The sequence below is a fragment of the Sapajus apella genome, unplaced genomic scaffold (genome assembly GCF_009761245.1).
Source record: "Sapajus apella isolate SASKATOON/1434 unplaced genomic scaffold, GSC_monkey_1.0 scaffold4, whole genome shotgun sequence".
NCBI lineage: Eukaryota > Metazoa > Chordata > Mammalia > Primates > Cebidae > Sapajus > Sapajus apella.
Genome location: NW_022436944.1, coordinates 25874946 through 25946791, shown reverse-complemented (window position 1 = coordinate 25946791; position 71846 = coordinate 25874946). Strand labels below are relative to the sequence as shown.

At 37.8% G+C, this 71846-nt stretch overlaps 1 protein-coding gene across 1 annotated transcript; it reads left to right on the top strand.

Annotated features, from left to right (window-relative positions):
• Positions 1-11098: 11098 nt before the first annotated feature.
• Positions 11099-43289, top strand: SLC25A36 (solute carrier family 25 member 36). The gene is made up of 7 exons (XM_032264841.1): positions 11099-11361; positions 22996-23160; positions 26033-26110; positions 29610-29710; positions 37442-37508; positions 40331-40620; positions 42911-43289. Exons 1-7 carry the CDS (start codon positions 11321-11323, stop codon positions 43102-43104), a joined length of 936 nt encoding a protein of 311 aa, XP_032120732.1. The 5' UTR covers positions 11099-11320; the 3' UTR covers positions 43105-43289.
• The last annotated feature ends 28557 nt before the right edge of the window (positions 43290-71846 follow it).

Below are 71846 nucleotides of genomic sequence, written 5' to 3'. Positions count from 1 at the left end.
AGCTGTGGCCAAGAAATTGAGTAGTAATGGTTTCACCGACATCTTAGAAGACACAAAAGAATTAACTGAAGAGCATAGATAAATATTAGTACACATAACAGTATTTCCTACTTCTGAGATGTAAAGGCTTTTCAGAGATAATTCTGACCATAAGTTCCATCACTTATCTTTGACCCTAACCCAAGCACAATGAAATTCTCCCTTACTGTTCTCCATTTCCCACCTGTTCACCCAACTATTAAGCACAATAAGAGGGGACAGCTTGTAAAAGCAGAGGCTGGATAAGTCCAAAAGTAGCTGAACTGGTTCTCTTAACCCCAGGCTATAAAATGAAGCTGTTATCACCTGCTTCCTTACCAAATTTTTGTCAGATGCTGCTTCTAACAGCAGTGCTGCCAAACTACAAGTCTATCCTTTCAACCAATGGCTGTTCGCCCTGGATGCTGACCCAGTGCTAACATTGTGCCAGTTACTGTAGGGGAGAAAAAATATCAAGCACACTTTGTGGGGAGGGCTCAGAGACCCAAGGTAGCACCCATGAAACCATTAAAGACAGTCCAAGCGCAAATTCCATATTTTCCTTTTCAGACTACAAAGGCCCACTGGGTATCCAACACTGTAAATGTAGAGACCCCACCAACACTATGATATTTTGTGTCAAAAAATATTTCCTAAAGCCAGAGATAAAGAAAATATCCTAAAGGTTTTGGGGAAGATGAATAGGAAAAATGGGGAATAAGAAAATGGAGTAAGAAAGCTAAATCTGCATTTATTATAACCAGAAGTATAATAATGTCTGAATTTAAAAATCAAGAAACACATCATACGCTACTATTATTGAGAATTATAGAACTAAAGACAAAGGAAAAAGTTGAATGCAGTTACTTCTAGGTACAAAAATGTGGAGACAGAAAAAAATGGGCTATGGGGTCTGATGTCTTCCTTATAACTTCTCTAGTACTACACATTTACTTTTTTACAACCATGTGCATCACCTGTAATGTTTTTATTGGGATAAAATATATATATATGACATAAACTTTATGCTTTTCATCATTTTTGAGTATATAATTCAGTGGCATTAAGTACATTCACATTGTTGTGCAGCCATTATCACCAACCATTTCTGGAACTTTTTCATCATTCCAAATGGAAACTCTATACCCATTAAACAATAGCTCTCCACTTTCTCCTCCTTCTAACCCCTAGAAGCCATTATTTCTTTCTCTATGAATTTCGCTATTGTAGGTACCTCATATAAGTGGAATCATTACAATATTTGTCCTTTTGTGTCTGACTTATTTCACTTGGCATGATGTTTTAGTTTCATCCATTGTAGCCTGTGTCAGAATTTCCTTTTTTTTTTTAAAGTTGAATAACATTCCACTGTAGGTATGTACAACATATTGTTTATCCATTTACCTGCTGATGGACATGTTGTCAAGCTGTTTCCCTCTTTGGGCTATTGTGAATAACGTTGCTATGAACATTGATGTGTAACTATCTGTTGGAGTCTCTGCTTTCAATTCTTTTGGGTATAGACAAAGAAGTGGAATTGCTGGGTCATACAGTAATTCTGTGTTTAACTTTTTGAGGAACTGACATACAGTTTTTCACAACAGCTGCACCGTTTTACATTCCCACCAGCAATGTACACAAGTTTCCAATTTCTCCACATCCTGGCCAATACACCTGTATATTCTGGGTTTTTTAAAATACGTACATTTGCTTATAGTCATCCTAATGGGTGTGAAGTAGCATCTCACTGTGGTTTTGATATATGTTTCCCTAATGATTAATAATGTTAAGCATCTTTTTATGGGCTTATTGCCATTTGTATCTCTTCTTTGGATAAATGCAAATTCAAGTCCTTTGCCATTTTTGGACTGGTTGTTTGTTTGTATTATTTTTTCAATAAAAACAAAGAGTTAATGCTAAAAGCAAGATCTAAATGCCAACAGGGAAGCTGAGTTTTAAAGCAACGGTCCTTGATGAGGCCCTTAGATGGGTTCCTAAATGGGAAGCAGGGTGCTACTCTGTATTATCACAGTGTTGAAGACCTAGGCACGTCCACGCAAAATAAAAGTGTGTTACACCCTCTTCTCAATGAAATCTATTCATTTCTTTGCAAGGCATTCCCTCTCTTCTAATACCTTTCTCCTGGAAGACAAGAAAAATCATTTTTGTGTATTTGTTTGTTTTCATGGCTCCTGGGACACTGTCTTGAATTGGGCCCTGAGATGGTGTAGGAGAGAAGGTAAGAGTGCAGACCCTGGAGCCAAACTGACCATCTTTCCATCCCAGCTCAGCGACTTTATAGCTAAGTCACCTTATCAAATCCCCTGACCTCTCAGTTTCCTCATCTGTAAAATGGTACCTCATTAGATTGTAGAGAAGATTAATTTAAATACTGGCAAAGGGCTATCAATTTAAATACTGGCCAAGGGCTATTAATTTAAATACTGGCAAAGGGCTTGCAACAATGCTTCTAAATGCCATATAAATCTGAAGCTCTTTGAGATAATCACCAGCTTGGCACACAGAATACCCAGAAAAGCATTCACCCAACTGTTGGGATTCCCCTGAGGAGTGGGATTTAAAAAGAGAGGTTGATGGAAGGATATTAATTTCTATCTCATGCACCTTTGTACTGTCTGAATTTGTTAGTTTTTACTAAAGGTAAAATGAAGAAAAAAATTAAATAAGATAGCATATGGCTAAGAGAATATAAACAAATCTCTTCCAATCATCCACTAAAATAGCTAAGAAAACATAGAAATTAAAAAATAATAAGAAATTTTTTTGACCCTGGATGCTGCCCAGTGCTAACATTGTGCCAGGTACTGCAGGAAATGTGTGTATATATATATATATGGCACACTTTTTGGCTTTTCTGAAAAGCCATGGGAATTTTCTGAACCCAGAAGACCAATAGGAGCCAAGGGGCAGGGGTTGGGGTGGATGACATCAATTGTCCATCTAAGCTCTAATCTGGAAATCTGGTCCCCTTTACTTCAACGAGTTTGCTTGTTTGTTTTGAGGACGGCAAGGGGTTGAGAACGCCCTGATGGTGAAGATCCGTTTCTCTTTCTTTATTCAGTAAGGAACTACAACTCCCAGAAGAACCCTGGGCAGAAATGATGGGCGGGAGGAGGAGAAGATGCTTCTAATACCAAAGTGTGGTCTTAGTCCCACCCACCCTCCCTACGGACTTTGTCCTGGAAGCTTGTTTGTAGAACCAGCAAGGGCTCCAGAAACCTCTTGTTTGCACTGATCTTGAAGGAATCACTTGAAGAGGCACTCTAAGCAACAGCAATGAGGAAGGAAGGTTATAAAAGAGTGGGCAGATAACACTTGCACCTCAGCAAGTGTGACAGCCAACTCAACCCTGGAATCCCAGCAAGAATGAGGACTAGGGCAAACACACCCGAGTGGGCAGTCCCCAGGGATACCAGCCAGAATGTACAGAGGGCAGAGTCGACTTCCACGGTGGCATCTGAATGAGGTTCAAAAGGAACCTGTCACATTAGGAATTGTATTGCCCATGGGAATAACTGTTACTGCACATAAGAACTCTGGCTCCTTTTTTACCAGTTTCAGAAACTTCATTAAGTATAATTACCATGACATTCACTATGTCAAAAATATGAATGACAGCTATTGTCTTAAATGAAATACACCTAAAATAGTACAGCGACTTTGGAAAAGATTGGCAGCACCTCAAAAGGTTAAACATAGGGTTATGTGACCCAGCAATTCTATCCCTAGGTATATGCCCATGAGAATTGAAAACATATGCCCATGATAAAGCTTGTACAAGAATGTTCACAGCAGCATTATTCATATAAGCAGATAACAAATAAGCAGAAACAACCTAAATGGCTATCAACTGAGAATGGATAAACAAAATGTGATATATACACATAATGGAATGTCATTCAGTCATAAAAGGGACTGAAGTACTGAAAAACACTACAACATGAATGAACCTTGAAAACACTATGTTTAGTGAAAGAAACTGGACACAAAAATGCCTCATTCTGTATGATTCATTTGCATGAAATGTCCAGAATAGGCAAAACCAGAGAGTTAGAAAGTAGATGAGTGGTTGCCAGGAAATAAAAGAGGGAAATGAAGTGACTGCTTCAAGGTACAGGGTTGGTGTTTGGGTGAGAAAAATATTCTGGAATTAGATGGTGGTGATGGTTGCATGACCTTGAAATATATAAAACCCACTACATCATACACTTTAAATTAGTGAATTTTATGGTATGTGAATTGTATCTCAATAAAGCTGGTATAAGAGAGAAATATCCCTCAAATGTTAATGCAATATTTTTTGGAAAGCATGGCCAGGAATGCCCCAATTTTTATTTCTACTTTTCTGTTTTTGACAAATTTTGTCAAGTTTTTCCCTTCTAATGGCAGCTAGTTTACCAGCTAAAGCTAGGGAGTCAAACAGACTGGTGGATTCAAATCCAAGCTCTTCATGAATGAACTGAGTAATCATGAGCAAGTCACTTACTTATTCTAAACTCAGTTTACTCCTGTGAAATTAAGGGGATTCTATTGCTTATCTCATAGGGTAGTTGTGAGAGTTTAATGAGAAAATCTTATAGCTTTGCATGGGGTTGTGTGCCTGTTGGGACAGTACTACTAGTACTGGAAGTTCTAGACAGAGCCATCAGACAAAAGAAAGAAATAAAGGGCATATAAACTGGTAGAGAGAAAGTCAAATTGTCACTGTTTGCTGATTATATAAATGTAAACCTAGAAAACCCTAAAATCTTCTCCATAAAGCTCCTATAAATAAATGAATTCAGCAAAGATTCAGAATACAAAATTAATGTACACAAATCAGTAGCTCTGCGATACACCAACAAGGACCAAGCTGAGAATCAATTCAAGAACATCTGTAAAAAATAAAATAAAGGGCCGGGCGCGGTGGCTCACGCCTGTAATCCCAGCACTTTGGGAGGCCGAGGCGGGTGGCTCACGAGGTCAAGAGATCAAGACCATCCTGGTCAACATGGTGAAACCCTGTCTCTACTAAAAATACAAAAAATTAGCTGGGCATGGTGGCGCGTGCCTGTAATCCGAGCTACTCAGGAGGCTGAGGCAGGAGAATTGCCTGAACCCAGGAGGCAGAGATTGTGGTGAGCCAAGATCGCTCCGTTGCACTCCAGCCTGGGTAACAAGAGCAAAACTCTGTCTCAAAAAATAATAATAATAAATAAAATAAAATACTTATGATCCAAAGTAGGGTGGGGGTTGCCTCACCCAGGAAGTGCAAGGGGTCAGGGAAATCCCTTCCCTAGCCAAGGAAAGCCATGAGGGACTACGCTGTGAGGAATGGTGCATTCTTGCCCAGATACTATGCTTTTTCCCACAGTCTTTGCAACCTGCAGACCAGAAGATTGGTGGCTACACCACAAGGGCCCTGGGTTTCAAGCACAAAACTGGGCAGCCATTTGGGCAGACACCAAGACAGCTGCAGGAGTTTTTTTTTCATATCCCAGTGGTGCCTGGAACACCAGTGAGACAGAACCATTCACTTGCCTAGAAAAACGCTGAAGCCAGGGAGCCAAGTGGTCTAGCTCAGTGGATCCCACGCCCATGGAGACCAGCATGCTAAGATCAACTGGCTTGAAATTCTCGCTGCCAGCACAGCAGTCTGAAATGGACTTGGGATGCTCGAGGTTGGTGGGGGGAGGGGCATCTGCTATTACTGAGGCTTGTCTAGGCAGTCTTCCCCTCACAGTGAAAACAAAGCCGCCAGGAAGTTCAAACTGGACAGAGCCCACTGCAGCTCAGCAAAGCTGCTGTAGCCAGATTGCCTCTCTAGAGTCCTCCTCTCTGGGCAGAGCATCTCCAAAGAAAGGCAGCAGCCCCAGTCAGGGGCTTATGGATAAAACTCCCATCTTCCTAGGACAGAGCACCTAGCGGAACAGGTGACTGTGGGCACAGCTTCAGCAGACGTAAATGTTACTGCCTGCCAGCTCTGAAGAGAGCAGCAGATCTCCCAGTAGAGTGTTCAAGCTCTGCTAACGGACAGACTGCCTCCTCAAGTGGGTCCCTGATCCCGGTGCCTCCTGACTGGGAGACACCTCCCGGCAGGGGTAGACAGATACCTCATACAGGAAAGCTCCAGCTGGCATCTGGTTGGTACCCCTCTGGGATGAAGCTTCCAGAGGAAGGAACAGGCAGCAATCTTTGCTGTTCTGTAGGCTCCACTGGTGATACCCAGGCAAACAAGGTCTGAAGTGGACCTACAGCAAACTCCAGCAGACCTGCAGCAGAAGGGCCTGTTAGAAGGAAAACTAACAAACAGAAAGGAATAGCATCAACATCAACAAAAAGGATATCCACACAAAAACTCAATTCTAAGGTCAGCAACATCAAAGACCAAAGATAGGTAAATGCATGAAGATAAGGAAAAACCAGTGCAAAAAGGCTAAAAATTCCAAAAATCAGAATTGGGAGTAATACACTCCTCAGCAAATGAAAAAGAAGGGAAATCATAACAACCAGTCTCTCAGACCACAGTGCAATCAAATTAAAACTCAGGATTAAGAAGCTCACTCAAAAATCACACAACAACATAGAACCTGAAAAACCTGCTTCTGAATGACTACTGAGTAAATAAGAAAATTAACCAGAAATAAAGAAGTTCCTTGAAACCAATGAGAACAACAACACAACATACCAGAATCTCTGGGACATAATAAAGCAGTGTTTAGAGGGAAATTTATAGCACTAAATGCCCACAGGAGAAAGTAGAAAAGATTTAAAATTGAGCCTAACATCACAATTAAAAGAACTAGAGAAGCAAGGGCAAACAAATTCAAAAGCTAGCAGAAAACAAGAAATAACTAAGAGCAGAGCAGAAGTGAAGGAGATAGAGATATGAAAAACAATTCAAAAAATCAATGAATCTAAGAGCTGGTTTTTTTGAAAAGATTAACAAAATAGCTAGACTGCTAGCCAGACTAATAACAAAGAAAAGAGAAAAGAATCAAATAGACACAATAAAACATGATAAAGGGGATATTACCACTGATCCCACAGAAATACAAACTACCATCAGAGAATACTATAAATATTTTTATGCAAATAAACTAGAAAATCTAGAAGAAATAAATAAATTCCTGGGCACATACAGCCTCCCAAGACTCAACCAGGAAGAAGTCAAATTTCTGCATAGATCAATAACAAAGCCTGATACTGAGGCAGTAATTAACACTCTGCCAACACAAAAAGCCCTGAACTAGATGGATTCACAGCCATATTCTATCAGAGGTACAAAGAGGAGCTGGTACCATTGCTTCTGAAACTATTCCAAACAACAGAAAAAGAGGGACTCCCCCTAACTCATTTTATGAGGCCAGGATCATCCTGATACAAAAACCTGGCAGAGACACAACAAAGAAAGAAAATTTTAGGCCAATATTCCTGATGAACATCGATGCAAATATTCTCCATTAAATACTGGCAAACTGAATCCAGCAGCACAGCAAAAAGCTTATCCACCATGATCAAGTCGGCTTCATCCCTGAAATGCAAGGCTGGTTCAACATATGCACATCAATAAACATAATCCATCATATAAACAGAGCCAATAACAAAAACCACATGATTATCTCAATAGGTGCAGAAAAGGCCTTTGATAAAATTCAATATCCCTTCATGCTAAAAACTCTCAAGAAACTAGGTAACGATTGAATGTATCTCAAAATAATAAGAGCTATTTAGGACAAACTCAAGCCAATATCATACCGAATGGGCAAAAGCTGGAAGCATTCCCTTTGAAAACTGGCACAAGGATGCCCTCTCACCACTCCTATTCAACATAGTATTGGAAGTTCTGGCCAGGGCAATCAGGGAATAAAAAGAAATAAAAGGTATTCAAATAAGAAGTCAAATTGTCTCTGTTTGCAGATGACATGATTGTATAGTTAGAAAACCCCATCATCTCAGTCTAAAAATCTCTTTAAGCTGATAAGCAACTTCAACAAAGTCTCAGGATACAAAATCAATGTGCAAAAATCACAAGCATTCCTATACATCAATCATAGACAAACAGAGAGCCACATCATGAGTGAACTCCTATTCAAAATTAATACAAAGAGAATAAAATACCTAGGAATACAACTCACAAGGGATGTGAAGGACCTCTTCAAAGAGAACTACAAACCACTGCTCAAGTAAATAAGAGAGGACACAAACAAATGGAAAAACATTCCATGCTCATGGATAGGAATAATCAATATCATGAAAATGGCCATCTGCCCAAAGTAATTTATAGATTCAGTGCTACCCCCATCAAGTTACCATTGACTTTCTTCAAATAATTAGAAATAACTACTTTAAATTTCACATGGAACCAAAAAAAAGAGCTTGTATAGCCAAGACAATCCCAAGCAAGAAGAATAAAGCTGGAGGCATCACGCTACCTGACTTCAAACTATAGTACAAGGCTACAATAACCAAAATAGCATGGTACTGGTACCAAAACAGAAATATAGACCAATGGAACAGAACAGAGGCCTCAGAAATAACACTACACATCTACAACCATCTAATCTTAGAGAAACCTGACAAAAACAAGAAATAGGGAAAGAATTTCTTATTTAATAAATGGTGTTGTGGAAACTGGGCTAGCCACATGCAGAAAACTGAAACTGGAAGCCTTCCTTACACCTTATACAAAAATTAACTCAAGATGGGGTAAAGATTTAAATATAAGACCTAAAATGATAAAAACCCTAGAAGAAAAGCTAGGCAATACCATTCAGGACAAAGGAAGGGACATGGATGAAGCTCAGCAAACTAACACAAGAACAGGAGACTAAACACTGCATGTTCTCACTCATAAGTGGGAGTTGAACAATAAGAACACATGGACACAGGCAGGGGAACATCACACACACAGGAGCTGTCAGGGGGTGGGGGGCAAGGGAAGGGACAGCAATAGGAGAAATACCTAATGTAGATGACAGGTTGATTGATTCAGCAAACCACCATGGCACATGCACACCTATGTAAGAAACCTGCACGTTCTGCACATGTATCCCAGAACTCGAAGTATAATAATAATAATGAAAGGAACTGGTAAGTAACAAAGAAAATGTCAGAACATTTTTTACTCTTTTCAGTCAACAAGAGAAGACATGGAACATATGTAAATTTAAATTTATATAAACATTTTCCCCTAACTAAAAAAAAAAAAAAAAAAAAAACTATTCATGAATTTCAAACTTTTTTGCACCAAAAATTCATGTTCATTTTTTGTAACATATCTGAACAAGATCTAGTCTGAGGCACAAAAAAGGATAAGACATCAGCTTGAAAATAGCCCCTATCAGAGCAGCATGAATTGAAGCAAGAACAAACATCAAATTTATGGCCAAGGTTGGGTGGAAGAACGGTGAAATCGAGGATGCTTTACAATTTTGATGGGGAAAATTCCCCCAAAGAAATCTGAAGTTTACAAATGAATAACTTGTTTGCAGAAGGAATGAGATAATGTTGAAGAAGCCTGCAGTGGTAGACCATCCACATCGATTTTTGAGGAAAAGATTAATCTTGTGTGTGCCTTAATTGAGGAGGACTCACAGTTGACAGCACAAACAACCAGGCAATACCATAGACATCTCAACTGGTTCTGCTTATACAATTCTCACTGAAAAACTGAAGTTAAGCAAACTTTCCATGTGATGGGTGCAAAATTGTTGCACCTAGCTCAGCTGAAGATAAGAGCAGAGCTTTCAATGGAAATTGTAAACAAGCAGATGAAGATGTTGAAGCATTTCTTTGAAGAATTTTAACAGGAGATCAAGTATAGCTTTCTCAGTATGATCCTGAAGACAAAGCACAATCAAAGTAGTAGCTACGAAGAGATGCAAGTGGTCCAGTCAAATCAAAAGTGGACTGGTCAAGAGCCGAAGTCATAGCGGCAGCTTTTTGGAATGCTCAAGGTATTTTGTCTGTTGACTTTCTGGAGGGCAGAACAATAGCATCTATTTACTACAGTAGAAAGTTAACCAAAGCTTTAGCAGAAAACACCCAGGAAATCTTCACTGAAGAGTCCTTCTCCACCAGGACAATGTTCCTGCTCATTCCTCTCTGTAAATAAGGGCAATTTTCCAGAAGTTTCTATGGGAAATTATTAGGTATCCATCTTACATTCCTGACCTGGCTCCTTCTGACATATTTTTCTTCCCTAAAGTTGAAAAATCTGTAAATGGCACCCACTTTTCTTCAGTTAATAATGTTAAAAAGCCTGCATTTTTATGGTTAAAGTCCCAGAACCCTCAATTCTTTACAGATGGACTAAATAGCTGTTATCATCACTTAAAGTGTCTTTAACTTGATGGAGCTTATGTTGCACAACAAAGTTTACATATTTAAATTTTATCTTTTAATTCCATTTTCCATGAACTTTTACTTTATTCTTTAAAAAATAAATCGAAGTGTTTTAATTCTACTTGCCTTTTTTACTTATTACACCTCAGGAGATTTTTTGCCATATGGATTCACCTCATCCTTTGTCATGATTGCGTAATCTTCCGTAGATGGAATGTTCCATGTTTTATTTCTTCATTCCCCCACTGTTCAATTTTCTTCAACTACAAGCATTGTTCATAATTCTGTACTGTTTGTGAGCCTGTACAGGAGTATCCGAGGACAAGCCTTTTTATGCATTTTGAGAGTGTTACTCTGAGATAGACACCAGGGGAATTGCTGGGTCACAAATCCAATTTTTTCGAAGTAAATCCGCTTGTGAACCCGGAACCAAGGCGGTTTTTCCCCGTCTCCTGTTCAGGAGCGCGCAGTCGTGACTGGCTAGTTACCTCGGGCCAGCGGGTCGCCCTGGTCTCAGGTGCCAGGGCGGGGTGACCTACCACTCTCCAGGCACGCGCTCTGGCCACGCCTCGCGGCCCCTTTCATTGAAAAACCCCAAAGGGATCACGTGAAAGAGCCCCGCGGAGTGCGTGACGTCACGACGCTCAGACCAATGGTAACCTCTGTTTATGTCGGGAGCCATCAAATAGTCATTCCAGCCCCCCCCCCAACCCCGCCCACCCTACGCCGCGTTGCGTCGCGCAGCTCCAAGGCACCGAGCCGAGGCAGGCGGCGGCGTGGCTGGAGCGCCGCGGGGAGAGCTGCGCCGGTTGCTCTCGGCAGCCGCGTCTCGGCCAGCTCTCCTCGCAGTCCCCGGGGCGCTGTGCATCTCCAGTCCAGGACCGAAGCCGCCGGCGGTAGCGGGCGGCCAGATCCGCGTCCCGCCTCAGCGCCCGGAGGACATGCGGGAGAGAGAATGAGCCAGAGGGACACGCTGGTGCATCTGTTTGCCGGGGGGTACGGTCCAGGCGGGGCGTGCGCACTAGGGCTGAAGGTGCTGGGACCCGAGACGCGGGCGAGAGGGAGGAGGGGACTCCATGCTGGGGATGGGGGACAGGCGGGGTGCGGCCTGGGCGAGGAGCAGCCCAGCCCGTGGGTAGCGAGGGGCCCTCCGATTCTGGGAAGCGAGTGGGTGAGGCCCGGGCTCGAGGGCGAGAGAGTGAGGCCTGGGCGAGGAGGGTTGAGGCATGAAATCCCGGCCAGGAGTGAGGCTTTGGGCCCGCGGGGCGGGGTGTGGCGGGGGCGGAATCCATGCGGCTGAGTAGACGGGGGCAGGGCTGGGGTCGATGCATTATCCCCGGGCCGCCGCTGGACCCAGCCGCATGCTGCAGTCTAGCGGATGTCGGGGATGCAGGATCGCTTTGAGGAGCCTGGCTCTGAGTTCGTGTAGGTTGCACTGCCCAAAGGGAACGGGGCGGAAAGTGCGGAGGCCGAGGACAAAATGGGCGCCGGGGCCTCTTCAGCCTTAGCTCGGTGCCGCGCGCACAGGGGCCTCCGCACGTCACTCACGCCCCACCTCGGACCGCGGGCGGCTCATTTCCGGGCTCGGCTCTGCAGTGTGGGTGGTAACGGGGCTACGGGCTCTAGCGGGGAAGACTTTGGTATTCCCTGGTGATTGCTGTAGGGTGTTTCTAGCCTTTGAAAAATTTCTTGCCGGAGCTTTTCCAGGTGGTGAATGGGGTGCAAAGCTTTGCAGTGACTTTGGGGTCAGATTCCTTTCTAGAAAACCACTCCTCTTGTATACCCTTGCTTTTCTGCTGCTTAGGAGAGAGTAGGAGTGGAGAGGTCAAATTTTTTGACGATAGTGTTAATAGTTACTATGTGTGTGCAAGATTAGGACTAAGCCTAAAGTCTTAGTTCCCTGATTGCCAGCATGAGTACTAGAGCTGCCAGTTTAGCCTCGTGTTTAGATTTGTTCCTTCTAAATTATTTGGAGAATCATAGCAATTTTAAGAATCAGTTATTTGGAAGATTATAAAGAGTTTTCTTATCAAAAATGGCTTCGGTGAATTATACTGAGACTCTTCCCAGCATCTTCTTAAATCCTACAGTTTTTAGATTGATCATCTTTAAGAATATGAAATGCATATGCAGTTCTATTCACGACGTCTTGCTTTGAGTTGCACATATGAACTCTATTGAGCCAATGATGGCAATACTTTTTTTAGGTTGGCACACTGTCATTCACCAAACATCATTGCACACCAGTTATGGGCCAGCCACTGTTCTGTCATAAAAGCAATATCTTTCTGTTAATCTGTGAGACCCAGTTTAGGCAGTTTGCTTTCCATATTTCTGCTGTGTTTACTGCCAATAATCAGGCAAGTTAAATCTTTTTTTAAAAAAGTTCGTAGTTGTGTAGATGCTCTTGAAAAGTAAAGATGCCATGCAAATAATTGTAATTAGATCTGTATCACCTGAAGCGAGGAGACCGCAGATGTTGTCTACCACTATTGTAATTTGGATGAGAAATGGACACTTTTGATTGCTTCATCTATAAAATTAGGAGGTTGTATTATAGGATCTCTAAAGCTCCTAACATTTCTATTACTCTGCGTTCAGGATTCATGTATCAAGTTTTGTTAAAAATGGGGCACACTTATTGATTACACCAATTTCCCACTTTGGATTAGAATCATCATTTTGTTATAAAAAACATGTAAATATAGGTTTTCTGGTTAGCTTTTTCTTTAAGAATAGGAATGGGAGGTTTTTGTAGCATCTAAACACACAGATTAGGTGCTCCATCCCCCTCCCCCTCCCCAGTCTAGCATATGTAGTTTATTTAGGGAATTAAATGAGATTGGTATGTAGGATCTGATACAAGAGAGGTTGCTCAGCCGTGTAATTTCTCTTGCTTTGCATCTCGATTTTATTTTTATATGTGGTTACATAAGTGAGTTCGGTAAACACACCTTTATAAAGAAAGTCCATTATATTTTAAAAGAACCAAGAGTAACATTTCACAATGGTATTTAATGTTAGGCAAGGGTTTTCAGAATATGGACCCTTTGAGTTGTTTTTCTGATAAGTAAAATTGTAATATTCAAATACGTTTATCAGAATCCCAGATTTCTAATAGCCGAGCAGCTGTATTGTTAAAGCCGCAACATTTGAAACACCAGCACTGGACCTTGGTTCTGGGTTAAATACTCACATGCATATCTCGTGCTTTGTTTAAGACACCCTTTGATCCCATTATGCTTTTGCCAGAGTTAATATTCAGAGTTTGTAAGGTCAGGGGTTAGGTTAATTGAGTTACGGAAGCATATCACGGCAGCCTGTTAAAAAAAAAAAAAAAAAAGATGTAAATATGATTTAATTTTAGCTGTACCTCTAATACTGTATGTCTGTATATAGAGATGAAAGCAATATGAAATGTATTTTAAATAAATACTTCGATAGAATTATACATTGTCTAGTTGTATCAGCTGCATATATCTACAGAGGCAGCTCATTTTTTTCTATTTGAGGGAGAGATTGTCTCAAATAGCTATATGCCTTCAGACTTTAAGTGGATGAAGTTTTTTTTTTTTTTCTGTAGCTTCTATTACAGTGAGATAATGTGTGTACTAAGTAAAATCAAAGATTATCTAAGAACTGTATTTTTATATCCTAGAGCTCATTAATTTGCTTGCTCATTTATTATTTATTCAGTAAGAAACGCCCATTTTGGTATAGTGAATGGTATTTGTTGTTAAATTATTTCACCTGTTTTATTGAAGATCAGGACAGAAGTAGAATACTTAAAAGTATAATTCATGTGGTTTATTTCCATTTCACTCTGTCCATATTTTTATTAGTCCCATTTCCTTAATTTTTACTACCTCTCTTTTTCCTCTGTCTTGCTCTGTTTAAGCTGCTATTACAAAATACCAAAAACTGGTGGCTTATAATAGCAGACATTTCTAACAGTCCTGAAGGCTGCAAAGTTCAAAATTAAGGTACCAACAGGTTCTTTGTCTGCTGATGGTCTACTTCCTCATAGAAGACACTCTCTTGCTGTGTCCTCATGTAATAGGAGAGACTAGCCAAGATCTCTGGTATCTTACAAGGGTACTAATCCCAAATGTCAGGGCTATAGTCTCATGACCCAATCACCTCCAAAGTGTCTACTCACCTTGGGATGTGTGTAGGATTTCATCTTACGAATTTTGGAGGAGACAAACATTCAGATATCATCCTCCCCTTGTTTTCCTTCTAAAAATACATTCTGTCATTCTTACTAATGGATTGCAAAACTAAGGGAAGTTTCTTATCCTGTTGGAGAATATTCTTAAAGAAACCTTTTTTCTGTAAATAGGTAAGTGTAGCACAGCAGCTACCATTTTTCCGTAAATGAATTAGTGTAGCACAGCATTTGGGGTCAGGGACTCTTGGGAGTTCTTGAGACCCTTCTTGTGGTCTGAGAGTTTAAAACTATTTTCATAAAAATACTAAGACAATATTTGCACAAATATGTTGACATTTGTCCTGATGGTACAAAAGCAATGATGGGTAAAACTGCTGATGCCTTAGCATGCATCAAGGCAGTGGCACCAGACTGTAGTCATTTCACCTTCAGGTACTTGCAATTAAAAAAACAAGAAAGGCCAGTTTAACTTAAAGAATGCTCTTGGAGGAGTAAAAAAATTACTAATTTAATTAAATTACAACCTTTGAATATTCTGTGTGACAAAATGGGAAATAGGCATAAAGTAATTCTGCATGCTGAAGTGTGGTTCTGCATTGTTTCAATTGCAGGCTGCACTAGCTTCTCTTTTTCATGGAGACCCATTCTTACTTAAAAAAAACAATTAATAGACTGACTACTCGGACTTCTATATTTAGCAGACATTTTCTCAAAAACTGAAGGAAGTAAGCCTTTTTAAGGAAAACCACTGATAGCATTTGTTACCAATGATAAAATTCGAGTTTTCAAACCGAAATTATAATTTTTGAATTGACCCCTCTCCCCCGCAATGACAGCCTTCCAATAACTAAGGATGTTTCTAATGAGATGGTGATAGTAAGTAAATTTAAGTTTTTTAATACTGTGTAATAAAATGTATTGGAAGACCTGCAAACCCAGTGAACCAGTATTTTTCAAATGATATATATATATATGATGTCATAGAGTCAAGCATGGGTAAAAGAGTCATTCAGATTTTAAAATAGACCAGTGGATTTTAATATAACAGTACAAAAAGTTTACTGGTATAGTTCAGATTCTACATTGCAACTAACCTTTAAGAACCTACCACTTGTCCAGTTTTAATATAGTATTGAAGAATATCGACAAGTATCTAAAAAGGGACTGACTTGTCTAGTAAGTGTTATGATTACTTTTCACTTTCTAGTGAAGTACCCTTTACTAGTACATTCACTAGTAAATGTTAAGTGCTATGGGGGGAAAAAAGTGGTGCACCTTAAAGGGCTATGGTGAGAGGGCACTCTAGTGCTAAATAGAATGATGATGAATCTTACTGGGAAGATGACATTTGAGCAAAGACTTGGAAGGGAGGGAATTGGTTATACAGAAGGAACTAGCCCCAGTAAGAGTGAGATAATGAGGCAGATATGACCAGAATGATGGAGCCTTTTTAGGCCTTTAATGGACTTTGACCTTTTCTGTTGAAATGGGAGGAGTCATCATAGAATTTTTAAAGGCTAATTGGTCTCTGTTAGACTATGCATGGGGTAGGGGCAGAAGTGGGGAGTTGATTTGGCTGTTTCAATAATCCACTTGATTGATAAAGGTGATTCAGACTAGGTTGGAAGCAATAGACATTGTGAGAAGTGGTTGAATCCTGGTTAGACTTTGAATGTGAAGATAATAAGATTTTGACATACTGATTACAGAGTGTGAGAAAAAGAAGAGTCAAGAAAAACTCCAGGGTTTTTAGTTTGGTCACCTAGAAGAGTGAAATTGCTGTCAGCTGAGGTAGGCAAGGTTGCAGATGGAACAGAGTTGGTGCAAGAGGAGATCAGAAGTTCCCTTTTAGACATGGTAAGTTTGAGAAGTAGAAAGGTCAAGAAGCTGATTGTTTAAGTGATTGGATATACTAGTCTGGAGTCCAGGAAAGAGGATTAGACTAGAAATATACATTTAGTAGTCATTGGAACATATGTGGTGCCATGAGCCTAGTTGAGATCACTAAGGGAATGAATATAGAGAAGAAAGGACCACGAACTACCACCTGGGGACTTCGATAAAAGAGATCAGGAGAAGAGGAGGAAGGAGAAGAAGAGGAACCAGCCAGGTAGACTTCATAGTGACCAAGAAAATACATGGTATCCTGAAATCCGAATGAAGCAAATATACAATATCTAGAAGGGAGTAAGGGATCAACTGTCAAATATTACTGTCATTTAAGATGGCTGAAAGCTGTTAACCACTGAATTTAATTGAGGACCTTTGGTGACTTTGATTAGTAATTTCCAGAGTCGGGGAGTAAAAGTCTGATTGGAGTAGGAGAGAAATTAAAGACAACAAATAGACAGTTTTAAGGTTTGCTGTAAAGGGTAGCAAAGAAAGGGGGAAATTTGATAGGGGAAATTTGTAGTAAATCTACCACATTCCCTGAGCCTATTTTCTTCCTATAGTGGTTTTTTGTTTGTTTGTTTGTTTTTTAATTCTTCAGTCTGCTATCTTACTATTTTTCCTTAAAACAGTAAGCACTTTGGGGCCCCCAACAAAGGCCTTGGTCTTTCTTTCAACACCTGTTTGTACAGAGAGTTTTGTTTCTATTTTTTTTTTTTTCTTTTTTTTTTTAAACCAGCCTTGGTTACACTGTACATAGCTTTACAAAAACCAAAAAAGACTCTAATAGCAAAGCATATACAACTGCGTCTTGGGCAGCTTGTTTCCATGCTTCTATGTTTATGTAAGTTGCTAAAATTTTCAGAATTACTAGTCTTGATTTTGCCTTATCATTCAAAATAAGAATAACCTGTTAATTTTTTCCTGCATCAGAAACACTTCCTGTACTTAGAAAAAGCTGTAAGTTAGTCTTTCAGGTATATAGATGTCCATCATCATTTCAAAAACTTGTATTGTTTCTTATATTGTTTCTTGTCTAAACACTGAAGCTTCAGAGAAAATACTTACACAAATGTACTATCAGATAAACAGTTTTTGGTAAGACTTCCTTAATGATTTGCGTAGAATTTCAGGGACAGTCTACATGGTATTTTTTGTTTTGTTTTGAGACGGAGTTTTGCTCTTGTTGCCCAGGCTGGAGTGCAGTGGTATGATCTTGGCTCACTGCAACCTCTACCTCCCAGGTTCAAGCAGTTCTCCTGCCTCACCTTCCTGAGTAGCTGGGATTACAGGCAGCCACCACTATGCCCACCTAATTTTTTGTATTTTTAGTAGAGATGGAGTTTCACCATGTTGGCCAGACCTTCTGACCACAGGTGATCCACCCACCTCGGCCTCCCAAAGTGCTGGGATTACAAGTGTAAGCCACCGCGCCTGGCCCAACCTACAAGTTTTAAGATTGAAAAACTCCTTATGTTTGGCTGACATTTTAAAGAAACCTCATCTTTAGTGATTGATATTTCTTAATTTGACTAATGCCCTAAGTGGATCACGGCAGGCAGAAAAATAAAATATTTTAACCTAGTCATCTTGCTTTATAAAACACTCCTTAAAGTTAACAAAATGAATTCTAAAGTACCTTTTTAAATAGTATGCACATCCAAGCATTGTGGACCTTATCTGAAAATATTTTGTCTGTCTGTCTATGATCCATGCATACTCAAGCAGTTAATATTGAGGACATATATCTGAAAGTCACATCTTGGTATCCTAGTTCTTTTCCATGACATGCCCTTTCCTGAGCAGTATCCAGAAGTGCCTTGGATTTCTTCCAACTATGGCTAGTAAAAGTCCTTTTAAAGCCAGGGGAGCAAGATCCAGTGGCTCAGCAGCTTAGGACTATCCAGTTGATGGAGTTTTATGTCTGTGTACATGTACCTGTCCTAGGGATTGATGACTGGATATGAAGGCTGAAATTCATATGCTTGCTATTCATATTCACTTAGTGAAAATTCTTTAGTGATAACCATATTAAACAATTTTAGGTATTTTATAAAATCAATACATAGCTATATGATTATTTAACTCACCGAGCCATCTTGGCCTTCTCCTATCTTTAAGATATAAGACGTTTACCTATAAAATGTTAAATGAGCATTAATCCAGGTAGTTTCACTACGAACATAAAGAACATGAAGTTATTTCTAATCTGGATATACCAGGAGTATAGTGACATTTAACAGTGCTGGATTTTTGGTGTTACAGAGTAATGAACTTATGCCCTTCTGCTACAGTGACTATTCTCTCTTTGGAATTATTTGCTAATCAAGAAAGCATATAGAACAAATGAGTGACCGTTTTATAGAAATAATTTTGATTTGTAACTTTTTAAACCTAGTAAAGCAGCCATCCTTGAACTGTGTTATTAATAGCAAGTTACATTGGCCACACCTTGCAACTGATGTCATCCATATCACTGATCAGAGGGAAGTAAGACCAGTATGAGTGCCTGCTTCCACTCCACCATTTTTTCCTCTATTGCTTTTTCTTGGTTTTCAAATGAATATATTGCACATCATCTTTCCATTCTGGTAGATGAGGATTTAGTTATATTGTACCACTCTCTGTTTCCCCTTTCTTTACATCCTGTCAGTATATAATTTGATGCAGTTTTTGTTAAATCAGTAGTTAGTGCTTACCTTATTGTGACAATACAAATATTGTTCACTGCAGAGCTAAATTGTCTATTATGTTGACCTTTTCTTTCTTGAATAACTTCATTCCTCCCCACCCCATGCTGCCCCTGAAGTTAGTAATTGCCCCCATTTAAAAACTTTTGCTTAGTTATGTGAGTACTCGAACATTTGTTTTCATTTTTCCCGGAGATTTTTGTCCCACTGAATTCTGTCATCTTAATCCTATCTTGGTTGTTTTGTTTTGTTTTTTTCCAGGTCTGACATTTGGCTATCATCTTAGGGCTTCTTTCTCTTTCTTGGGTTAGTCTGTTCCTACATTTGATTTCCTCCCCCACTTTCCCACCATCTTCTTTTAGTTTACTCTCTTAATTAATTCATGGAATACGTCTTTTAGTTAGCTGTGTAAGAAAAGGGTATGCAGTAGGCAATTTCTTGAATGCTTCTTTTTCCCAGATGTATAGTTTGGCTTGGTGTAGAATTTTAGGGTAAGTAATCTGTAGTTGTCAAGAAGTGTGATGCTAATCTGGTCACTTTTCCTCTGTTATGTGACCTTTTTTCGTTCTGGAAGTTGCTGAAGTCCTTGAAAGATTGCAGTAGTGCATCTTGGTGTGGGTTGTTTTTGCATCCTTTGTTCCTGCTAAACCTGAGCTCAGAAAATATTGAGTTTGTGTACTTCAGAGAATTAGCTTTCTGCCCAGGAATATAGTTTTATCCAGCATGTATCTGTGTGTGTGTGTGTGTGTGTGTGTGTGTGTGTGTGTGTGTGTCCTACTGTTCTTTGCCCTTAATTATTAGGCCTCAAAGCGATTCTGCAGGGCAAAACTCTGCTGCTTTTTGGTATTTCCCTCTGCATGCCTTTCTTTCTTTATTAAGTTGTCTTTCCTGTTGTCCTTATTGGTTGAAAACTTGCAGCTGCCGATTTCTCTGAGGCTCTCTGTTCTGGCATATTCCTTTAGACAGTGAGGTTTTTGACATGGAGAGAAGATAAATCTAATGTAGTTCATCCAATCTTTATTGAAGCAATAGTTTTGTTTTCTACATCAATTCTGGTTTCCAGTGTATATAGTAATTATTTTTAAATTGCAGCAAGAGAAATGCCAGAGTGTCACCCCTATACTATACATCTGTTGCATTCTATAATGTAAAACTACTTCAGGACAATCTAAGTGCTTGTGCATATACCCACTTATGCCACCCCCACCTCTGTATTATCTGTCTGTTCATTTATTGAGTCAGAGTCTCACTCTGTTGCCCAGGCTGGAGTGTGCAGTGCTACAATCTTGACTCCCCCCACCTCACCCTCCCAGATAGCTACGATTACAGGCATTCACCACCGTGCGTGGCTAATTTTTTTGTGTATTTTTTTTTCAATATATATTTTTACAGTAGAGACGGGGTTTTACCATGTTGGCCAGGCTGTTCTCTAACTCCTAACCTCAAGTGATCCACCTTCCTTGGCCTCCCAAAGTGCTAGGATTACAGGTGTGAGCCACTGTGCCTGGACTTTTCTTTTTGTTTTTTTAATTTTGTTTTGTTTTTTTTTTTTTTTTTTTTTTGAGACAGGGTCTCACTCTGTTGCCTGTGTGGGAGTGCAGTAGTGCAATCACAGCTCACTAAAGCCTTGACCTCCCAGGTTTAAGCAATCCTCTTACCTTGGCCTCCCAAGTAGCTGGGATTACAGGTGTGTGCCACTATACCTGGCTGGCTTCTTTCTCCTCTCCTCCCCTCCCCTCCCCTCTCCCTCTTCTTTTCTTTCCTTTCCTTTTTCCTTTCCTTTCTTCCATAGGGTCTCACTGTGTTGCCTAGGCTACTCTCAAACTCCGGGACTCAAGTGATCCTACCACCTCAGCCTCTGAAAGGCTGGGATTACAGGCATACGCCGTCATGCCTGGCCAGTTTAGATTCTCATGTCTTTTTCTTGCTGAAGTGGTTTTTAAGTTATAATAGTATTTACCTTGTCTGTTGGTCTGGCCACAAAATATTTATAATACTTCTATTACAAAATTTCATAGTTATTATTATCAGTAATAGAGACACGTAATTACAAAGCTAGTATTTATTCAGCACTTTCTTTGTGCAGCTTTACAAAATACTTTATGTGGGTTATATCATCTTTACAACAAGCATGCAAGACATAAGTATTGTTTTTACCTGTTCTTGTTTTATTTTCGTTGCATAGTATTTATTTTCTTGGAACCAGGAATGACTGAGTAGAAATCATGGTTTTATGTGCTCACGTTGCTTTTTGTTTTTGTTTTAATTATAGAAGTAATTCATGTTCATTGAATACATCTTTTAGAAGTAATTCATATTTAAGAATACTCTTTCTTAGGTTTTACAGAATATAAAATCAAAACATGTACATGTTTATGATAGATTTTGGGCCTGTTGGGTTTTATGTTCAATAAATTTACAAAGTAAATACACTAAACAGTTAAAAAGAAATCAGGCAAAGCCAAATTGAAATTATTATGGATTGCCATAAATAGATCACTGTTGTAATGTGAATATTGTATGAACCAACCCACAGGTTCTTCTGAGTTCTGCATTGCATATACTCCAAGTACACTGTGTGATGATGACTCATCTCTTTGACCACTTAGCCCTCAACTCTTATCATAAGTAAATTTATGGCTTCTATTTAAGATTCTCCTTGTGATCTTACATGTAATTTAGTTTTAAGTCTATTTTATAGCTGTTTGAAAATAACTTTTCCTTAAGTATTGAGGTCTTTTTAAGTTGTACTTAATTTTGTTTCAGATTACCTGTGACCCTACTACTTTTTGTCCAATTTTGCTGAAATCTGACCATCTAATTGTGGTTTTGACATTTTCATTTTGGGGCTTAAATTTTTTTAACTGCCTGTTTAGAGCTATCAGTGGAATTTTTTGAAATAGTAAGCTTATTTATACTTGAATGTTTCACATAAATATATTCAGCCCCAGGTAGTTCATATATTAAGAATTCCTACTAGTTTTCACATATTTTTCAAGTCAGATTTGTCAAGGTATCATTTATATACAGTAAAATCTACCGTTTATTAAATGTATACAGTTTATTGACCGTTGGCAGATTTATAAAGTCCTTTAAGCACTGCTGTAGTCAGGATATTGACTGGGCCCAATGGTTCATGCCTGTAATCTCAGCACTTTTGGAAGACTGAAGTGGGAGGATTGCTTGAGACTAGGGATTCAAGACCAGCTTGTGCAACATAACAAGACCCTGTCTCAACAAAAAATTTAAAAATTAGGACGGCATGTTGGCGTGTGCCCGTAACTCCAGCTACTAGGGAGGCTGAAGCAAGAGGACTGCTTGAACCCAGGAGTTCAAGGCTACAGTGAGCTATGCTAATGCTACTGCACTCCAGCCTTGATGACAGAGCAAGACTCTCAAAAAAAAAAGAGAAAGATATTGAACATTTTTCATTATTCAAAGAATTCCCCCATGCCCCTTGCAGTCACTTTCTTCCCTCTCCCCTACCCCTTGAAAACCACTGATCTCATTTCTTTTCCTCTCATTTTGCCTTTTCTAGAATATCATAAAAATGTCTGCTTCATGAAGGGGATAATTTTTTTAATGTCAAAAAATAAAAGCCTTTTGTACCTAGTAATAGCACCTATCAATTGAAGACTTCAGCAATTATTCTTGCCAGATAGTTACTAAGCTGTGTTCATTTTAGTTGCTGAAGGTGTTGTATGTAATCAAATAGTGAAAACTCTTAAAAATTTGTTTAGTCATCTAAACATTAAAAATTATAAATTTTAGTATGTTGGCAAAGCTCCAGATATCCATGTGAATTACAGTTCTGGGCATATATGTACTAACTTAAGAATTAAGTAGATAAGCTTTGTCCTTTTTTTTTTTTATTTTTAGATGTGGTGGTACAGTGGGGGCTATTCTGACATGTCCACTGGAAGTTGTAAAAACACGGCTGCAGTCATCTTCTGTGACGCTTTATATTTCTGAAGTTCAACTGAACACCATGGCTGGAGCCAGTGTCAACCGAGTAGTGTCTCCTGGACCTCTTCATTGCCTAAAGTGAGAGCATAGTATTCATGAGTCTTTTTTAGTTTGTTTGCCTAAGTGATTTCTAGATGTTTGTTTACTTATATTCTACCACATTTAAAAAGGTTCTTTATAAACCTAATTACAGAAATTACTCTGACTTATAAGGAATGATAATCCCTAATGGAGAACAGTTAGATAATATAAAATGTAATTTTATTTCCAAGTCATTTGTATTTAGAATATTTCTTTTTTGTATTTTTAATAGAGACAGAGTTTCACCCATATTGGTCAGGCTGGTTTTGAACTCCCACCTTAGGTGATCCGCCTGCCTTGGCCTCCCAAAATACTAGGATTACAGGTGTAAGCCACCTCGCCCAGCCTGTTTTTAGAGCATTTTTACATTTATCCAGTGAATTTTTTTCTAAGGCTATTATAAGTATTTTATTTTGGATTATTCATTTACTTTGGAAATATGATAATGTTTAATGCTAACTCCTTTTGTGTATGTTTTTAATGTTCCAAGTACTCACAAGTAAGTATATCCAATTAATGATAATCTGTGATTTTTGTGTAACATAAATACAACTGAGTCTTACAGCAGAGTTCTAATGCTATTCAGGATTTGTTTAACATTTCCTGATGGTTTGAAAAAGATTTGTTTTTACATTTTCCCATACTTTGTTATGTTGCAATTGGATTTGAAATTTTTGAAAACTATTAAAATCAGGTTTTGCATGTTTATACTTGTAAATGACTGAATGCCTGTGTGTCTGCCTTATCAGCTCACTGTTTGAACTTAGTTCAGTACTGTTTATTTTGTAGTAACAAATAAACTCATTCTGTGTATTTACCTTTGTTACTAAAAGATTTCATCAGCCTTTTCTTTTTTAAAACTTGCTTACATAAGTACATGAATAGGTATGAATAGGTAGAATAAAATTGATAACAGTTTTGGATCGAAATGCCATAGTTAGGCCGGATGCAGTGGCTTAATGCTGGGTGGTAATCTCAGCCCTTTGGGAGGCCGAAGCAGGTGGATCACCTTGAGACCAACCTGGCCAATGTGGTGAAACCCCTTCTCTACTAAAAATACAAAATTAGCCAGGCATGGTGGTACACACCTGTAATCCCAGCTACTCAGGAGGCTGAGGCAGGAGAATCACTTTAACCTAGGAGCAGAGGTTGCAGTGAGCTGAGTTCGCACCACTGCACTCCAGCCTTTGCAATACAATGAGACTCCATTTCAAAAAAAAAAAAAAAAGCCATAGTTATAAATACTTCTCTCTAATTTATAATAGTAAAAGGATTTTAATATGATGATTTTGATATTTACTACCACTGATTGCCTCTCCTTAAAATTCTTCTTTTGACCTCTGTAACATAAATTCTCTTTTTCAGTGATTTTGCCCTCTCTTCACAGGAACTTTAGTAACCCTTTTGGGCTGTGTTTTAATTCCTCAGTTTTTCAGGCCCTCTTTTAAGCTCTTTATATATTAATTTACTTAATCCTCATGATAACCAGTAAGGGGGTACTGTTCTTTATTTACTGCTGATGAAACTATGAGAGAAAAGTTACTTCATTGTCTTAGAGTTATCAGTTACCAGCATTGGGCTTCATACCTGAGAAGTCTGGCCACTCAGTTCATGCCTTAAATTAACCATTAGGCCCAACTACCCTTCAGTAGATCACTCTTAAGCAGGTAGATGTTTGAGAACTACCTGGCCTAGTCTGTTAACTCTGAATTAAAATACCTACTCTTCACTTTCTGTTCCTTCTCATTGCCAAAACTTCATTTCATAACTTACTCCAGGAAAGCCTTCTGTGACTTAGACATGGCTCTCTGTTCCTTTCTCTGCTGGGTATATTTGTATCTAGGTTGTATAGTATTTGCTTGTTAATATGGTCTGTTAATTAATTGTTACGTTATAATTCTTTTTACCAAAACCAAACAGCGAATTTCTCAATGTCAGGGGCCTCACCTTCTTTTTTTTATTTACTTTTTCTAGTTATGAACAGCTAACTATATATACAGTTAAGTACTTAGTATAGCAGGTGTTAACTGAGTGGCAGGAGAAATAACAGGCCAACCATTCTAGTACTTTAAGTGACATTAGGGTAATAGATTCTGCTACAGCATTTCAGTGGAATGGGGATGAGGTAATACTGCAGTACTAAGGAGTATTGTCCAATATTGAGTAAAAGACCTCAAAACCAGGAAGGAACTACATTTCTAACTGATGTGTGGTTATTAAGCTTTCAACTTGCTGGTAAAGATAGTAAAATTAAGGAAATCAAAGATAAGAGTAGCATGATCATGTGAAAATAATGTAGAAGTCTTTATTATTATGTCAATCTTTCAGGAAAGAATCCGAACAGACTTTTAAAAAAATCATTACTAGTAAATCTATTATCAATATTAAACAATTTATGTTGTCATAAAAAAAAAAAGTGTTTGTTTGTTTTTTTTTCTTTTGAGACAAGGTTTCCCTTTGTCACCCAGGCTAGAGTGCAGTGGTGTGATCTTGGCTGACTGCAACCTCTGCCTTCTGAGTTCAAACGATTCTTCTACCTCAGCCTCTCGAATAGCGATTACAGGCATGCGCCACAATGCCCAGCTAATTTCTATATTTTTATTAATAACGAGGTTTCACAATGTTGGCCAGGCTGGTCTTGAACTCCTAACCTCAAGGAATCTGCCCGCCTCAGCCTCCCAAAGTACTGGAATTACAGGCATGAGACACTGCACCTGGCCACAAATTTTTAATAAATAAGGAAAACTCACCAGAGAAGCATAACATTATAATACAAAATACCGGATTTAGACCCTAACTTTATTCATACAAGGTAAATAAATTACCAAACTTTGAAGGGTATTTCTAATATAATTTTTTTCTCTTTCAGGGTGATCTTGGAAAAAGAAGGGCCTCGTTCCTTGTTTAGAGGATTAGGCCCCAATTTAGTGGGGGTAGCCCCTTCCAGGTAAAAAAAAAAAAAAAAAAAAAATGTTTAAAGTTAAGCAGATTATGGCAGTCTCTTTTGTTTCAGCATACCTGGATTTAATCATATACAGTTAAATTTATAAATGTGGTTTTCAGTGTTTATGGGATGTTAAAATACTTAATTTTCTTTTTAAGAATTTCAGATGCTAGCCAGAACAAATTTATATAATAAAGTAATGTTTGGTGATAGAAATGGTACTGGATATTTTGAAGATAACAATATTTCAATACTGTTGGAAATTAACAGTAGTAATACAAATACAAAGGCTGTGTTTCATAATGTAAGGGAGAAGGTATAGTATTTGCATTAAATTATTGATAGTCTTATAACTGGGGGAGAACAAAGAAGTATGGCATATTATAGCTAGAAGTTTAAGGAAAACTGTATTTATAGATAGGCATTTTAAATGTTAAAATTCTGTAGGTGGACCTGAGATTTTTGGGGGAGGTGTTGTAATCACAATATTGAAGATATTATATATCTTTATATTACATAGATACAAAATTAGTAATATTTGCAAGCTAAATCTGGAAACCCCTTGTAGCTGGTGGCACTGTATTCAGTCTTCTGGGGAAATGGCAGTATAAGCAATACTCTCATCTGACCATAGGAGTTAGAAGAATTTGAGGGTGCAGAATTGGAAATCTACACAGGGCTAAACCTTATTTTGAGATAAGTGTTTGGCAGATTTGTGCATTTAACTAAACCAGCTTTTGCATGTCAAAGAATTTTGTCTCTAAGAAAAATAAGCATTCTTTTAAATAAGTATTTTCCTTGGGCCAAAAGGCATTTAGGGTATCTCAAATTTTTCTACTTTTCATAACTATCCTGCTCTGCGCTCTGCCTGAAGTTAGTGCTCCTTTCTCACTTTCAATATAGAAATTAAACTTCAAAGAAACAAAATGGAAAAGTAGAACTAAAGGACTAGGAAAGATGTCAGGGCCTAGAACAGGGTTGAAGAAAGGGACAAAAAGTGTGAAAACATGAGAATTTGTGTATCATTGAAGGGCAATATGTGATGCACATGGCCTTTACCATAATAAAAAGGTAGCTAATCAAGGAAGATGCTGAAGAGATGTCAGGGTGAGAAGCATAAAGACCTATGGTGTAACAAACAGGTATCAGTAACCATCTAAAAGGATGGGCATGGCACCATGTGTAGGTGCAAAGGACCTCATAGTAAGATCATTGTGAAGCAGTTTTTATACAAAGTCAAAAGACAGAGAACAAGCAAAAGAACTAATAACTTAAAGGAACAACCAAAGGAACTAGCAGTAAGAAAGGGGAAGATCTGGAGCTCTTAAAACTAAGTCATTTTTTGGCTTATGGGGCAAACCAAACAGATAGAATGGTTCCATTCCCTATGAAGGAAGCCAAAAGGACATGAAAACATCACTGTCATTTTTCTCTGACACTGTTGTATCTTAGATTGTTAACCTCTTCCATGATAGAACACTGCAAAATTCATATTTAGAGTGAAAACGCTTTCTAAATCCAAACCTTGTGCCAGATCCATGTCTTGGTATTTATTAGGTTTCAACTTTTTATGGGTTCTCTTCTCTAAGAAAATAACCAAAATTGCATCCTAATTATAAAAAAAAAAAAAAAAAAAAAAAAACTTTAAGGAAAAGAATAAAAACACCAAATACAGTGGCTCATGCATGTAATCCCATCTTCTTGGGAGGCTGAGGTGGGAGGATCATGTGAGACCCGTAATTCAAAACCAGCCTGAGCAACATAGGAAGACTCTGTCTCGTTTAAAAAAAAAAAAAAAATGTATAGCATAAAGTTTCTACCCTAAACACATCACCTCTCACCCTGTGTACCTTCCCAAACACACACTTCTCATAGATAACCACCATTAATAGACAGTTCATGTATATTCTTCTAGTAATTTTTCTGGGTGATCATATACATAAAAATGTGTATACTTGCTATGTATTACACCTTACATAAACTCAATCATACTAAATGTTTAACCTAATTTAACTTGAAGTTTTTCCATGGTAATTTGTGTTTTTTAATTGTATAGTATTCCATCATTAATAAACATTTCCTTATTAACATTTAGATTTTTTAGATTTTCACTGTATAAACAATGGTTCAATAAATCTTTAAACACTTTAGGAAATATATTTTCTTAGGATCACTACCTAAAATTAGGATTTCTGGATAAAAAGACATATGCATATTTAAGACTAGTGAAAATTGCCTTACTATAAAAAGGCATACTAGATTTTTATTCTTTATCCACATCCTTACCAATGCTGGCTACTGTCCATCTTTTTTTAATACTTACCAAATGGACCGAAAGGGATTTTTTTCACTGTTTTAATATGTATTTATTTAATTTTGGTACAGTCATACTTTGTTTCTTACAATTTGTCATTTGTATAAATCTCCTGTGAATTGCCTGTATATATTTCATGGCCACTTTCTCATTAGGATTTCTTTTTTTCTTACTGATTTCTGGAAATGCATTCATTGTTTATTCCTCTTCCCAGTTTGGTATCAAGTGTAATTTATGTTTTTCTTTCTCATAAAGTAGAATGTTTCATTTTAAGTTATATCAATTTTCCTTTTTTCTTAAGCGCAGTAAAAAAGGTACAAGAGTGAAATTCTCCTCGTTTGTACTTGTCTACTCTGTTATTGGATAAGTAATCAGGATTGTTGGAAATAACATGATATTTTATATAGCAAGCAAATAATTCAAAGCGTGGGAAGTTAACATAGAGGAGGTGGCGGGGAGGCATCAAATCGTAGTCAGTAAGTTAACAATGAGGGAAATAATTTAATTTCATTCAGTGTTTACAGACATTGGAAAACATAGGCTGACACCTGATGGGTCTGGTTTCTTTTGTTGGAATTGTTTTGTCTCTTTAAAGATAACGTGAATTACTGCATGTGTAGAATGAATGAGAATATGCCACAGTATCTTAAAGTTGTTGAGCATATACTTTAATCAATTGGATCTGCTTTACTTTCTTCTCCCCATCAAAAAATCATATGTTAAATGCTCATACCATATCTACTTATCTCCAGTAACTATTTAGCCTTAGCATTGCACCAGCCATACAGCCTTATTCACTCATTTAGTTTCTAAACATCATAATCTTAAATACTTTTTGTTTAAATTAGTTATTTTCTTTTTTTAAAAATTTTCCTTTTTTTGTTTTATCTTCTTGGATACCAAGTTTCAGTGAGTTAAGTGGCTATCAGAGTATTGGACAGGCGCCTGTTTGTTTGCGGATGAATGGTAGGAACTTTACATTTGATACTGTCTTATTTTAATGAGTCAATACAAAAAGTACTTCAGGGTATTTGTGAAATGTGTAAATCTAATGTTACATGAGAATATGGCTAAGACTTTGTTTATGGTTTTTAAATTTCTCCATTCTAAAATTATGAAGTTCAATTTATATTTAAATCTTACGCATGAAGAACATGCTTATTGATAAATCTAAAATCTCTATTTTAGAGCAATATACTTTGCTGCTTATTCAAACTGCAAGGAAAAGTTGAATGATGTATTTGATCCTGATTCTACCCAAGTACACATGATTTCAGCTGCAATGGCAGGTATGAATGTATGATATTAAAAAACAAAAAACTTTCTGAAACCTAGAGGCTTTATATTGAATTATAAGTTTGTATTGAAAAATTGATGATTAATGTGCTTTTCATTATTAGATGGTTTTTACATTTATTGATATAAAACAAATTAGGTATATGTAAAGTCTTCATCAGGTGACATTTTTGTAGTTAGGAGTTTACATGCTAGGGTACAGGTAAATATATTTATATTGCCTTGTGTAGTCCACTGAATGTTTAGTGATCATTGTTAATAGTTTTAAGAATCCAACCATAATTACAATATAAATAAATTATGGAGCTATAATTTACACTTCTCTCCTCAATTTCTGTTAGTGCCTTTTCCCTTTTTGCTGCATGTTTTGGCTTCTGTCTGAAATGTGTCGGCAATTCTTGGTAAAGTATTCATTTTGTCCTGTGCTGAAATGCTGAAATTTTTATGAGTGATAAATTATTGATAATTCACTTACTATGTGTATATTTTTAAATTGTTTATTATTCCACGTAAATTACACTAGATAGTACCTAAAATTTAGACACTGGCTGTGTGTACATGCTTACTATAGAAATGTTTCCAGGAACTCTCTGTTTCTGTCATCACTGATAAGTATATATGATTCTGAATTAAAATAACTAGTTTTAGGTCTTTGCACTGCCGTAAAGATAAGCAGTTGGAGGTTGGTTTGACCAGTCTCATTCTGGAATCATTTGCTATTATGCATGTTGGACAGAGCCATCCATGAACTTTGATTTCCAATAGAAAATTCTCTCCAGTATTTAAGATTTATTGCGTATTTACCCGTATCTCACATTTTCAAATTATACTATGACTTTATAAACTGCAGCTGCATTCATCAGCTGTTGATCAATAAATTGAGTGTCAATTATGTACTTAATAATGAGTGAGTGCCTTGAACTGTTAAACACTTTCAGTTTAGAAATAAATTGAATCCATTTGACCTATATACTTCATGAAGTAAGTTTGAAATACAAATCTCTTAAAGATCGATAGCCCCCTCATATTACAAATTGGTTTTAAGGCTTTTTATATTTAATGATTGTCGATTGACTCACTGAAGCTTTAAAACTGGAAGAGGCAATCTAAAGGTCAAAATGGTGAAATTACTCTGATTTACCAATAAGGAGGCCTTGGACAATTTATGTAATTTGCACAAACCTGTGTTAGTTTACTCATGGAATGAGTCAGGTGGTCTACATAGATTTGGATTTTGAAAATTAGTTCTTTGATTTAGTGTCATAGAGACTATGTTGTTACAACTAGAATTATTTTTAATGTAATTTTTACAGATGTTGAATATTAATAGATAGGATTTTTCCCCTATGAATTTGATTGGATATAAGGTAAAGGTTGGTGACCAGTGACAAACCTTATAACCACTCTATCAGGTTCTTTAAAAATTTATTTCTGAATTATCAGTGATTATGTTTTTGGCTTTTAACCTCAGATAATCATAAAGAAATGTTAATCTTATTTGAACGAACTGAAATCTAGAAAGTAGATGAGCAGCCATTTTAAATTGATATTTGTTATATCAGTATTGCAAATGTAGAGGTTCAGAATATCTTTATTTCCACTGGAACATCTTATTTCATTAGAGTAGGTCATCAGAATTTATTACTGTGTTTGTATCGCATTGCAAAGAATTTTGGAATTGTCAGTTTGCACTTTTTTCTCAAATGTGTACAAATGTTGATATGTAGTTTGTTTTTATCTGTACGTTAATACCATTTCCCAACTTGAATTCCTTGAGTTTTGGTAAACTGGTAGTCTCAGACTTGTTCATAGATTATACTGCTTGAATTTGTTTGCAGTTACATTGTTCCGAGAATTGTGCTTTCAGAGCTTCTATTCATGAGCATTAACATTTAGCTTTGCAGTTTTATACATAACTATATGGTGGGTAAAACTGAATGGTCCAATGCAGACTTATTAAGGTAGCCTTTTGCCCCCTTTGTTCTTGAAATAATCTAGACCAGATTACTCGGGGGTTTTTTAGGATTATTTTTGTAGGTCTAAATATGAATAAAGATTTGGGAGTATGAAGTACTTAAAGATAGTTCTGGGAAAATCATTTTTAACTCTATTTTAAAGGGAAAAAAATGCTAACCTTGTCACTTTAGTACACAAAAACACACTAAAATAGACTGTTAATGATACTGTCTGCAAGATTTTAGCACACCAAATAGCACACCCATTAAGGATTTATAAGACAGAGTGTATACGTAATTTTTATTCCAAGTGACCTTTCAATTCATTTTGCATTTTATCCATATGAACTCATGTTTAAGTTAGATACTAAAAATGTACTTATTAAAAGGAGAGTTTATTTAAAGTGGATCTTTTTATTTGTTGTAGTGCACACTATAGAATTTGTAAGCCTTTAAAATTGAGTTATAAATTTTCATGCATTGAAGTTTTTCCATTTGTGAGGATAATCAAATTAAATAATGTTGACTTTTAATATTTTGGCTGCCTGTTTTTCCTCTTACACATGACTTTTGACAGACTAAATAAATCTTAGCTATTCAGGGTATCTGTTTTCTTGCCTGTATATTTTGTTTAAATTAACTGTATATTCCTCTGTATACACACCTAGGCACAGATGTATGCAAAAAAAATTTATTACTTCTTTCTTTATAGTAATTCCCAATTTTTAAAAGATTTTATCTGGCATGTATATACTTTTATATACAACATTATAAATGTACAGGAAATGAATTCTGATTTTAATTGGATTATATATTCATACAGTTACTTCTCAGTTTTTAAAATACTTACATTTATTGAATGTTTCCTACATACCTAGTGGGTTTGATTTGCTTACAGTATACACTGTTATTTTTCAATTTATGTTTTTCTATTAGATTTAAACTTCATTATAATAAAGGCTTTTACTCATTAAATACAGGTATTGTCTTGCATTTATGAAATATTTTTAAACAATATTTTATTTGTCCATGGCAGTTAATTCAGCCAGATGGATGGTTGGACAGATGTTTTGTGTGTTTGTGTGTAAACATTCTTCCTGTTTTTTGTTTTGTAGAACACAAGAAATTAAATACAAAATAATGCAAAATATTTCATAAATATGGATGTGCAATATTACTGGCCATAGTGCAAAAGGTGAAAGGTACTATTGTAGCAATATATACTTTATTTTATTAAAAATTTATATAAATAGCTCCAAAATGAAGTTACTTGAATATTCTGTTGGGCTTTTTTTTTTTTTTTTTTAAGATTTGCTAAGTAGGCTGATTGTTAAAGAATAGAAATTGTGTTTTCAGCTCCTTAATCATAGTAGATAATAGTGGTAGGAAAATGGGACATGATGATCCCCTCTAAATATTCCCTTTTGACAAGGTTAGCATTTTTTCTTTAAGGCAGAATTGATCTTCTTTTAGGTAAGTATTTAGATTCTGAAACTGCTGCAGATGGCAGGATTTTCAGTACTCGGTACATTTTTTTAAATGGCCCATTTTGATATTTCTTTTTTTTAAACTTAAAATTTTCAAAAAAGTTAGATCTCACAGTAAATATTTCTCAAATCCTTCCAATGGGATTCAGTTTGTACACATGTTTCTGATGAGGTCACTGCTTGTTGTTATGATACAGAAAAGCCTGTGTCTATTTTAGGCATTTACTGTACATTTCTCCCGAGAAAAGAGTGAGATCGTGTCATCTCATGCTCCCCATCCGCAGGTCACTTCCTGTAGAAATATGGACTAACTTAAACCTCGTGAGTACTGATCTGAGCATCTCTTGCAGCCTGTAGTATAAGAAACACACCCTGGGATTTTGTAATAGCTGTGGAATTAGAAGGCGGGAAATTAACTTTTATTTCCTGAATTTGTGTGTGCATTGCGTATTTTATAAAGGCTAAGTCTGATCCCATTATAATATTCCTTCTAGAAGGAAGAAAGATACCTTTCAGTCATCATGTAATAAAAGCCTGGGGTCTTCAGCTTGGCCATAACAGCCTTGACCCCCAAAGAATTTGTTAACTATATATATATATATATATATATATATGTATTGCTATAAATGATATTATACTATCTTAAAAGTTTTAGACAAAATCATAGTTCTCTTTGCTTAGCATAACATAATTTAAAAGCCTAATACAATGCTTTCCATTCTTTTGTCTGTTGATACTTGGCTTTCTTAGAGCTTTTTTGCAAAAAAACTAAATAAATAAATAGATTTTAATATCATTACTTTGCAAATAAATGCAGGATAAGAATATATGGGATCTTAGCTGTTTTAGTTTTAATTACTTTAAAAAGTAGTATTAATACATTTCTCTTAGGAGGTTAGGTGGGCTTTGTTCTTACAGAAGTTAGTTTAAATAAAAAGTACTGAAAATGCAACACTACAGGTATCACTCACTTAATGAAAACATTTTCAGCAAGTTTAAGCAGAATTTTTCTGTTAATCTGGTTTTTAATTGGTTGACAACTATCAAATGGAGTCTTCAATAAAGCAAAACTTTTAAAATAGTTTTTTTTTAATGTTTTTTAAGCTTTCTAATACGCTAACCACCCTACTAACAATATGGCCAATATACTGGCACTTTGCTTTAACTGACTGTGGAACAATATTAGTTCTTCTTCACTTACAAATGGATCCCTCATGTCATCTTAAGTTTATTTTAATGTTTCACTGGGTGCTCAGAATCTTAATATAAATTAGCATGTTATCAAAATGTCACAAAATTAAAATGAAAAATAAAAAGTAATAGGCAATTTCTAAATTTCAGGGGCACCATTCCCAGTATCTTTGTGTGCGTTCGTCTTATAAGTATTACGAAGAATGTTTAGCTTTGGCTAACCTCAAATTGCCTTACCATATATAATGCTAAGTTATGATAAATTTTTGTTTTATTCCATTGGCTTTATTTATTAGATTAGTAGATTATATTTATTAGATGTAATTAGTCTAGTCATGTCTATTTAGTTTGTTAAAGTGTCTTTGGTTAGGAGAATAATAGCATAAAACTCAAGGACCTGAGTTTTAAGTGGTAAAAGGCTAATAGCGGATTGTGCCTAGATTATTTACCTAACCTATGGTTTGCTTGCAGTTAGGCTAGTGTCTTTATTAAGAGCTAGCTCTCATTAGGAGAATTGAGCCAGAGCAACCGTAGTAAACATAGCTTGCTGATAATAGCAATTACATAGGGATAAGATGACATTCTCTCACTTACCTAAATTTTAATGTGTCCTGTTACATAGGTTAATTTGTGCTTGGAAATGAGTTTTAGTTAAGTGAGAAATACCTGTTGTTTGCTTTCTGACATTATACTAATATGTACAGAGAATAATTTATAATTTTGGGATCTTTAAAAAGTTTTATTCCTAACATTTACAAAAATTTATTGTATTATTGTAAAGTTTTTTATGTATGGGTTTTTTTCCAGCCTCAAAATCTTTTGTGACTTGGAAGAGTATTATGGACAGAAGCTTGGGTATTAACTTTATGTTTTTAGAAATAGAGCTTTTATTTAAAAAAAAAAAAAAAATATAAATAAAAAACTTAGGTGCCCATCTTCTTTACAAATTAAGCATAATAAGATGAATGAGAACTTTCACCTAGATTGGCTTTTTTTTTTTAAGTTTGATGTAACGATTCCCATTTTTAAGCTTTTAAAATTCAATAAAAAGCAAATTGTTTTTCTTAAGAGTTCTACAAAATGATTAATAAAAATTATTGTTAGTAATGCAGAATATTTTGTTGGTTTATGCTGCTTAGCAGCTTTTTACTAATAAACCCTTAATTTTGCTGTACAGACATTCAGCTAATACAAATATTTAAGTTTATAAAACAAGAATCATTAAATTGGAGTTTTACCAGAACATTGATGTCTGATTGCTTTAAAATATAATTTGAATATCCTAGCCTTTTCACTTAGAAAAATGAGGTTCAAAAGAAGAAAAAAATAATACTCTACAACTTTGTTCTCAGTTAAGCTAGAACCATGCAAGAAAAATATTTAAACTGGACTGATAGTTTTATGTTTTTCTTTTCATTTCTTTTACCAAAAATAGATGCATGAAAAGAACTTTTTATTTAAAAAGATGTTCCTGGCAATCTGCTCAACACTTTAAATTTTATCAATTTAGTACCTGCTGATGCGTCTAAAATTCTTGGTCCCATTCTAGTTTTATACTTATGTATGTAGTATTAAAAAGCACTTAAGAGAAATGTAGATTATGTAATCTTTACAAAAGTATTAAAGGAGTTATTTAAACGGAATTTTTGCTCTATTTATCTTGTTTGCTAAATAGATTTAATTGGAGCATCCATCTGTGTAACATCTGGCTATTTCTACAGTGTTAAAACAGTGGGTTAAGGAAGTAAAATTTGAGTTAACCAGTTACTGACATAGAAAAGAACCTTGTGAGACCAAATTCAGCTTTGTAAACTATTTAGTCTAATTATTTTGCATATGTAGATAATACCTTTGAAAGCCAAGAAAGGTTTATGATTGGATCTGTATATCAATATTAATTTTTTTAAAAATTATTCTTAAGTACATTATAGCACTTCTGTTCCTGTAAGTACTTTACTCATCTTAAATATACTGATCATAAGCTACCTTTATAAAAATAATGTGCTTGACCTGCTAGTATTTGATAGGAATATTAAAACAGTTAAGATCCTTAAACATTTCTGCACATAAGTTTTTATTGAATTTAAAGGCCAGTTGAATAAATGTAGCTTAACGTGAGTAGTTATATGAAGTCTGTGTAAACTAAAACCCTGTTTTGTGTAGATAGAGCAATCTTTGTAAGTTTCTGTAAAGATTGTATTTAGTGTGCTGTTTTTCCATAGCTAGGAAGGTGGCAAGTAAAACATATACACTAGCCTAGAAACAGACTGTTCCAGGTAGATCTTAATTTACTACCTGGAATGAGCCATCTTAGGTGACCACCATTTTGCACCAATACTTAGTACATAGTACTTTACTTTTAAAGTAAACTAGAGCTGTCTTCTACCCTGAGTTTCTTTCTTCCATGTCTATAAAAGTAAGAGGGAGCTTCCAATTTGTAATTTTTTGAACTTTTGAGTTTTTGTATGTGTTTAAGTAGATGAAAATAGATCTGTCCTATTAACCCTAACAAAAATCTTACTTCTGTGATACCATTATTTTAACAGTATTAGTAATATGTAGAAAGTATTCATGGGCCAAACAGTCTTTTCTACTATATAATCAACTAAAGATCAAAATATTGGTAAAATTTGACATTTATGGAGAATTCATTTTGAATGTGGTGATTTGGGATGCTAATTGAATCCCAGGTAGCTGTTTTTCTAACTGGTTTTTAGGATCCCAAGTGCATGCTTTTTAGCCATAGAATACACAAATTGTCTATGTGTTTGTAGAGATGGATTTCTGAATTCAGCTTAGACAGTAGAGAGTACCCTAAAGGATATTCTAAATTTTAAAAGCAATTCATATTCATTTTGCTCTTGAAAGAATCTGTTAGTTAAGGACAGAATTTGAGAATTCATATAGATTGGAAATGAAGATTAATGTTTGTCGTATGGATTTGTAAAATGAAAGTAACATACACACAAATTAATAGTTTAAATATTTATATACATTTTCTTGAATGTAGATTGATATAATTTTTAAAACCTTAAAGTTAATAGTGTATTCTTCATTTTTACCAGAGTTCATTTTAAACATGTTTGTTTAGGTTTTACTGCAATCACAGCAACCAACCCCATTTGGCTTATAAAGACTCGGTTACAGCTTGATGCAAGGTATGTTAACTCCTTACAATGGTTAAAGTGGATTTAACTAATTTTTTTCTACAGTTTTTTTTTTCTTACCTTTTGCTGCTGAATTTGTTTTTTGCTGTTGTAGTTTAGTTTTCAAACTTGGGTCTGCCATCAGAAAAAAGATAATGTAATAGTTGACAGTATGAGCTTTTCCAGGTGAGAAAAGTGTATTATTAATATGTGTTGTTGTTTTTTTGTTTTGTTTTAAAAAGAGTGGCTAGAAAGATTCCATAGAGAAAAAACAAGAAAAGAAAGAGATAAATTAACCCAGCCAAAAGGTAGTACTTCCCCTGCATGGGTATTTATACTTGGCCTCGCAGAGCTAAATAAACCACAAGGTCAGCTAGTCTAGACTGAATGTTTGAGAATCATTGCTTAAATTTAGTGACCTTATGTATAGAGAACTCTAGGCTGAGAAATAGTTTGCGTATATCATCTGTTACCACAGACCACTTTACAATAGCAAGATTCATTCGTTCAACAAATCTGTATTAGCAGATGCTGCTATGTTTTAGAGATGCACTTGGAAACAGTGGGAACTAATTTTAAATGGAATAATCAAGGAATGGTTTTTTGAACCTATGTTAAGCAGAGGAACCAACTGTTGCAAACTTGAGAGGTTCTAAAGTGTAGAGCCTTTGGTGTTCTGGGAACTGAGAGTAGGCCAAAAGCAGTGTTGTATAGAGTCTTGCCATCTTAACTCTCCTATTGACTTTACAGTAGAGACTAGGGAAAGATAATACTTTTAAGTAGAGAGATGGTCCTATGTTATATGTTACAATAATAATGGTTTTGAACTGTTTTAGACTTTTAGTCCGGAGTAGGTTCTGTGTATAACATGTTTCTTCTGTTTTTATATTTTGGTGTTTGGAAAATAGTGTTACCTCCAATAGGTTTAAAAGCTAACAAATCATTAACAATTATGCCTGCTAAGATACCTGTTTTCCATCTTCTGTCACATTGAACTATATACTGTTTGGAAACTTGAAAAGAAATATCTAATTGTTTCATCTAAAATAGATATTTTAATGAAATCTTAAGTGTTGTAGCAAAACTCCAAGTTTATTTCTTAAAGCCAAATATCTGAAAAGTAATAGTAACTAAGACTTATTCCAAAGCTTAGAAAGTACGGGATGCTAGTTTACTATTGTAAACTACCAGAGTTAGGTTTCACTATGTTTAGGGTTGCTCTGTAAGGAATCTAGGAAAAGCATGACTTACAACTCTTTTTCTTTTTTTTCTGAGATGGAGTTTCGCTCTTGTTGCCCACGCTGGAGTGTAATGGCACGATCTTGGCTCACCGCAACCTCTGCCATCTGGGTTCAAGCAGTTCTTCTGCCCCAGCCTCCCAAGTAGCTGGGATTACAGGCTTGCACTACCACACCCAGCTGATTTTGTATTTTTTTTTTCAGTAGAGGTGGGATTTCTCCATGTTCGTCAGGCTGGTCTCAAACTCCCGACCTCAAGTGATCTGTGCCTTGGCCTCCCAAAGTGCTGGGATTACAGGCATGACTTAAAACTCTTTAATATTATTTTTTTCCCACTTACAGTTATAGCACAAGCTAGCACAATTCTTATGCTTGTGAGGGTGGGGAATTGGTTAGGGATGGGGTAATAATGAAAGGTTGACTTGAGGATTCTAGTTTATAGGGCTGAGGGCTGGGTGCAGTGGCTCATGCCTGTAATCCCAGCACTTTGGGAGGCCAAGACAGGAGGATTGCTTGAGGCCAGGAGTTTTGAGATCAGCCTGGGCAACATTGCAAGACTTCATCTTACAAAAAAATGCATGTCTATAGTCCTAGCTACCTGGGAGGCTGAGGAAGGAGGATTGCTTGAGCCCAGGAGTTTGAGGCTGCAATGAGCCATTACTGCACTACTGAGATTCCATCTGTTAAAAAAAAAAAAAGAAGAAAAAACAAAAATAGGGCTCATATGTCACCATTTAGGATTTGTAACAAGGATCTCTATTGGCGGAAACTAGTTACAGTTGGTTATGTGTGTCATTTATCTAATAGGTGTTCAATATCTAAAGACAATCAGCTCATAAAACTGGTGGAATCTGTAGGTGATTAGATGAGTGTTGTAGTTGTGGTTTTATGTCAGAAACAAGTTAGAAATAATTTACAAATAGGTAAATTTTATATTTCTTTTATAGGTAGCATTTAAACCTATCTCTTATAGATAAAGTCCTTTTGGTGGAACCAGTGTAAGGTTAAAACTCAAAATTATATGCATATGTAGGAGGAGATTTTGTATTCTATAAGAGTAAGTACTGCCCCCTTAAGGAGAACTAAAAAATTTGTCTTAGACAGATTACTGAATAAATACTTTATAACATTATAGGTTCTCATTCATATTAACCAGGGAGACTGACATGGCCATTGCCTTTAAATGATCACAGGGAGTTTGACTTATATTCATGCTATCACTTCTTGGGGAGACTGTGAATGGGGTTGGAAGAGAATCCCTCATGTGCAGAGAATTTTAATTAATCACACTGCTTGCTTTATGATATGCTATCATCATTAGTGTCTCAGTCATTCTATTTGTGTTACTAAATGCAAAGGAAATTCAACTTATTTAGAACTGGAATTTATATCACCCATTTAATATGACAAATTTGGGACAAATGAATAGGAAATCTATAATATGAATATTGTTTTAAAATTCTAATTTAATTCTTTATGAATTAAAGAAGACCATTCTTTATTGTTAGAGTGACATATTTTACCATACTTCACTTACTTTATTTAAAAACCTGTGCTATTTGATTTATCAGTGAGATGTTTCTTTTTGCTTTTTAGGAACCGTGGGGAAAGGCGAATGGGTGCTTTTGAATGTGTTCGTAAAGTGTATCAGACAGATGGACTAAAAGGATTTTATAGGGGCATGTCTGCTTCATATGCTGGTATATCAGAGACTGTTATCCATTTTGTTATTTATGAAAGTATAAAACAAAAAGTACTGGAACATAAGACTGCTTCTACAATGGAAAATGATGAAGAGTCTGTGAAAGAAGCATCAGATTTTGTGGGAATGATGCTAGCTGCTGCCACCTCAAAAACTTGTGCCACAACTATAGCATATCCACATGGTAAGAACAGTTGGGTTTATATGAGTAATATTTTATTAAATCAGAAATATTTTCCCACCCCAGCCAACACCTCACTTATTAAAGATTTATAATTTTACTGCATTCTGGCATAACAAAATACAATTCTTGGGAGTTCATAATGAAATTAAATCTGGTTAAGTAATGTAGGCTGTATTAATAATAGGTCAGTATTATGCTTGCTATCAAATAGCATGGTGGTGATTGAGCATGAGCTCTGAAGTCAGTCAAATTCCACCCTTACTCACTTCAGCTTCTTGACTTGGGGGCAAGTTTCTAATTTTTGAAAAACGCCTGTATGTACGTGCTATGGTAGATAGTTTACATACATTACTACTAATCTACATAAAAATTATCTATTTATTTTTCCTGTTATGCTAGAACATAACCAGAATTGTTCTCCTTTTCAAATGGAGTACTGAAAAGAAACGTAAACATTAAATAACTTGTATTTTATTTGTAAACATTAAATAAGTAGGTCACATACATACATAATAATGGTGAAACTCAAATTTGAATTAAAGTCTGTAATCCCAAAGACCAAGCTATATTTTGCATTGTTTCATGTTGACAAATAAGTATATGTTAATAATTTCTTCGTTTATTTCTGTATTTAAGTTTTTATAATAGCCTATTTCATTAACAGCTAGATAAATCACTTAAGAATTTATCTGCTACCTGCTGAGGTTTCTTGGTAGCGTTTTTGATTATTTTATTTAAGTGTAGCTTTTGATTTTTGCATATTTAAGATTTGTTTTTTAATGTAAGCGCTTCATTTTTGTTCACTTGACTGATTAACATTTTTCTTCTCCATTGTATATCGTATCAGGAAAAATGAGACAGGCCTAGAAAATAAGTGTTTGCTCTAATGATAATTTATGAAACAAACTCTGACTAGGTTGGACTATGAACTTATCTCAACTTTCTGAAGGAAGTTCCTGACTTTTCTAAAAGAAGACAAAATAGGACAGTATCAGCAATATTGTTTAGGTACTGACCTCCTGTGGGTGGGTTAGGATGGTGGCCGCTAAGGTGTAAGGGATAGAGTTTTGAAGTTTAAGCGTCTTTTCCCTTGAAGTGAGAGGATTTCATTACAAGAAGAGGTACAGTTGATAAACAAGATACTTTGTTCTTTTTTTTTTTTCTAATAAACAGGATCTCACTCTGTCATCCAGCTTGAGTGCAGTGACATGATCACAGCTCACTGCATACTTGAACGCCAAGGCTCAAGTAATCCTCCTGCCCCAGCCTCCCAAGTAGCTGGAACTATGGACTCAGGCCACCATGCGCAGCTAATTTTTTTTTATTTTTAGTAGAGACATAGTCTTGCTGGGTTGCCCAGGCTGGTTCCAAACTCTTGGGCTCAAGTGATTTTCCCACCTCGGTCTCCCAGAATGCTAGGATTACAGGCATGAGCCACCACACCTGCCAAACAGGACATTTTGGAGTTAAATACATAAATGGCATGAATCTTTAAGACAGAACAGATTTCAAGTAAATAGTTACAATTGCTGTGGGTTGTTTTAGACTATTTCCCCAGGCCCATCAGGAATATTTTGCTGAAAAAATTTGAGAAATCGTGGATGTAAAAAGAGTAGTTAGTTACATAGGAAGCTCTGAATTCTTGTTCCATCCTCCACCCTCAGCTGGCCAAAATCTCTCGGTATCTCACCTTTTAAAATGAGGAAATATTGTGCTGACTAATCTTTAAGTTTCGTGATTTTTGCTTATTTGATTCCCAGGCTGGTTTTTATAGCTGGCAGCTACTGTTTTGAATATTTTCAGCTTCTTTGTCCACATGATGTTTCACATTCATATATGTGGACTATTTTGAATAGATTATTAATGCTATTGTTTCTTTGTACTTTTACTTTTTAGAAAATCTTTTCTGCTTGTTTCTCACTATATTCTTTTCATACTCATTCTGGATGCTACGTCTACTCTTTCCTGCTGCTTCACCTTATTCTCCTTCTCATATCTGTCCTTCCTTTTATCTGTTTATCTAGCATATACACTGGTACTTTTGTTTTATTGTGTCTTTTTACATTCGAAGACTATAAAGTCTTATCATTAATGTACATGATTTTGGCCATATTCGAAGTTTGGTGTTACTATAATGTGTCTGGTTGCAATAAGCTACACATTGGAAGCCACTCCTTTTTTATCCTGAGCTTATACTTACAGACTGATAAATGGGATATGCTCAGTTATAAGAAGAGTATAAAGATGTTAATAATTTTTAAGTAAAATGATTTATTTCTTTCCTAAACAGAAGTTGTAAGAACAAGACTACGTGAAGAGGGAACAAAATACAGATCTTTTTTTCAGACGCTATCTTTGGTTGTTCAAGAAGAAGGTTATGGGTCTCTTTACCGTGGTCTGACAACTCATCTAGTGAGACAGATTCCAAACACAGCCATTATGATGGCCACCTATGAATTGGTGGTTTACCTACTCAATGGATAGCAGCATGAGGGCTGCTGTACTACAACAAAGGAAGACCAAAAGATGACAGTGGACCATGGAATATGGAAGCCAGCATGGTAGACAGAAGAAAATTTGTTTGGGAACATGTAACTATTCTAAGTGGAAGTTGTGTTGTAGGAATTATAGTAATCACACCACATTACTTGACTTTTCAGTAATGTGAAGAAAAAAAAACCTCAGAGCCTCCAAGGAAATGCCTTTAGAAGCACTCCTCTCAAAATTGCCATTTTCTCTACCATGTCCACCGGACACAGTTGGGTTTTGTTGATTTATGGCAGTCTTCTAAAAAAAGCCATCTTTAATTATATGCTGTACTTACGTAACTCTCCAAAGATAGTATTGGCAGTCATAAATTTGTAACTTCTGGATTTTCTTTAATCCCATTAAAATAACAATCACAGTGAGATCATCAGTATTATTTCACATTTCCCTGAGAGGACCTGGCACAATATTTTAAATTTAATTATTTGGCAGTAGTCACTGTTTTTGACAGCCAGTGAAATAGTGTCTAAATATCGTGTACATTTTTAGCATTAAAATGTTTCGGTGTCCACTGCTAACAGGTGCTTGTTGTTTAGCTTAATGTGGATATTTAAATTGTTAACTTACCCAACACACGTGGTAGGAGTTTGGGACAAAATAGTAAAATGTTGATTCTCGGCTATTTGACTGACTACAGCATGTCCTCATATCTTCTCTAATTTTATGGTACATGAATGAATGCAGTTATCTTTTCAGTGACTTACTAGATAATAAACTTGAATTATCACCTGTTTGTCATACTTAAGAATTGTTTACATAAAGTGTAAGATTTTTCACTTTTGAACTTTTCTCTACTTGCTTTCACATTAAGAGTTTGAACTTTTGGATTTTTTTCCTGGTCTATATATAATAGATTACATTTATTTTGTAGAGAAAATGGTAATTTAAAGTTTTGCTCTTTTAAGGTGACATTAATATTTGGGACAGTATAAATATTATAGACAAAGGCCGCCCTGCTATCTGCTTCAGCAGATAGTGATATTAATTGACTTCTAGTTTTGTGTAAATGAACAAACTGCTTTTGACAAGAAATTTATTCTGTCCTCGTTTCCTGAGTGGTAAAGCATAGAAAGATTCAAGTTCATTTGGGATAAATGTGCTAACAGGTTGTAGCTTTAAAGTTTTGCTATTGAGTCAGCTGTACCTTTTTAATACTTTAAATGTGTTATAAGTATGGCCCTTATAAAGATGTTTGCTATAATTCTGTTAAAAGACTTCGCCTATGCTATACTGGTGTATAAAAACTGCTACGATTAAACGCCAGTGTGGTACGTATTTCATTATACCTGAACTGTACATTTTGTGCAATGGCTTTACTTTAAAGAATGACTCTTTGTGAAAGCACTTTGTGGCCTTTTTGGGGGGTGAGAGAGTAGGAGAGAATTCCATGGTAATATTTCTTTTTAGAAAAACATTGGTGTGTATTAGGCAGAAAGTGTTCTTAACATTTTTCTGGGTTTTAAGTATGTTGTTTTGGAGATCTTTAATATAAATGTTTTAGGTATCCTGTACCCTGTAGTGCCCCCAACATAGAATATTGCAGCATGTTATTGCAAGCTTTCTCTGCTGTCACCAGTGAAACAGTGCCCTCTTAAATTCCCCTACCTTAACTTCCTTGTGGTCAACAGTAACTGGATGTTTTTGAGGTGCTCAGTTGGAATAAAAGTATTCCGATCTATTTTGAGACCAAAGGCAAAATCCGTTTTCTGACCTTTGGAATTATTAGTACCTTTTATGGTAAATTTCAGCCTGACATGTATTTTGAGGAACATACCAAAAACACCCAAAAACGGTTTGTAACAAATCTGTAGAGAAGGTCTGAATCTATCATGTTTGCCTTTTCAGATGCCATTTCTACTGCCTAATACAGTGCCATTTGCCTTGTGAAGACTCATAAACATTCGTTGTGTTGAATGTAAGATAGACTCTCCCTAGTCTTACTGATCTCAGTACCCCACAAATGATTAAGAATGATACGAAAACCAGCAGCTAAGGAACATCTTATTATTTAGTTGTAGCAAATTCATAACAAGTCAAGTGTCCTTCAAGGATGAACATATATTCTATTTCTATTTGTATTTAGCAAATAAAACTTATGTTGACCTTTAGTGCATTATATTCAGCTTTTAAAAGTATTATGTATGTACTGTAAAGAAAAGAAATCTTTTGAGTCTTAGACATTGTTTATTTGTGCAACAACTGGAAAGGAGCAATGAATTTCATTTCAGTTGTATTTTTCCCTAAGTACAATCTGCCATAGCTTACTTTATGTGTGACAAAGATAATTCAAAAAGGAAAACCGTATATAAAAGTTGTATATAAAGTTTGTCTCTGAAATATTTCTTTGAAGTTTTTAAAAAATTGGCTCATGTTTAAAAACAAAAACATATTCAAAGCATTGGACTTTTTAACTTGTTTTCATCTGTTTATCATAACTTTTATTTCTGTTGTAGAGGTAGTCCACATTATTTAGATTGTATGTACTTTTAAATTTCAAAGTTCAAATCTGAAGGATTACCAACCCTGTGATTTCAGGATACCATGCAGTGCTTTTAATCCTAAGAAGAAAACGATCACTGAAAGTTGACTTGATTCTCAATATGGGATTTTCTAAAACCATTCTTTCTAGATGCCCCCCCCCAGCGGATTTGTAACTTTGAAGTCAGGGTAGAATATCATTAGATTATCTGTGCAATAGCATTATTATGCTAGGACCAGCAGAGTTTCGGTTGGTAAAAATAATGTTTATTACTAGATTACAGACACTTCAGCATTTTTAGATTGGTTTTAAATCACTAAAAATAGTCAGACTTGAAGGATATAAGTGCTAGAAATCAGTCCATTTCTTACCCTTCAAGAATGGTCCATGTCTGCCTTTTGTTGTTTACATGCTCTTCTACCCAGACCATTAGTACGCTAGGGACCCCCTTTGCAGCTGATAAATAAAGTTCAGCCTTTTTTCCTCAAATATCTAATGACTTTAACATTCCTAAGAATATAGGTATTTCTGAATTTAAATTGGATGAACTTTAATATATATAATAGAATGCACAAACTTTCTGCCCACTCAGATCTCTTCCCCATCATGTGCTTGTATTTCCCATTAACCTACATGCTGATTTTCATGCTACTCCTTCTAGAAACCAAATTCTAGTTTGACTCAGCTTTTGTGTTTATAAACTTTTGGAATGTCTACCCCCTGTGTATGTGAACAATGATGACCCATCAGTCATAGCTAAATAATGAACTTCAAAAGTGTTTAACTTTTGACCATTCATGTGAGGTTTGCTCTCTTGCATTTATGTACATGGCTGTAAATTATGTGCATTTACTCTGTATTTATGTTATCTAGCTGACTTCTACTTGAATTGTTCAAATTTTAAAAATTAAAATATGCTTATGAAAATGTGGTTTTCTATAATATGTCAACATTTTGTTGAGAATGTAATCACACTTAGGATTATCCTATGTATTGCCATTTTTATTAGGCTTGTTTGATTCAGACAGCAAACCTTATCTTGAGCACTTTGTATCTGTTAAACTTGGTGATGTCTATAGGACCCAAAAGGTCAAATAATCTAACTCCCTCATGGTGTAGTAAGAAATCTTGCATATCTTCTGCAGATTTATTGACCTTTCTCCAGCGCTTTTCATGTTTTAATTTCAGCCTTTGTGAAAGTTGATATTAAAAATACAGAGGGAAGAACTTGTTAACTGAATGAATCCACGTATGTTAGGTGGAATTACAAATGACAGATAAAATGCTATGTAGTGCCTACCCTCTTTACATTTTGTCTATTTTACTTAAAGTTTTCCTAAACGGTAGTTAGCATCAAACATTGCCCAGTCTTGTAGGTGAGGAAACCAGGACAAAATGTGTATTGTAACTCGACATTAACATAAAGCTGAAATTGTTGGCTCTTCTAATAGTACTCTGCACTGAAGGCACTGGCAAAATAATGGTTAAAATTGATGTGATCAAGCACAAATGTTCCAAGTTTGTGTGTGTGTGTGTGTGTGTGTGTGTGTGTGTGCGCGCGCGCGCGCATTACTGAACATTGGGAGCTGTGATAGAGGTAATTTGTGAGTTCATGATTTATAAGGTTCTAGTGTGACATCTATACAACTGATAAAACTCAGGCCAGCAAAGTATAATTAAATGATTCCTCCCCCTGCCTGTTTTTGAGACGGAGCAACTCATTGCCTAGGCTGGAGTGCAATGGCATGATCTCAGGTCACTGCAACCTCTGCTTCCTGGATTCAAGCGATTCTCCTGCCTCAGCCCGATTTCCCTTTTGTTTTCTTTCTGTTCACACTGCATAAGATCAGCTGACAGCCTTAATATGTATTGAATCAATTCAAGACTTTTGTTCATAGAGTGCTGTGTTTATACAATGATTTCATGTGATTTCTCCATAGCCTATAGATCCAATAAATAAATGACATACAGAGGAATATTAATCACAACTGGACTTTGTGGCTTGGGTGCTCTCAATCTTAGTCCTGTGTTTTTTAATTTACTACATAAAAATTCACCAGCACTTGACGCTGGGATGATGTTTTAGAAACTTTATATTAAAGGAAAGATGTATAGAAGTTGGCCGTGAATGAAACATTAGGAATAATAAGCAATAGAGTTGAATACATAAGTGAGAACAGTATATGAACTGTTTTGAAGCTAAGGTCTATAGACCCTAGATTACATTCTGAGGCCAGTGGGGAACCTCTCATTTTTTTTTTCTCCCAAAGAATATCTTACAAGGTCAGACTTAACAAATACTAGCTTGTCTTATGTAAGTTGCTCTTAATTATACTGTCTGTGAGCCTCGGGATTATCAGAAGATGATATATGTTCTCCGAAAGTGTTGTGTTAATTATTTTAGCAAAATCTGGTAGCAAGGAGAAAAGTGGCATTTCAACTAGATGTTGAAACATAAAACTTTACAGACTGACATGGGGAGGGGCATTCTTAAAGATTAGTGTTTTAGCCCAAGTAAGGAAAAATAACCCATTTTCTTTTGTTCTCTCCTGGGAATTGACTCAAAAGGTGTAACTTTATTGAGATTTTAAAACTAGGGATAGACCAGGATTCCAAACCCAATCTAACTCGGGAGCTTATCAGATCCAGCCCAGCAATTTAGTACTAGACCTCTGATTTTCTGTTTCCCAGTCCCCTCCCTGCTCTTCCAATGCACTACAGAATTCCTCCTTAAGGCTTTTCCTTGTCAAGGATAAACAGCCCTAACGTTCTTCAACCATTACCTGTGAATCTTAGCTTTTAAGTTTCTCTAATATGATCGATCTTAGTACGAACTTAACTGAGGTGTCTTTAGTCACCCAGACTATTTGATCTATGCCTTCCTAAATTAGATACTGATTTTTAGGCTGTGTTTTTTGTTTTCCTAACTTGCAAAAATTGTGCTAGAACAACTGGACATCAATATGAATTTAAATGAAGCATTATTTCACCCCCATGATCTAATCACCTCCCGCCAGAACCAATCACAGATACCATGAAAGAGACTGTGGATATGGGCAAAACAGATAGGGGCTGAAGAGTTTTAAGATACAGATCTTGGATAAATTCAAGAGCGAATAGATACCATGTCAGAGGAATTAAGAGAAGGTGACTTGACAGGTAAGTGCTTCCAAACCAGTGCCAGATGATAAGAAGATGTAGAGGAAGCAGTGACAGAAAACAACTTATCTGGCAGAAAGATTCTGATTATCCAAGACTACTTTTGACTTCTTTTACAACATGGACCATTCTATGATACTGGCAATGAAACAAAAGCAAAAGGTGAAATGAGAATTGGGACCCGATATAGTTAGGATATTTGTGTGCTCCAAATCACATGCTGAAATTTGACCCCTAGTGTTGAAGGTGAGGCCCAGTGAGAGGTGTTTGGGAGACGGGCCGATACCTCATGAATGGCTTGCTGTCCTCCCCGCAGTAATGAGTGAGTTCTCATTCCATTCCATCATGAGAGCTGGTTGTTTAAAAGAGTGGCATCCATCACCTTGCTTTCTCTTGCGTGCTCTCTCTCTCACTCTCTCTTCCTCTGCCTCTCGCCATGTAACACACTGGCCCTCCTTCCCCTTCGACCATAATTGGAAGCTTCCTGAGGCCCTCACCAGAAGCAGATGCTGATTCCATGCTTCCTGTACAGTGTGCAGGACCATGAGCCATATAAACCTTGTTTTCTTCATAAATTACCCAACTCAGGTATTCCTTTACAGCAATGCAAAATGGACTGAGTGTCATACAGGAAAGTATTTTTATAGAAATGAAAAAACAGAAATGCCAGACAGAAATTATGATGTACTTCCATAGAGTTTATATGGAATGTGCCAGCCTCTCCTGCCTTCCCATCCACTCTCTCTACCTCTTGTGCCTCTGACACCTGAGACAGCAAGACCACCCCTCTTTTTTCTCCTCCTCCTCCTCATACTTAGCATGAAAATGACAAGGATAAAGACCTTTATGTTGATCCACTTTCACTTAATAGTAAATTTATTTTCTCTTCCTTATGATTTTCTTTACTCTCTCTTACTTTGTTGTAAAACTACAGAATATAATTTATGACATATGAAATGTGTGCTAACTGTCTTTGTTATTGGTAAGTCTTCTAGTCAGCAGTAGATTGTAACTACTTTAGTTTGGGGAGGTCAAAAGTTACACATGGCTGTTTAACTGTGTGGAGGGTTGGTGCCCCTAACCTCAACATTGCTCAAGGCCAAACTACAGTTACGTTAAGTGGGAATGACCAAATGTTCTGATATAAAGATGATTAGACAGGATTTTGAAACGACGACCAACAAACTGTTTGTGAGAGGCATGCCTAAACCCGAAAGGTATATTGAAGTTGAAAATAAAGGAATTAAGGGGATAAGCCATGAAAATATTACCCAAAGGAAACAGTCATAACTATATTACTCTCAGATACAACTCACTTTAAGGCAAGAAAGCATTTCTAAAATTCAAGGTCACCTCATGATAAATAAAACACTTGTTTCACCAAATATATAATGATTAAAAATTTTCATATATTTAAAAAATGTCCACAGTACATAGAGTCAAAATAGAAATTGAAAAGAACCGTAAGAATTGAAAGAACCACAAGCAGAACCTCAACCACAAGAACTGAAAGAACCTCAACAAATTCCAAAGAATTACAGTCATACAGAGGTTGTTCTCTGCCTACAATACAACTAAGCTGGAAATCAACAAAGAGATAATTGAAGAACCACATATGTTTAGAAATTAAGACATTCTTCTAAATAACCCATAGGTCAGATAAATCAAGTGAAACAAATATTTTGAACTGAATGATAGTGAAAATTCTAAATGTCAAAACTGGTGAGATGCAGCTTATATTAGGGTTCTCCAGAGAAACAGGACCAATAATATGTATTAGGAAACTGGTTCACATGATTACGGAGACCCAGAAGAGCCAGTGCTGGAGTGCCAGTCAAAGGCTGGCATGCATGAGGCCCAGCAAGAGCTCATGTTTCTGTCTGAGTCTGAAGGCAGGGAAAAGCCAGTGTTCCAGCTTGATGGTAGTTGGGCAGGTGGAGTGTTCTTACTTTGCCTTTTATTCAGGCCTTCAACTAATTGGATGAGGCCCACTCACATTGGGAAGGGCAGCTTTCTTTACTCAGTCTATGATTTAAATGTTAATCTTGGCCAGGTATGCTGGCTCATGCCTGTAATCCCAGCACTTTGAGAGGCCGAGGTGTGCAGATCGCTTGAGATCAGGAGTTTGAGATCAGCCTAGCCGACATGGTGAAACCCCATCTCTATTAAAAATACAAAAAAAATAGCTGGGTGTGATGATGCACACCTGTAGCCTCATTACTCAGGAGGCAGAGACAGAAGAATTCCTTGAACCCAGAAGATGGAGGTTGCAGTGAGCTGATATCGTGCCACTGCACTCCAGCCTGGGTAACAAAGTGAGACTCCATCTCAAAAATAAATAAATAAACAAATGTTAATCTCATCCAAAACACCCTCACAAACACACCCAGAATAATATTTGGCCAAATATCTGGGCATACCCTGTGGCCCAGTCAAGGTTAGCCATCAGGCAGCTTAAGCAGTCTTTAGAAAAACAATTTAAAATTCAAGTCTGTATATTAGAAAAGAAAGAATGCTGAAAATTACTGAGATGAGTATTTATTTAATTAGGGCTAGCTAGAGCACAGTAGTTCAGAGACATAAATGCATAATGGTTCAACTTGGTAGACACTGATTTCTTCCTCATTTGGTCGTCTTGGACAGAGGAACAAGTGTTCTGCTCCAGCAGCCTTTCAGGGACTCAGCTGACTGAGGCTCTGCTATTCTCCACATGTACCTTCCAAGGTTGCACTGGGGCTGTGGTTCTCAAACTTTAGCATGTATCCAAATCACCTGGAGGGACGTTTAAACACTGATAGCTGGGTGTTACCCCTAGAGTTTGATTTAGTAGGTCCAAGGGTATGGCCCATGAAGTTGCATTTCTAACATATTCATGGGTGCTGCTGCTGCTGCTATTGGTTCAAGGACCACACACTGAGCTTTAGATTATCTATCTCTAAGTCAGCTGAAAAGAGAATGATCATAGGGTAGTACATAACTTCTGCTCACATTTTACTGGCTAGAAGCCAGTTAGATGGCCACATCTACCTGCAAGGGAGGCTGGCAAATACCCAGTAGTTGTTGGCTCATGAGGAAAAGGAAACAATTATTACTGCTGTGTCTTCTAAATGGTGACTTTCTGTTTCCATATTCCTCCTACATTTATTCATTGAAATTTTACCAGAAGGAAGAATGTCTTCACCCAATTTATTTATTTATTACTTTCTTTATAGAGATACACTCTCACTATATTGCCCAGGCTGGTCTTGAACTCCTGGCCTCAAGTGACTCTCCTGTGATCATCCTACCTTGCGGTCCCAAAGTGCTGGGATTACGGGTGTGAGCCACCACACCCAGCCCAATTATTTATTTATACCACTGTGGACTGGCGGCTATCCGATTTATGTGTTATAATCTATTGATGATTACTTTTTTGTTCAAATTGTTCCAGAATTAGCCACTAGGATCTCCTTCAAGTTTTCTTCTGTTTCATTTTAACATACCTTCACTATTTTTGTGCATTTTCATACTTTCTGGCACCACAAGATATTTCACATTCATCTTGTACTCACTCTATTCCAGCCATGGAATCAGACATTTCTCCAAGGATCCCTAGTTGCTTTCCTTGGAGGATGCTGTTTAGAAACAATATCTAAGCACCAAATATACTCATTGTTCATGGGGTATCATGGCTTCTTGTCCCTCTCAGCAACAGAACCAATATATACACATACATGTATATATCTATATCTATACCGTATTATCTACATGAATATAGCTGTATATCTAGTACCATGAGTTCATGCTAATACATTGTATTCTAAACCAGCACCACAGTGTTCATTCTAACAGTCTCCTCCTTTCCTTTATTTGTAAGTTCTTTCTCTGACAGTGAGAAACCTGGGTTTCATTGTTCATGGTGAGTCCTAGAATATACATAAGGCCGTTTAAAAATTGTAAACTCACTCCTCTGAAAACAGATTTACAAAGTAGAGTACAATACTGTACGCTTTATAGTCAAAACACTGTTTTCCAAAGTTACTTAGGTTTGTCCTTTCTTGTCTGCCCTCTTCAATTTGGTTACATTAAGCACCCATTTTATTTATTTATTTATTTATTTATTTATTTTCTTCAACTTTTATTTTTAGGTCAGGGATACATGTGCAGGGTGTGCAGGTTTGTGACATATTTGGTAAACATGTGCCATGGTGGTTTGCTGCACAGATCAACCCATCACCTAAGTATTAAGCCCAGCATCCATTAGCTATTCTTCCTGATGTTCTGTCTCCCTGTCCATCAACAGGCCCCATTGCGTGTTGTTCCCCACCATGTGTCTGTATGTTCTCATCATTCAGCTCCCACTTATAAGTGAACATGCAGAAGCACCCATTATAAATACAGATACACAGAGAGATTAGAAGTAAATAAAAGGATAAAAAGAGATATACCATGCAAACACTAAGCCTAAGAAGCTAAGTGGCTATATTAATGTCACATAAAGCAGACATACTCCTAGCAAAAACTTACATCTGAAAGTAAAAGTAGACAAATCCTTAACTACTGTTGGAAATAGCAACACTCCTGCCTTAATAAGTGGTAGAACAAATAGACAAAAAGTCAGTAAGGATATAGAAGATTTGAACAATACTATCAACCAACTTGATCTAATTGGCATTTATAGCATACTCCATCCAATAAAGCAAAAAAACCTTTCTTTTCAATGCATATGGTACATTCACCAAGATAGACTATATACTAGGTCATAAAAGAAGTCTCAATAAGTGTAAAAAAAATTTAAATAATACAGAGTATGGTTTTCATCTAAAGTCAAATTAAATTAGAAATTAATAGCTGAAAAATACCTGAAATATCCCCCCGCCTCATATTCAGAAGTTAAACAGCATACTTCTAAATAACCCATGGTTCAAAGAAGATGTCACTAGATTCTTTAGAAATATTTTGAACTGAATGATCTTGAAAACACCATATAAAAATTTATGGGATGCATTTAAAGATATGCTTTGAAGGGAAATAAATGGCTTTAATGATTAAAATAGAAAAGTATAAAATCAAAGATCTAAGCTCCCACCTTAAAAAACTAAAAAAAAAAAGAGCTAATTTATTCCTAAGTACAAAAAAAGAAATAATAAAGGTAATAATAAAGAAATCAATAAAATAAAAAGCGTAAAACATTCATGACACTAAAAACTGTTTTTTTCAAAGATTAAAAAAGTCGATAAAACCCTAGTTAGACTGATAAAAAAAGAATAAGACAGGCTGGGCGTAGCAGCTCACACCTGTAATGCCAACACTTTGGGGGCCAAGGTGGGAGAATCACTTGAGCCCAGGAATTCAAGACCATCCTGGGCAACATAGTGAGACCTCATCTCTACAAAAAAACTTTTAAAAACTGGCTGGGAATAGCGGCATGTGTCTGTAGTCCCAGCTACTTGGGAAGCTGAGGTGGGAGGATCACTTGAGTCCAAGAAGTTTGAGGCTGCAGTGAGCTGACATTGCACCACTGCACTTCAGCCTGGGTGACAGAGTAAGACTCTGTCTAAAAAAAACAAAACAAAACAAAACAAAAACAACTCAGACACAAGTTAGGAACATCAGAAATAAAACAAACTCTCACAATACTACAGATACTGAAATGATAAGACAATATAAGCAAACATGAAGATATTTATGCCAATACATGCAGCAACTTAGAGAAAAAGAATAGATTTCTTGAAGTGGGGATCTATGTGATGCCTCTCCCCATCCACTATAGTCCAGATCCACCTCTCCAGTATTTCAGAAGATTTGAACAACACTATCAACTGGAATTCCAGTGGGATGCTCTTCCTGAGGGAAACTTAAGAGGAAAACGGTAGCTGATTTTGAAGCTGCAGGTAATACTCATTGCTTCCCTCTTTCCCTGTTTACTCTAGATTTCCCCCACTCTCAGGTCATGCTTATGCTGGTCTTAGCGGTTTCATGACGCGACACAGATGCTCATCTCTGCCGTGTCTCAATGTCTGGTCACCACAACTTTCTCAGGACAAGTCTGCTGCACTTGCTCGGCTACCATCAAAATAGGGAGAGAATACCAAGAGACATCCAAGTGGATCTTCTGGGTCCCCTTTATTCCTCCGTGCCCTCGTTGTGCAGCAGAAAACCCTAAGTTTCTCCTAATGATGAGGGTCAATTCCCCTTGATAAAATAATGACCCCTCTTCTTGCCTGCTGGACATGAAGAGCTTGACATGCCTAGGTGGCAGACGCAGCTTATAGTTCAAGTGAGCTCTTGGTACAAGCGTTCCTCTCTTTGGGGACCCAGACCTCTAAGTCTGCAGAGCCCAGAGTTTCAGAAGATGAAACTCACCAGCTAGAGGTGATAAGTGGAACACCCCTTTGGACCCATGCATTTCTCCTTTTGGGGTTGCAGAACCACCTAAAAGTTTTCAGTTTGTATGCAATCCTGGAAGATACTGTCCTGTCTTGAGTAAGTGTCACCTGTGAACTGGAGCTTCGGCTGTGCCTTCAGCAGGCCATTGCAAGGCTATGAGGTCAGAAGCTTTTGGGTGGTGAGTGTGATATAACCAGTAGATCTTGTGATCACAGGACTGCTCCACCTCCTTCCCTGGATAGTGGGCCCCCTGCTCTGATGTGATGTGCCGATGGGTCATATTTTCTGTAAGTTCTCAGATGGAGGTGCTGGCAGGAAAGGCAAACCCATATGTAAAATATGTGTCCAATTCTGTCCAGACAAATTTCTGGCCCTTCCCTAATGCAAATGGCCAGATATAGTCAACTTCCCACTTCCTGGCTGCCTGGTCCTCTCAAGGAGTGGTGTCCTGTCTGGGGCTTAGCATTTGTCTCTGTTGCTGGAAGGCTGGCCACGTGGTGGCAGCAATAGCTCAATCAGCCTCTACGGGTGGAAGCCCACGCTGCTGGGCCCAGGCAGGGCCTTCATCTCTGCCACTGTAGTGACTGTCACTGTGCCACTTGCCAGCGCTAGAGTAGGCGTTTAAGATTTTCAGAAGCATCAACCCAGATGACCCTGTCAGATATGCCTCATTCTTTCCCAGTCACAGCCCTGGCCTGGGCATAGCAGACCTATGTTGGTTGGGAATTCGGTCTTTGGAGTTGGACCACTCTGATGATTAGATCCTAGGCCTGGTCCTTAGTCTCCTTGCCCTCCCGCTGCAGAGATGAGCCCTTCTTTGTGTGATGCTAAGGAAGCCTCCCCGCCTTCACAGCTGGCTTTCAACGACCTTCTAATCACTGTCAGCCATAATTTTTTCTAGAGCTGTGATTGAGCTTAGCAATAGCGACCCCATTCCAATACCTCTAGTTACTAGTTTCCCCTGATTTTTCAAATGCTTGCTATGTTCTGCCGCTTAGTGCATTTGCCGTTGCAGTTTCAGCTATGGAAGAGAAACCTTGAGCCACATGTCCATCTCCACTTGGACCACATCGCACTCCCTTTACTGTTTTACCCCCTCTTGCCTGGAATTCGTCATCATGCTTGAGACCATGCAACTGTGACAAGGTAGTCACAAGCACACAGGACATGACTAAGCAGCAAGACAAGCAAATCATCCCAGAGAGCAATGTGGAGCAATGGTACCACTCTAGACAACCAAACTTTCATCTTACCATTAGACAACAGAAACGAAACCTGCTTAAGCCACTAGATTCTGGATTCCTGTTTCAAAGAAATGCAACTCATCTTAACTGTGTGATTATCAAAATATTATACTAAACATTTTTCACATTTAGATGAAATAACAAGTTCCTGGGAATCACTTACCAAATTAAGTAATACCAACTGATGAAGATAAATTTAACCTGTGGTTCAGAGTTTTCTCATAACACACACAGAAATCCTAGAGTTAACTATCAAGTCTCAATAACAACTTATGGAACAGATCATTGTAAATGTACATATATTTTTGTAGAAAACAGAAAATAAGTGTACACTCTCTAGTTCATTTTTTTTGATTAGTATATCTTGATTGCAAAAGCAGGCAACAAGAGGGCAGTATGAAAAGTTGGAGACCAATCTCACTCATGAACTTGATAAGCTCAAAGCAAACTGAATTTATTGGTGGCATTTTAAAAAAGATAATAAATTTATAATTAAATTAGGTTAATCCCAGCAACACAAGGTTACTTAACATTTAAAAAATTATCAGTGTAAATGTTTCACATCAGCTGATTAGTGAAGAGAATCTCTATGATCCTCACAAGTGTGGGAAAAGCATTTAGTGAAGTGTTATATTGATTCAAGATTAAAACTCTTTGCAAACTAGAAATAGAAGGGGATTTATTTAACCTGATAGAAAATATCTTCAATAAACCTATAGTAAACATTATACTTAAAGTGACATGTTATAGTTGTTTCCTCAAAATCAAGAACAAATCAAGAATGCCTGCTTTTACTACTTTTATTCAACATCATAATTAGGGTCCTACCCAGAAACAACTAAAAAGGAAGAAATGAAGCTATTATGACCATCAATATAGAAAACAGAAAAGAATCCATAGGTAATTATTAGAATTAATATATGTTTAACAGTGTTGCTGGATATATAGAAAACACTATATTTTATAGTAGGCAAGAAATAAAATGTAAATTTTAAATAATGCCTTTCTTATAAAAGCAATCATGAAAAATGATATAGCTGGACATAAAGCTCAGAAAATATATGAAGAAAATGTGGACAAAATTATAACTTTTTGGAAAACTTTTGAAGAATTCCCAAATAATTGGATAGAAATTGTTATGGGTAGAAAACCTTGGTATTAGATAATACCAATTGTGTCTAATAGGCCTCTTCGTTCTACACAATTGAAGCTCAATCGCTTTTTTCTTAGAATTTGTTAAAATAATTCCAAAATGTGCATGATAGAACAAAGAACCAGAATAGCCTAGATACTTCCAAAGAAGAAGAATAGGATACAGTCATATTATTATTGTAAAGTTAGAGTAATTAAGGCAGTATGATTTTGGTACAGGGATATACAACTAAAGTAATGAAACAGAAGACAGAGCCCAGAAACAGGCACACACCTAGGCAGAAACGGGACCATGTCAGAGAACATTGCAAATCAGTGAGCGATGGTAGAGCATCCAACGAAATGGTGCTGCTTCAAAGCTATCCATGTGAAAGAACGTGGAACTAAATATTCGTATCCAATTGGTGGATACGTCATACTATACTAAAAGAAGCCATTTCAGATGCATTAGACTCAAATGTGAGAGGCTAAACTTTTACAAATGTGAGAAGAAAATATAGGAGAATTTCTATAAACTAGTGAGAGAAAGGGTTTCCTTAAGCAAGATATTAAAAGTGTACATTATGCAGGAAATGATTGATAAATTAGCCTACGTTAAACTTTAAAACTTTTTTTTCAAAAAGTACTTCAAAAAGAATGAAAACATAATTCAAAAACTGGAATAATATATTTTTCACACAGATGACTGATGAGGAATAGACATAGAATATATAAAGAATACCTATGAATCAATCCGTTAAAGACAACCAAATAAAAACCTGGCCAAAAGTCATAAGTATGTCATAGGAGAATAAAACCTAATATGCAATAAACGTGTTAAAAAATGGTCGTGTTAATAGTATGGTAAGTAGGAAACTGCAAATTAAAATCCTAATGAGATGTCATGTTGCAACTATTAGAAAGGCAAAAGGTAATAAATCAGACAATATCAGATCAATATGGAACAAAGAAGTGTTTATGCACTCTAGTTGAGAGTGTTAAGTGGTATCAGCATTTTGGGAAAAAATTTGCACAGTATTGTAAAGTTGAAAATACTTATATAAAGTGGTGCTTTCACTCCTAGGCCTATAATTCCCCAGATAAATTCTGACTCATGTGTTCTGGGAGTCACACAGCATGTTCACAGCACCCTGGTTGCAACAGCAAAACACCGAAAGTATTCTGAGAGTCCATGGACAGGAGAATAGAAAATATGTCACACTCAAGGGGATGGAATTACTCAAGAGTATTCCAGGAGGTAGGAATTACTGACAGCCCTTCTAGGCGCTGCCTACCTCGTGTGTGTGTGTGTGTGTGTGTGTGTGTGTGTGTGTGTGTGTGTGTGTGAGATACAGACTAATGATTCCCCAAAGATGTCTACACCTTTATCTCTGGAACCTATGAGTATATTTTGTTACATGACAAGAAAGAATTAAGATTACAGATTAAATTAAGTCTTCTAATCAGCTAACTTTAAGATAATGACATTATACTGGATTATTCAGGGGGACCCAATGCAATCACAAAGGGCCTTACAAATAAGAAAAATGGAGGCAGAGAGTCGGAACCAGGGAGGTGGCATCATGAGAAAGGCTCAACCAGCCATTCCTTGTTTTAAAGATGAGAAGGGACCAAGAGTCAGGGAATATAGGCAACTTCTGGAAGCTGGAAAAGGCGAGAAAACAGATTATCTCCTAGAGCCTCCAGAAAGGAATACAGCCCTCCTGACACCTTGATTTGAACCCAGTAAGACCCATTTCAGGATTTTGACTTCCATAACTGTTAAATAATAAATTTGTGCTACTTAAAGCCCTAAGTTTCTGGTAACTTGTTAAAGAAACAACAGGAAACTAATATAGTGTGCATGTTATTTACATATCCTCATTCAATGTTTTGTTTTAGTTTTTTTTCAGTAAATTACAGAGATTAAGAACATTCTCATATATAACTAAAGTGTCATGATTAAATCTGAAGAAATTAACATTTATGCAATGCTACTATCTAATGTACAGTGCATATTCAAGTGTTGCTGATTGTCACAAAAAGATTCAGTTCAGAATCACAGGCTGCGTTTCGTTTTCGTGTCTCTTTAGTCTCCTTCAGTTGAGAGCTATTCTCAGTTTCCCTTTGAAGACACTAATCCTTTTGAAAGTACAGACCAATTATTTTGCAGAATGACCTGCAATTTGGATTTGTTATATTGTATCTTTATGATGAGATTGAGGTTATGCACCTTTGGGAAGAAATACCACAGAAGGGATATTGTGTTGCTGCAAGGTTAATTCTATTCCTGAAACAACTAGAAAAGAACTATAAATGCAACCCAATTTTCAATTTAGGTGAGAAACAGTTTAGAAAAAAATCCATTGTGACATTTTTCCCAATAGAAACCTATTTCTAATTGAAAAAGTTTTAGAAACAGAATTGGCTTGAGACTTAAATAGAAATAAGGTGTCCTGCCCCTTCAGAAGACTAGGTGTTGTCCCGCAGCTGCTGTGGGGCTTTGAGCCACTGTCTGGGTGTCCACATTGGTTCCTGCCCTCTGAGCTGAGGAGCAGGCTCTGAGAACCTTCAGAACCTGGAGACAGCATCCACCTACAGAGGAGTGCCCCAAACATCTGTTAGCTTAACATTCTATCAAAATTCACAACATGGCCAAGACGCTGATAGATTACAAATAAATAATGGTTTTATAGTCTTCTGTGATGATAAAGGGCAAATTAAATATGGTTTGAATAAACGCATTTGCCATTAGTTAATTGCCCTTTAACATACTATTTAGTACTGTTATATATATCCAAGTTTGTGCTCCATATTAATACTTTTGTGATTGAATGGTATAATTTAGCTAGAATGAGATTATGAAGTTGAAAACAGCAGCTGGGTGCTCCCAGACTCCCTACCTCATAGAAGAATAGTCTGTAAAATATTGACATTGTTTCTTTAAAACAATTTGATTCTGATTCTAATTGCAGTTGTGATAAATGCTCTATTTTTAATCTCCCTCTAGCCCCTCCTCACTTTTTTGGGATGGGATTTCATGCTGACTTGAGTGGGCATGAGAGCAAATGCTTTGCTTTATCATGCAGGAAATCAAGGATTTAAAGTAATATTGTGTTTATTGGTGCAATTTCCTCTCTGTTCCTGGAGGGTTTCACTTTAAAGCAGGTGGGAAGAGCGCAGGCCTGCAGCAGGCCTGTTACAGCACTCCCTTAGTCTTCACTCACTGGGAAAGTGTTCTCAGGCTGCGGAAGCACAGAATACAGTCATCAGTTTTCTTGTTTACTCATGTATTCATATTCAGCAAATGTTTACCGAATTATAGTGAAATCACGGCAGAGCTTACTGAAATTTAGAACTTCAACAGTTCTTCGCTGTATATAATGAAAGACCATTAAAACTGTGCTTACGGTTATATCTGTGGGAGAGACAGAGCTGAGACGGGAAAGAGCTCCACTCTAAAGGCCCCTGCAAGTAGAGTTTCCACTTAAAATTGCGTCCCTGGGGTTTCAGATTTAGAAACTGAGAAAAATTCTAAGGGCAGAAAGTCTAGCTCCTTGTGCCACACAAAGACTTATGCCAAGGCTGGGTGTGGTGGCTTATGCCTGTAACCCCAGTACTTTGGGAGGGTGAGGCGGGAGGGTCACTTGACACCAGGAGTTCCAGAACAGCCTGGGCAACATAGTGAGACCTTGTCTGTACAAAAAATTAAAAATTAGCTGGGCGTGGTGGTGTGTGCCTGTAGTCCCAGCTACTCAGGAGTCTGAGATGAGAAGAACTCTTGAGCTGGGAGTCTGAGGCTGCAGTGAGCTATGATCACACTCCTGCACTCCAGCCTGAGTGACAGAGAGACACCTTGTCTCTACAAATAATAATTTAAAAATGCCCAGTTGGGCAGTGAACACTGTGTCATGTGTGAGACAGTAGAGGAGGGCAAGGTCATCCAAACAAGTGGTTACCAAGGGGTATAAAGTCACTATGGTTCCCTCATTCAGACAGATCTAGGTTCAAATCCTGAGTCTAGTGCCTGCTTGGGAACTGGAGCAAGTAATCTTCTTATTTTTCCCATCAATAAGATGACAATTATAATGACCAACTTGATTGCTTTGACCAACACAGTTGCTTTGAGGATTAAACTTGATAAGCGCCTGTGAGAAGGGCTGATACACTGTAAGGGGCGGGTAAGAACAGGGTCCTTCATTGCACCCCACCCCAACCCCCTGCACAGCTGGAGGAAAGCGATCAATTGCACTTTCATTTAAACCCTTTAATTGCCTGACGTATGCTTAGAGAAAATTTTGCCAGCCTTAGTCTTTTCCTCTGCCAAGAAAAAGAAAAAAATGAGCATTGAAAGGAGATAAATTGGGTAAAGAAAATATTTTTCTTTATTTTAAGATGTTATATATACATATATATATATATATATATATATATATATATGAAAATGAGAGAAACTTTGTCAATAAATCGTGTTCATCTGGTGCCTACAGTATGGAAGGAAAGAAACCACAGTGTAAATTCACCTTGCCTCGAGTGCTGCAAAGCCAAAGTCAAACCACAATTTGGAAGGTAAGAATAAACTGGTCAAGTTTTTGGTAGAATAAATATGGATTTTTCATATTGATTCCTCTCATGCCATTGCTCTTAGGAACTTCCACAGTATATTCCTTCTTGCAGGAGAATATCAGCCGAGGGCTGTCTGTGGGACCATGTGCTTAAAGGGAGTCCCTGCTCATCCAGCTTGCATTTCAGGGTGAGTGGTTGTTAGCAGGAGAGTGACACAGAGGCATTTCATCTTTACTCTTATGATACTAGCAAAGCATCGTGAGATTATAATTTCGTATTATGCAGGGATTCATTATTGAAGCCCAAGTTAATTGGCATGGCAAGTGTCTCATGAGAAAAACCTGCAGCGTTAGTTAAGTGTTTCTATATAAAACAGAGACCGTTGTGTAGATGATCAGACGTCCTTATTCTTTGTTAGTTGTCTTAGAGATTTGGAATTCAATGCTGAGGTGCTCAGGGTACAAGTGGTTCAGCATCAGTAATTTCCAATGTCTTCTGCTTCTTCATCTGGCAAATGGGGACAATGATATCCAATCCCTAGAGTTGTCCCTGAGATCCAGAAGAAGCATGAAGGAGAAGACACTCTTGTGGTGGTGATTTTGCTCTCATTCTGGAAGCTGCAGAGATATGTGCATTTCAGAGAGGTGTGCTGTGCCAGAGATTCTCAGCAAGGACAGGACTGTGCACGAGGGGGCACTCGGGAGGCTTGAACGGTGCTTTCCGCCTTCAGGCTGATAGGAGAGGAGGATGCATGGTGGGTGTGGGCAGGGGTTGCTGGCAGTCCTGCAAAGTGTGGGACGGTCCCATAACAACACAGCTGTCGTGCACCTCACATGAATTCTTAAGATTCTACCAGAAATTCACGTAGGTGAACCACCTGCTCATAACTAGCCGATCCTAGAACTCTGTTTTATAAATAAACAGAAGTATTTTGGGGTGGTTTCAAGATACAGTGTTTTCTAGAAATGCATCTATTGTGTAAATCAAGGCAAAATTCGTTTGACTGAAACTACCGAGAGTTGTTTGTCATTTCAGAGAGTCACAACACCAATGACACTACCACTCCTGAATCTGAGTCACAAATAACCACTCCACCCCATCAGCCTGCATGTGAAGCTGCCTTACTCTCAGTGAGTTTACCTATATGTATTGGCATCTGACTGCTTCATCGCATCTGCTGCTGAAACTGTGCCGAGCACCTATATATTAAACTACATATTATTACAAATTACTTTCCTTTTATTTCTTCTTTATATTAGAATTAGGACATTATATTGAGTGGGATATATTACATGTAAATTTTTTTTCAAGATGATAAAGCAGGCCTTGCAAAATATTTGTTATACAAAGGGAAGTTTGGTCAGGAAGGCTGAAACCTTCTGAACTAGAAGATCATTGAAGTTCCAGAATTCTGCATCATGCCTGATTTTGATGCTGTGGTTTATATTGATTTAAATCAGGCTCATCTGCCTGGAACAAAATACCCAAATAAGTGGCTTAAACATGACAGAAGCCTGTTTCTCTTTCTCAGAAATGAAGTCCAAAGATAGGCAGTTGGGGCTGGCATGTCAATTCTAATGGTCATCCACCCAGCCTCCCTCTGTTCCTATTCCCTATCCTTAATGCCAGGCTTCCATTTTCAAGGCTGTTGCATGATCCAAGATGGTACTGGAGCTCCAGTCATCGTGGCCACAGTCAAAGCAGGAAGCTAGGAAGGGGAGGAAGGCAATAGGGTGCCCCATGCTATCTGTTCCCTAATAAGGAGCTTACTCAGAAGTACCATTCCACTTCTACTCACATCACATTTGCCACCCCTAACTGCAAGAGAACCTGGGGAATGTAGTTTTCAAGCCATGTACATTGTTCTCCATTATAAAAGCAGAATTCCATAAGAAAGGAAGGGAGAAAGGACATTAGGGTGGCAGTTACCAGTTTCAGTTGGGGCTGCTGCAGGTGTTGCTGGTGTGTAAGCACCTCCCTCCCCAGGCTCAGGGAGCCCCTTGTCATGAAACAAACAAAGGCTATGAAGTCCAAGAGACCTGGGCCATATTATAACCCTTCCATTTACTTATTATTAATATTTGGTGACCTTAGCCAAGTGACTGAGCCTGTTTGAGTCTCATTTTCCTCATCTGTACAATGGAGATACAAGTAGTACCTACCTCCTAGGGTCATTGTGAGGTTTAAATAAGAAATTGTAAAAGCCCTTCATGACCATTCCCCTCTCCTCCCACCTCGCTCCCCTTTCCATTGCACACTTCACAATAGCATTGTCCAGTGCTCTGGGAGGAAGCCCAGCATGCTTTGTTGCAGATACCAGCTGGAAGAGCAGAGAGAGCAGGTCTGCAGGAAAACACCAGCCTCACACCTGTCAGCTCTTGGCCAGGAAGGATGCGAAGACAGCTGGCCTTGGTTTTTCTGGGCTTTTCTCCATGGTCCTTTCCGGCAGGGCCAGCCAGAGGCCAAAATCTTGAACATAGTGAAGTCGCTTTGCAGCATCTGCCTCCCCTGGCTGCACCAGGAAAGATCTGATCTGTGATTGTGTGAACTGCTTGTCTGCTTCACTTCCAGAGAGGAAGTGCTTTTGAAATGACTGTGTTCGCATAAGCACCATTTACCACCAAAAGGAACCAGGGCTCCTTGGAGAAATGATTGATTCCCGGGCTGGGGCAGGATACGTACAAGATAAGCCTATAAGCCTGAGATATCCTGTGCCAGCGAGCAGGGAAGCTCTCAGGACTACCAGGCCATGTCAGAAGGATATAGAGTCCAACTTGGAGGAGCTCTCAGTGGCCAAAGATGAGACACTTTGAGCATCAGAAAGAATAATGATTATGATGTACTGTAATATCATACATATTAGAAATCCTCTTTAAATTATACTCAAAAGCTTATTTTTTTGGCCAATAAATGCATTTTATTTGTTTTCATTTTTTAAAATTGCCGTATTATAATGAACATATTATGGGGTACAGTGATGTTTTGATCTACAAAATATATAGTGATCTTATAGTGATGATATCAGGGTGTATTGTGAGTTTCTTGTTTGTTTGTTTAAAATTGATGGGGAATAAGTCATTCTGAAAAAAGGTAAATAAAAGAAAACAATCAAGCATTAACCCTGCCTTTACTGAATGGTCTATGTTTCAGAACAGTAAAGCTTTGTTTTTTCTCATTTTGAGATGGAGTTTCACTCTTGTCACCCAGGCTGAAGTGAAGTGGTGCAAACTTGGCTCACTGCAACCTCCGCCTCCTGGGTTCCAGTGATTCTCCTATATCAGCCTCCTGGGTAGCTGGGATTACAGGCACGTGCCACCACACCCAGCTAATTTTTGTATTTTTAGTAAAGACAGGGTTTCACCATATTGATTGGCCAGGATGGTCTTGATATCTTGACCTCATGACCCAACCACTTCGCCCTCCCAAAGTGCTGAGATTATAGGCGTGAGCCACCATGCCTGGCCTAATTTTTGTATTTTTAGTAGAGACAGGGTTTCACCATTGTTGGAAATGGGTTTATAATGTCAGGAAAATCCACACCGAGACAATGGATCACTCAGCAAGACTAGTTTACTTCCTGCAGGAAGGGTGCAACTCGCTGGCAGTCTTGCCACGAGAGCACACCTGAACAAAGGAGACAGGGACATTTATAACTTTCATAACCTGACGCAATCGCCCTACTGCTGTGTCCAGTTTTCATTGGCCGGAACAGGACCTCACATTCTACACTTGACCCAACTGGCTAAAAACTTGGAAATTTCCTGAACAGATAAGAAGGAAAGAAGGCAAGTAAGAAGAGGAAGCTAGTCAGGAGAAGGTCAGGAGGGTTTCTCTGTCTACCACTTCACCATCTCTCTCTATCACTTCACCATCTCTCTCTATTACTTCACCATCTATCACTTCGCCAGCTCTCTCTATCACTTCCCCATCTCTATCACTTCCCCATCTCTATCACTTCACCATCTATCACTTCATCATCTCTATCACTTCACCATCTCTATCACTTCCCCATCTCTATCACTTCACCATCTCTATCACTTCCCCATCTCTATCACTTCACCATCTATCACTTCATCATCTCTATCACTTCACCATCTCTATCACTTCACCATCTATCACTTCATCATCTCTATCATTTCACCATCTCTATCACTTCAACAGGTCTCTATCACTTCACCATCTCTCTCTCTTACTTCACCATCTATCACTTCACCATCTCTCTCTATCACTTCACCATCTATCACTTCACCATCTCTATCACTTCTCCATCTCTATCACTTCACCATCTATCACTTCACCATCTCTATCACTTCACCATCTATCACTTCATCATCTCTATCACTTCACCATCTCTATCACTTCACCATCTATCAATCACTTCACCATCTATCAATCACTTCACCATCTATCACTTCTCCATCTCCAGCCTCCATTTCCTCATCTGTAAAATGGACAGTGCTGTCTACCTGAGGAGTCAATGGGATCTATAAAGTTCCTAGCACTCAGTAATGTGATCAGCATAACCGCTCTCACCTCCACCCTCACTGTTGGTTCTACTGCTGTTCCCTATGTGGAGACAGAGATGGTGCTATAGGCTCCCTTTGAGTTGGTATGTGTATGCCTCATGACGGCCACCTCATGTCACCACCCTCTTCCTTGGGGATGTCAGGGAAGCCTAGAACTGGCAAAATACCTCAGGAAGTGGGAGTTGCTACACAGAAACTGGTTAGGCCACCTCTCTGTGTTCACAAAATGCATTTAGTCATCCAGGTTGGTTGTGCTCCAGCACAAAGATGTGTGGTCAAAAACTCTCTTTTTCAAAAACAGTTATTTTAGGTCAAGCATGGTGGCTCATGCCTGTGACCCCAGCACTTTGGGAGGCAGAGGATGAAGGATGGCTTGAGGCCAGTTTGAGACTAGCCTGAGCAACATAACCAGACCCCATCTCTACAAAATAAAAAGACAAAATTAGCCAAGTGTGGTGGTGTGTGCTTGTAGTCCCAGCTACTAAGGAGGCTGAAGCAAGAGGATGCTTGAGCTCAGGAAGTTGAGGCTGCAGTGAGCTATGATTGTGCCACTGCACTCCAGCCTGGTTGACAGGGCGAGACCTTGTCTCTAAAATAAATAAATAAATAAGCAAACATCTAAAAACACACGTTTTATTATGACATGAACATCTCTAGTCAAGCAATTTGGCATCATGATTCGTTTGTCTCTATTGAACATGCTGGCTTGTGATAACACAGGTTGAGGAATTGTTAGTGTTTCATCTTTCTAACCTTAGATAGAAGTCATGTGCAGAGGCCAAGAGCTCAATATCCACCCTCTAAAAACAATGCGGTGAAGTAGATTAAGAACGTAGGCTCTAAGGCAATCCTAAGCAAAAAGAATAAAGCTGGACCAGGTGCAGTGGCTCATGCCTGTAATCCCAGCACTTTGGGAGGCCGAGGCCAGTGGATGCCTTGAGCTCAGGAGTTCAAGACCAGCCTGGGCAACATAGTGAAACCCTATTTCTACCCAAAATACAAAAAATTAACCGAATGTTGTGGCTTGCGCCTGTGGTGGCAGCTACTGGGGAAACTGAACCACGAGAATCTCTTGAACCCTGAAGGCACAGGTTGCAGTGAGCCAAGATCATGCCACTGCACTCCAGCCTGGGCAACACAGCAAAACTCTGTCTCAAAAAAACAAAAGACATACATGCAGCCAATAAACATATGAAAAAAAAAAACTCAATATCACTAATCATTAGAGAAATGCAAATCAAAACCACAATAAGATATCATCTCACGTCAGTGAGAATGGCTATTATGAAAAAGTCCAGAAACAACACATGTGCTGGCAGGGTTGCAGAGAGAAGGGAACATAGACACTGCTGGTGGGAACACAAATTTGTTCAACCGTTGTGGAAGTCAATATGGCAATTCCTTGAAGAGCTAAAAAGCAGAACTACCTTTCAACCCAGCAATCCCATTACTGGGTGTATAATCAGTAACATAAAATCATTTGGCCGCAAAGACACATGCAAGTGAATGTTCACTGCGGCTCTCTTCACAATAGCAAAGACATGAAATCAACCTTAATGTCCACCAATGACAGATCGAATAAAGAAAATGTGGCACATATACACCACAGAGTACTATGCAGCCTTAAAAAAGAACAAGATCACGACTTTTGTGGAAACATGGATGGAGCTGTAGGCCATTATCCTTAGCAAACTAACTCAGGAACAGAAAACCGAATACCGCATGTTCTCACTTACGAGTGGGAGCTAAATGATGAGAACTCATGGACACAAAGAAGGGAACAACAGATACTGGTGCCTCCTTGAGGGTGGAGGATGGGAGGAAGGTGAGGAGCGGAAAAGGTAACTACACCGGGTACTAGGCTTAGTACCTGGGTGATGAGACAATCTGTACAACAAACCCCTGTGACATGAGCTTGCCTATATAACAAACCTACACATGTACCCTGGAACCTAAAATCAAAGTTAAAAAAAAAGGAAATAATTGTCTAGCTAAGCAGTAATGTGTTTGGCTTATTTACAGTCATGAAAAAAAAGAAAAACATAATAAGATAGGCTTTGGAAGCAGACTGCTTAGTTTAAATCGTGAGCGTGATTTTGGACAAGCCCTGTCCTCGTCTGTAAAATGGGGATGAGAATGTGGCCGTGAAATTTGGAGGAGGAAACTGGGTTGTTCCCAGCTCCGGGCGGCCCAGCCGCAAAGGGTACTGTAGTCCCTTTCTTCCTGTGTGGAGCTGGTCTGCGGCGCGGTGGACGCTCGGGGGCAGCAGGTCAGGTCGGGGCTCTCGGCGGGGACGGAGCTGTGCTCTGGCTCTGGCTTCTTTGTGCGCGCCCTTTGTTCACCATCTGTCTGGCCCAGGGTGCCGTCTGCCATCTGGGCTCAGCCTGCTCCGCCTCCCCAGGCTCGGGCTGCCCAGGGCCTCCCTCTGAACAATGCCGAGGACGCCAGCTGCGCCCGCCCGCCGCCAGCCCGGGCCCCTGTGGAGGACTTTGAAGGGGACCCCAAGGAAACGCGGCCTCCCGGACTCCCTTGCTGCCGCGCTGCTCCACGCCAGGCCTGCCTCCGCGCTGGTTCCTCACTGGAGTGGTTCTGACTGTGTAGGAGCAGACCAGGCCTGGAGGCACGTGTGTGTCTGGATTTATGAGAACGTTGCTGAGTTAATTCTGTCTCCTGCGCGGTATTGTCCTTCTTCCTCCTTTTTGGACATCAGCCCATCCTGCGTGTTTAGGTGGTTTTCATTAAGGAAGTTCCTCCGTGTAATTTTGCTGCAGTGACGCTGTGGATGTTTTCTGAGTTAGGCTCTGCACAGGGAGAACTGGTGGGCAGAGGGTGTGTGATTATGTACATGGGCCTGGGGAGGCTAGGAGGAAAAATGAAGAAAGGAATAGTTTCGAATAATTGGGGGAAACAGTCCCATTTTAATTTGCATATACAATCTGAGGCTTTGAACATTTAGGTTTTAATATTTCACAATAAAATGAGCAAGACACCAAAAAAAAAAAAATCACAATAAACAGATTTGTCTTCACAGAGAAAGAAACCAAATGAGTTCCTCGTAGAAGAGTTTTACCTCCATTGTGCCTTTCACCGTCACTGATAACCCTGTGAGGCAGGCCACATTATCACCACACCAGGGCCCAGGAAAGGAAAGCTCAGAGAAGGTAAGTGACTTGCCTTACATCACACAGCTGGCAAATGGCAGAGACTAACTCAAACCCCGGGGGTTCTCTGACTCCAAAGCCTGTGCTTGCCTCAACAGGCTCCCCCAGTCCCCTGTGAGGCATGGAGCCTTGTGGCTGTAAGTCTAGTGTTGTTGGTTCATTGACTGGCAATGTGACCTCAGTGGGAAAGTTCCACCAGGCCTCAGCCTCCTTCCCTGTAAAGCAGGTGTATTACTCATCCTACTGCAGAAGGCGCTCCTAAGGCTTAAGTGAAATAACAGATAAGGGGGATTGTTAAAGGCACACAGAGCAGCTGCTCTCTGTGTGGATGAAGCCTGTGAACCCTGTAATTTCTTTTAACACGTGGCATTTGCAGTCCAGGTATGCGCCACAGTGGCTCAGAGATCTCCCCACCACAAAGAAGAAGAGAAGTGCCGCATCTGTGGCCAGGATGCAGAAAGCTGAATGTGATAGCTTCGAAGAGGAGGAAGGAAGCCACAGTGAGGAAAAAGAGGGAATGAAGATTCGGAGTACAGGTGACCACCGGGAAGGGCAGGAGAGATGACTGGGCCTTGGAGGCCAAGCCAGGGAAGAGGAAACACACAAATGAAAGAAAGAAAGCCTCAGCAAAGAAACCACCGTAGCATCTTGACCTTCCAGCAACTCTGGAAGTTACAACACATGCTCATGGCCCACTGGGCATTCCCAGTGCTTTTCCCAGCCCACCCCCAAAGCAGCGAGGATCTCCAGCCAGGGAAAGAAGAAGAATTAAAGCTGCCAAGACCCTGTTTTGTTTTCCTCTAAGCAACCAAAAGGATATTTTATACTTCTGTTAACATTCTATTTTTTCGTATATATACATTTCATTGTCTATTTTCCTTTTTGTTGTTGTTGCTATTGTCCGAGACAGAGTCTTGTTTCTGTGGCCAAGGCTGGAGTGCAGTGGTACAATCTCGGCTCACTACAACCTCCGCCTCCTGGGTTCAAGCGATTCTCCTGCCTCAGCGACCTGAGTAGCTGGGATTACAGGCACACCCCACTAGGTCCAGCTAATGTTTTTTTGTATTTTTAGTGGAGACAGGGTTTTGCCATGTTGGCCAGGCTGGTTTCAAATTCTGGGTCTCAAGTCATCCGCCCGCCTCAGCCTCCCAAAGTGCTGGGATTACAGGCATGAGTCACAGCACCTGGTCCCATTTCTTAAGCTGAGTTATTTGTTGTCTTATTGTAGAGCTGTGAGAGTTGTTCATAAATTCGGGATACAATTCGCTTACCAAATATGTGTTTCGCACATATTTTCTGCCACTGTGGCTTATCTTCTCATAGTCATAGCAGTCTTTCAAACAACAGAAACTTTTCATTTTGATGAAGTCCAATTTATCAATTTTTTCTCTTAAGGTTCATGCTTTTTGTGTTCTCTTTTTTATTTATTTATTTATTTTTTAAATTTTTTTTATTTTTAATTTTTTTTCCCATTTATTTATTTTATTGCATTTTAGGTTTTGGTTGTGTTCTCTTCAAGAAATATTTGCCTTCTTAAAGTCAGGCGATGAAGATTTGACATTAACTTCAGGATCCATTTTGAATTAATTTTTGTATATGGTTCAAGTTAAAGATTAAGATTCTTTTTGTGCATGTGGAAGTCCAAATGCTTTAATATTATTTGTTGAAAAACCTATGCTTTCTCCATTGATTAATCATGGAACTTTGTTGAAAATCAATTGACTATATATGTGTAGGTCTATTTATGGTTTCTATTCTGTTCCCTTGATCTATATGTCTATTCTTATGCCAACTCCACACTGTCCTGATTATTACGGTAAGTTATAAAACCAGGTAGTGTGAATCCTCCAACTTGTTCTTCATTTTCAAAATGGTTTTGGCTACTATCGGTTCTTTGTTTTTCCATATGAATTTTAGAATCAACTTGTAAATTTTGAAAATCCTCTTGAAATATTGATTAGGATCGTGCTGAATTTATACATTATTTTGGGGAATTGATGCTTTAATCTTGAGTCTTCTGATTTATGAATATAATGTGTCTGTT

Excerpts from the sequence above, each read along its gene's own strand:
- SLC25A36 (XM_032264841.1), top strand. The coding sequence starts at position 11,321 with ATGAGCCAGAGGGACACGCTGGTGCATCTGTTTGCCGGGGG. Across the intron at positions 11,362-22,995 it reads GTGCATCTGTTTGCCGGGGG|ATGTGGTGGTACAGTGGGGG; the intron begins GTACGGTCCAGG and ends TTTTATTTTTAG. Across the intron at positions 26,111-29,609 it reads GTGGGGGTAGCCCCTTCCAG|AGCAATATACTTTGCTGCTT; the intron begins GTAAAAAAAAAA and ends TCTCTATTTTAG.